Below are 72,089 nucleotides of genomic sequence, written 5' to 3' on the forward strand. Positions count from 1 at the left end.
AGGGAATTATCTTACCAATTTAGGAGGCTTGGATCTTGAGTTTTGAATTTCTCCTCCATTTGCAATAGTAAAAGCCGAGAGCAAGCTTTCTTGGATGAGAGAATGATTTTTGTGTTTTGATGAAAATGATTTGCTGGGCTTGGTTGGATTGATTTTGTTTTTGTTTTAGTAAATTACCTAGTTGCCCTTGATTTTGTGTGGTTAAAAAGTCACCACATCTCCTTCCTTCCCATGTCATGCTTGTGTCATCCTCATGATGTCATCCTCCCCTCCTTGTCCTCTTCTCATTGGTTGGGTGACATCATCCTCTCTAATCCCTTTCATTAACTTCCTAATTGTTTGCCTAATGACCGTTGATCTGTTATACGGTTCGCTTAACTTTCATTTTCGTTTATCGTTTGAGGGATCATACCCGGGATCTTATTACTTAGGTTCCCTTAACCTTTCTCAATACATTATATTCCTTTTTATGATCCTCTATTATAATCCTTTAATTTAAATCCTTTTATCCTGTTACCTTATACTCAATTCTTTCCGTATCTATTTGATTTCCGAGAAAAATCAAAGTGTTCGGATTTGGATTCTGACGATCTTTACATACACTTATATCCCATATAAAGTACTAATAAAATCTCAGAATATCCATATCAGAACCCCTACATAGTGTGGCATGAAAAGTTTTCTCATTCAGCAAAAACACTATTCATAAGGGTTTCAAAAATTTCCCAAAAATTGGGGTTATTACATTTGATCTGTAGATCTAGCTTATCAGCATTTTCCTTTAGTGTATCAACCTTAGCATGAGTAATAGAATGTAGACCATGAAGACTTCTTGTACTCATACCTCTAACCTTGAGTTGAGTCTTGAAATCAGAATTTGACAATAACTCATCAGCTTTTGACACATGCTCTGTCAGAATTTTGGTGCTTGGAATAAAATCTGATTCATTCCACTTCTTGGTCCACTCCATACCTCTGTGAGTATCCTCCCAAGGAATAGGTGCATCCTGTTCAACAAATTTCTTTACCAATGCTTCCTTGCCTGGAATGGGAGCTGGAGTCTCAACAGAAACACTGTCTTGAGAACTTGAGGAAGACTCATTATGTTCTGACAGTACTACAGTGTGTGAAGCAACTGGAGATTCAAGAATAACATCATCTAAATTCTGAGCATCAGAATTTATCTCCAGAACTGGTGTAGATGGTATCTCAGCATCTAAGATTGGAGAGTTGACTATAGATGGCTGAGCTGATGTAGGAGCTTCCAAATAAAGAACAATTGGAATGTGTAGCCTAGTGATATCAATTTCAGGACTTAATCATGAACCTTCAACTGTTGTCTCTCTTACCGTAGAAACAGTAGGAGTGATCACTGTATTAGGAACAGTGTCTTGAGCTTTAGCTGGAAGGGCTTCAATGATAATTGGCTCTTTTGAGATCAGAGATTCCTGATCCCCTTCCTCGGCTTTTACAGAATCTTTAGATGGAGATTTAGCATTATACCTTTTTTCCCTCATTTTCTTTAGTCTTCTTGCCAATGAAGGAGTTGCCTTTTCAGCAGAGTTTACAGTTCTTTTCCTCTTCAAAGTATCAGAACTTTGAGCTGCAGCATTTACCTGAGGGATTGACCCTTCAGCTTCTGTTTCTTTATGAAAATTGACATTCTCAGCTTCAACTATCATAGGTTCTGAAGCAGGAACATGTGCTTCAATTGTGTCTCAAATCATCACAATTTATTATTGACCATAATTTTAATCAAAACATTCATCAAGAGATATAGTTCAATAGATGAAGTAAAGATTAACAGACTACAATAAGAACATTCACATTCATATAATATGAGAGAAACAGAGACGAAATCTTGCAATCAAAGGAAATTTCATTAAAATATCCAAAGAGTACATCTTATGAAATTTATAGATTTCATGCAAAAGATTACAAGATAAGCCTAGTCTAAGATCGTGAACATCAACAGCCTTAGTCCTAGAAGAAAAAATATTGACTAGTTCCTCCTGCTGCTAACAAAGAGCACTGCAAGATGGATGATTCGTTCTTGATGAAGAAGAGCCTCTCTCCGTTCTTCTTCCAAACGATCAAGATGGAGCTGATAGTCCATCAAAAAGAACAAGAGGTTTGTGTGAACCTCTTGTGGAACCAAGCTCGGTGACATGCCATTTCTGTTGCCAGTCATCACAACTAAACTCTACATTGAAATTTTCATAGTTCATAAACATGTTGAAAATAACCATGTTTGTTTATGAATGAGAAAATGATGAGAATTAAAAGAGAGAGAATGAGTTTGTGTGAGAATGGAAGATGATTTGGCTGAGATGAAATGTCGGTTTAAATAGCCAATGGAATACCAAGGGACTCGAGGACTATTTAACGATTAAGAGTAGAAATAATGATGCCTCGTCTCCCTAGACCGATGTGTAAAAATAACAGTCAGTAAAAAATGAAAGCAGGAGTTAATGGGCACGGGAAATAAGTAACAAATACTGTGCACATGTAGTTCTTCAGGACAGACACGTTTACCACTAACCCTTAATGATTATGACTATTTTTATCTCACCTAATTATATTCTGAATAAATATAACCGTTTAGTATTTACCACAAATAAGTCAAGTAAATAAATAATTCCACGTAAGCATCAGAGTTTCCATCAGGATTTACATCAGAACTTAATGGTCATAAGAATATGGCTTCTGTACTCAAAAAGTGAATGTTTGTTTCTGTAATTCTTCATAAAAATACTGACTTGTTTTCTTCAGAGTTCAATCATTAGAACTTCCATCAGAACTTGTCCTCAGAATTTATGCATATGACACTTAACTGTTTGTCAGAAACAACTTAATCACCACAGTAATTTTTATCATTCATATGGAGTGAAAGTGTGTGCATTCAGCAGAATATCAGATAAAGATTAAAGTCTGATAAACTTCAGTACATCTTAGAAATAAGGCATAACTAAGAAAAGTGCTTAAAATCTGTCATTAATCATGAAGTCTACTATAGAACAAATTTATGCTGGAGTCCACCTCAACTATTTGTGCTCATTTTATGCATCTTTTGAAATTCCTTTTTACAGTGGTTTCTCAGTGTAAGTGAGTCACAACTGCTTATCAGAATTTATGCTATTATCAGAGTATTTCTCCAGTAATCAGAGAATGTGAAAAGTCACCAAGAAAAAATTATTGGCTTTTCTAATGCATATTACTTAATATCAGCAATGCACTTGGGTCTTCCCTTTTACATATTTACTCTAGATCTCAAAGGAGTACCTGACTTTTCTTTTCTTTTCTTTTCTTTTGATAAGTGAGGCTTATCAGCATTTAGTTCATCCTTAACATTTACAGACATCAGAATTTGACAGATAAGAAGAAAGAATCTAGTTTATGACTTAGTAATAAGATACACAAAGTAAACTTGACTAAGCTCAATATCAGAATTTGCTTGTGTTAATGAGTTTCCACATAAACAACTAATTCAAACATGGGATTTCTAGTATGTTAAAGACCACTGGGTCAGCATCTAGCACAGTTATCCTAATTGGATTGAATTGTCACAAAACATTCAAAACACTTATCAGAGTATATAGATCCACATCAGATAACAATCAACATTTAATGAATTTCAATTTAAGCACAGATTACATGAAGATAAGACAATCTGTAAACACTGATCATAAGGTCTAATGCATGAGAACAAAAACTAAGCAGATTTAGAGAAAGAACCTGAAACCATTCCAAGTTCATTTACCAGTCTTGTAAAAGTAGCTTCACATAGTGGTTTTGTGAAGATATCTGCTAGTTGTTGATCTATTAGAACAAAATGCAATTCCACTGTTCATTCCATCACATGTTCCCTTATGAAATGGTATCTAATGCTGATATGCTTTGTCATTGAGTGTTGAACTAGATTACCTGTCATAGCGATAGCACTTTGATTATCACAGTAAATAGGTATTTTAGAAAATTCTAACCCATAATCCAGTAACTGATTCTTCATCCAAAGAATCTGTGCACAACAGCTTCCTGCAGCAATATATTCTGCTTCTGCAGTTGATGTGGAAATTGACTTCTGTTTCTTTATAAACCAAGAAACCAGTTTGCCTCCAAGAAATTGGCAGCTTCCCCTAGTATTTTTCCTGTCTATTTTGCATCCTGCAAAATCTGCATCTGAGTAACCTATTAGCTTAAAATCTAATTCTCTAGTATACCACAATCCTAGATCAGCTGTACCCTTGAGGTACTTGAGAATTCTTTTCACAGCTATTAAGTGAGGTTCTCTTGGATCACCCTGAAATCTTGCACAAAGACAGGTAGCATACATGATATCAGGTCTACTTGTAGTTAAATAGAGTAAAGAGCAAATCATACCTCTGTAGTTAGTAATATCTACTGATGAACCAGTATCTTTATCTAACTTGGTTGCAGTGGACATGAGAGTGGATGCAGTTGAACAATCTTGCATTCCAAATTTCTTCAGTAAATTTCTGGTGTACTTGGATTGACAGATAAAAGTACCTTCTTCATTTTTCTTGACTTGAAGTCCCGGAAAATAGCTGAGTTCTCTTATCATACTCATTTGATATCTTGACTGCATTAGTTTTGCAAACCTTTCACAGAGTCTGGCATTTGTAGAACCAAATATGATATCATCAACATATATCAACATATATCTGTACCAAAAGTAGGTCATTTCCATGGTTGAGGTAGAACAATGTTTTATCAATTATACCTCTGTGAAATCCACTTTCCAGAAGGAATTGAGCTAAAGTCTCATACCATGTTCTAGGAGCTTGCTTAAGGCCATAAAGTGTTTTGTCAAGCCTGTAGACATGAAAATTTTGAATCTACAAAGCCTGGAGGTTGTTCAACATAGACCTCTTCTTCCAATTCTCCATTAAGAAAAGCACTTTTCACATCCATTTGAAAGACTTCAAACTTTTTGTGAGCAGCATAAGCCAAAAAGATTCTTATGGCTTCCAATCTAGCAACTGGTGCAAATGTTTCATCATAATTAATACCCTCCTGTTGAGAGTAGCATTTAGCAACCAGCCTTGCTTTATTCCTTGTAATTATGCCATCACTGTCAGTTTTATTTCTGAACACCCATTTTGTGCCAACAATGGATCTGTTCTTTGGTCTTGGCACTAGGGTCCAGACTTTATTTCTTTCAAATTCATTTAACTCTTCCTGCATTGCTTGCACCCAATTAGCATCTTGAAGAGCTTCTTCCACTTTCTTTGGTTCAGTCTGAGATAGAAAAGAATGATAAAGACATTCATTTGATGTTGCAGTTATAGTTCTGACACCTGCTTCAGGATCTCCAATTATTAAGTCAGGTGTATGTGATTTGTTCCACTTCCTTGCAGATTGAAGTTGACTTCTAGAACTGGATCCTCCCCCATGATCCATGTTGTCTCCATCAGCATTTTCTGATGCTCCCCCTGTAGTTATACTCTCTGAGACTTCAGAATTTGACTTGGATCCTTCAGTATTTGAAGTATCAGAGTTTCAGAATTATCAGAATTTGGCTCATCAGAACTAGATAAATCAAAACTTGAAGAGCCAGTGACAGGTTCTAATGCTTCTTGAGAGTCTTGAGATGTGGTAGGATTTCCAGCTTGCTCCCCCTGGACAGGTGCATTATCCTTTGGAGTTGTTACCACAGTTTCAATGACATCAGAACTTAACCCGTCAGAACTTACAGGATCAGATTTTAAGTCATCAGAATTTGCAGAATCAGAATTTAAGTCTTCATTTTCAAATCTCAGCTGATCATGATCATTGAAATCTTCGAGTCCAGTAATCTTCTTATCATCAAAAGATACATTGATAGATTCCATGACAACCCTTGTTCTTAAATTGTAGACTTTGAAGGCTTTTATGGAAAGTGGATATCCAACAAAAATTCCTTCATCAGCTTTTAGATCAAATTTTGACAGTTGTTCAGGATGAGTCTTAAGAACAAAACACTTGCAACCAAATACATGAAAGTATTTCAGATTTGGCTTCTTTTTCTTCACCATATCATATGGTGTCTTTCCATGCTTGTTTATGAGTGTAACATTCTGTGTAAAACAAGTAGTCTGCACAACTTCAGCCCAAAAGTAGGTTGGCAGCTTTGCTTCATTAAGCATAGTTCGTGCAACTTCAATGAGAATCCTGTTCTTTCTTTCTACAACTCCATTTTGCTGTGGAGTTCCAGGTACAGAAAATTCCTGTGTGATTCCATGCTCTTTGCAAAACTCTTCCATGATTGAATTCTTGAACTCAGTGCCATTATCACTTCTTATAATTTTAACAGAATCTTTGACCAACTTATCCAGCTGTCTGACATGATCAGTTAGAGTAGATGCAGTTTCATTCTTCTTGTGCAAGAAGTACACCCAAGTGTACCTTGTGAACTTATCCACTATAACCATAGCATATTTCTTCTTTGCAATAGACATGACATTGACTAGACCAAATAGATCAACATGCAGTAGGTGATAAGGCTCAAGAATTGATGACTCAGTTTTGCTCTTGAAAGAAGATTTTCTTTGTTTTGCCTTTTGACATGAATCACAAAGGCCATCAGGAGCAAATACTGATTTTGGCAGTCCTCTCACAAGATCTTTCTTTACAAGCTCATTTATGTTGTTGAAATTTAAATGAGAGAGTCTTTTGTGCCAATTCCAGCTTTCTTCAATTAATGCTCTACCCAACAGACAGATTGCAGAACCATCAGTACTTGTTGAAAGTCTAGCTTCATAAATGTTACCATGCCTGTAACCTTTCAGAACCACTTTGCCTGTAGAATTGCTTACAACTTCACAGTGTTCTTCAAAGAAATCCACATGATAACCTCTGTCCCAGATTTGACTCACACTTAGCAGATTGTGTTTAAGTCTTGAGACAAGAGCTACTGTTTCAATGATGACATTCCCAAGATTAATATTGCCATATCCCATAGTTTTTCCCATATTTCCGTCTCCATAAGAAACTCCTGGTCCAGCTTTCTCCACAAAGTCTGAGGGCAGGGCTTTATTTCCAGTCATATGTCCTGAACATCCACTATCCAGTACTAGGATGTTTTTCCTGTTGCCCTACAATCACAAAGACCACTAATGGTTAGTTTTAAGGACCCAGACTTGCTTGGATCCTTTGGCCTTTTTAAGTTTGTCAGCATTTGCAGTGGATTTAATATCAGAGTTTATGCTAACATGCTGTTTATCAGAACTTATATCAGACTTTGCATCAGACTTTACACTAGAAGGAATTAAAGTAACTTTCTTCAAAAAAGGTTTTATTTGATAATAATCATAGTAAAAACTATGATATTCCTTACAAGTGTAAATGGAATGCCATAAATTACCACAATGAAAACAAGGATTTTGTGGCTTAAACCTAACAGATTGACTCTTGACTCCTGACTTAGGAGGTAAAGAGTTTATATTCTTATTCTTCCTGCAAAAAGAAGCAAGATGGTTAGAGTTTCCACAGTTATAACATTTCTTTCGGGGAGCATTAGGAACAGGCATATAATTATTGCTTTTATTCACACCTTCTTTTCCATTCCTATTTTTCTTAGCTGCCTTTACCTTGTTGACATTCCTTATTTATTTCAACTTATGCTTAAGCTGCTTCTTAGTCATTTAGCCTATGTTAACTTCAGCTGGTTTATCCTGTTCTAATTTGTCAGAAGTTGACTTTTCCTTAACTTCTGTCACAGACTCTTTCATCTTTTCAGAATCAGACTTTACAGTTTTAGCTATAAACTTAACAGGATTTACCTTTGGCTTAGCAGTCTGTTTAACAACCATTGGCTTAATTTGTTCAGTTCTTTTTTCACTTTTATCATCTCCATAACCTAAGCCCTCTTTCCAGTTTCCACTACTTAATAAGTTCTGAGTTGTTCTTCCAGAGTTAGTCCAAGTCCTGATAATCTCTCTTTCTTTTTCTAACTCAGTTTTTAGAGATTGATTCAATTTTAGCAATTCATCTCTAACATAAAAAGCATCATCTCTTTCCTTCTGAGTTTGATGGAACATAACTAACTCTTTTTCCAAATAGTCATTCCTTTTCTTATAAGCAAGATTTTCAGAAGTTAATCTTTCACATATTAAAGTTTGATCTCTGTAACTAATAAACATGGTTTTAAGATATAATCTCAACTCAGTAATATCATCAGTATGAAAAGCATAAGTTGTTTGAGGTACCTTCAATTCAGCAGTTTCAGGGCTGCCATCAACATTTGCCATTAAAGCATAATTCACCTCATCTTCAGAATCTGAAGAGTCTGTCCAGCTTTTCTTCTTTGTGACAAGTGCCTTGCCTTTGTCACTTTTTCCTTTCTTAAAGTCAGGAGATATGTGGCCTCTTTCACCACAATTGTAGCATTTGACATTTGAGTTGTCTCCTCTGTCAGACTTTGCACTTTTGCCTTCATACTTTCTGAACCCTTTCTTATCAGAACTTCCACCCTTATTGGAAAACTTCTTTCCCCTTCTGAATTTTCTGTAGGCTATCTTTGTGATACCCTTCACCATAAGAGCACACAATTTCATCATCTCTTCATCAGCATCTAATTCAGGTAAACTTTCAGTTTCTGAATCATCATCATCAGAACTTCATGATTCTGAATCAGACTTTATGATGAGAGCCTTTCTCTTGCCTTTCTTTGAGACAACCACCTTGGGGAATTCCTCCTCAGCTTTAAGAGCAACTGTCCTTGACTTTCTCCCATATCTCTTGCTCCTTTGATCCATCTCAAGTTCATAAGTCTCGAGCATACCATAAATTTCATCAAGAGTAGTTTCATCAAGAGCATAGTTGTCTCTTATAGTAGTAGACTTCAAATCCCAACTTTCAGGAAGAGCTAAGAGGAATTTTAGATTTGAATCTTCAAGATCATATTCCTTGTCCACCAATGACAGATTATTCAAGAGTTTGACAAACCTGTCATATAAGTCAGTTAATGACTCATCAGCTTTTGAGTCAAAGTGCTCATACTCTTGAGTGAGTATAGTCCTCTTGTTCTTCTTGATTGCATCAGTTCCCTGGCATCTTGTCTCCAAAGCATCCCATATCTCCTTTGCAGTCTTGCAATGAATTACCCTGTTTGACATGACATTATCAATGGCACTATACAGCAAATGCCTTACCTTTGCATCCTTGGCAATGGATGAGATATCTTCAGCTGTATACTCACTTTTCTCCTTTGGTATGGTCTTTGCTGGCTGATCTGCAACTACAACAGAGAGCTTGGTTGGCTTATGTGGTCCTTCATTAATTCTGTCAAGGTATTCTGGATCTGTAGCTTCCAGAAACATAGTCATCTTCACTTTCCATATGGGATACTCAGAAGGTCTCAGTATGGGAACTCTAATAGTCTCATATCGACTGTGGGTTTGAGTCTTTTGAGTTTCTTCAGTTTTAGTGGGCTTGGTTGGAGTTTGTTCTTCTTCAGACATGATTGTTTGGATATTTACTGTATGTGTGTTTACAGATAAGCTCTGATACCAATTGTTAGGTCACACAACACTGTAGAAGGGGGTTGAATACAGTGCTTAATACAATCAAATCAATTTCGAACACAAGTAACAGTAAACAGATATATTCAATATAATAAATTCTGTTACAATGGAACTGTTCTCTCTCAGTGATGAACAAATATCACTAAGAGCTGCTAGGTTAAAATGTATGATTTTCTCGATAATGATAACACATATAGTGTAAACCTATGTCTGTGTTTATATAGTACACAGTTACAAAATAAATTCTAATTGATATGGAATATAATTCTGTCTCTTAAAATATATCAATCAGATATCTTATACAAGTCTTGTTATCTTTTAACTCTTTCCATGCATATCTTCTTTTGTTTTAGTCTCGATCTTTTATCCTGTAAATCAGCTTCCTTTCTTAATTGTAAGTCCTCCCGCACTTAAGTTCTGACATAACCTTAATTTCTGATATGACCTTAAGTTCTGACTTCCAGTAAATATCGATTCCAGTAAGTACTGGTATTTCCAGTTTGTTAAGATCTGAAAACTAAACATGAAACATATTAGACATGAAATCTCAAATATACCTAACATATCTTATGTGCTATGTGCTATATGTGATTAGATTGATGTATAATATGTCTGTATGTGCATTGTTTGACGGTTTTTATCATAACTTTCAATCCGTAAGTCGGATTTGGGTGAAACGAAGGGTAGAAGCTTGTAATGAGTAGAATGAGATGAGAATAAGTATTGATAAATACTTGTAATGTCTAAAAAAGGAAGCGAGATGTAGAAAGGGAAAGCAAGTGGTTAATGAGTGAGAATCAGTAGACGAGTACAAGTAAAGTGAAAGCGGATTGAGATAAGGTAAGTATTTACGTTCATTCTTGTTATACTGCAATTATTTCTTGAACCATCTTGATATGTATTGAGATAGTTCTATGTTATGTTGTAAGTACTTTGAAGTACATAACCCTAAACCCTGATTCTTGTTATTGATCTTGAGTTGTAAGCCTTATTCTTTGTAAACCATTGATTGTTGAATTTCCTGATATGAACCACCCATATACGATACTACTCCACAAATACATATATACTACATACAGATCCCCAATATGAAATTGTTTAACGTACAAACTCACATACCTTGTATAACAGAGGACCAATCCTTGTAACCATTAAACCTTTGGTCTCCTACTTTCTAATTCTTTCCCTGGCTGGAAGCCAATCTTTATATTTACCTTGTTATACCTTCATAGTGCTATGAATCGCCTTACGTTTTGAGATAAATGTTGTTTATAGTTCTGTTTATTGATTTACATTGCTTATCATGTTGTTATTACGAAATTGGATTATTTTTAAATATGGACCAGATTCGTGGTCGGACCAGATTCGCGGTCATGTTAGGCCAATGTGTGCCTTGGATCCAGTATAAAGAGCAGAGCTGTCAGCCTTGCTCGGGGTTAGTGTGTGACTGATCAGCAGCCTAAACTTGGTTTTTAAAATAAAAGTGAATATCCAATTCTAATCATTGCTTATTGAGAAACTTGATTCCTTATATCATTATAATTGATCATTGTTTAATCTCAGTGTTGTCATTATGACTTGCCGAGCTAGTTAGCTCACTCTTACAAATCTGTTTATGTTCTTTTCCAGTTAAAAAGGAAACTGGTGATAACGAGGATGCCCAGACAAGTGTTTGAGCTAGGTTTCTAGGTTGAAATAGAATAAGCTAGCAAAGGATGTTTGTCTTAGTTTGAGTTGAAAGTTTGTAAGACTACTTTATTTTCAGTTGTAAGATAAATAAATTGGGATTTGGTACGTTGTAATATAAATAAGGTTGTGGCTTGTGGGCATAATTTAAACTGTTGTGATCCGTGGTTATGGTAAGTAGGGTCATTATACACATTTTATGTTCATAAACAGGTTTATATATGGTGTGTGTGTGTGTGTTGTGGATCCCAAACTTCTGACCCGAGTTTGGAGGGCGCCACACACCACACAATCCATCCTTTGAGAATTCCACTTGAGAAATGTCTCTTACCAAATCTTTCCTGACTAGTTCATTTATAGCCTTGAAGTTGAGATGAGATAGCTTCTTGAGCCATAACCAACTTTCATCTTGACTTGCCTTGTTGAAAAGACAAGTGACAAATTCTGCATTTGATGAGTTGAAGTCAGCTAGATACACATTTCCTTTTCTCACTCCAATAAGAACCACTTTGTTGCTTTTCTTATTGGTCACAACACAGGCTTCAGAGTTGAATGTTACTGAGTTGCCCTTATCACAAAGCTGGCTGATACTCAACAAATTATGCTTGAGTCCTTCCACTAGGGCAACTTCCTCAATGATGACACTGTCTTTAGAAATCAAGCCATATCCCACAGTATAACCCTTACTGTCATCTCCAAAAGTGATACTTGGGCCAGCTCTCTCCTTGAACTTTGTGAGCATGGTATAATCTCCAGTCATGTGCCTTGAGCAACCACTATCCAAATACCAAAGATTCTTTCTGTTTCCCTACACACAACAAAATCAAATCAAGTTGATTTTGGTACCCAAGTTTTCTTTGGTCCTATCTTGTTAGACTTTTTATTAGGTTTCTTAGGCTTGTCCTCATTTGACTTAGGTATCTGAGATTCATCCTTAGTCATTTGAGTGGAACCTTTAAAACCATTCATAATAACAGAATTATCATGCACAGGCTGGTTAACATGGAAAGGCATATTTTGTGCAAACATGTTATTCCAGTAAGGCATGCTAAATGACATTTGAAGTATACTAAATGCAGCATAGTAGGGATTTTATGCAAATGGCATATTAGCAAATTGTGCATTCAAATTATGTGCAGGCATAACATTCACTGGTATTGTGGGCATGTTGGGAAATGAGGGAGGTGCAAACATGGATGCAGGCATAGCAAGTTTGAATTAGAACATCCGTTGAAACTTCATTGGATCATCCGTTGAGACTGTGTTGGATCATCCGTCGAAACTTCATTAGATCATCCATTGAATGTGACTTGGATCATCCGTTGAAATCTTGTAGAATCATCCGTTGAAAGTATTTCATAGCAGTTAACTCCATTTCACTTTTGCAAAATTACAAGGCATCTAATTTATACAATTGGCCAACCTATTTTGCATATCAATCTAGTAGTCAACATGACTTTGAATACTCTACAAATTCTAGATCTCTAAGGTACTGTAGTTTGCAAGAATGTGTTACAAAACTTATTAATACATAAGCTACTCTCTCAACGAATGTTGAAGTAAATCATCCGTTGAGAGCTACGAAAACACTAAATTAAATCTACTAAGGTGTTTTGGTGAACGTATCATCAAGCCTATGACATATTCCTAACATTTACTATGCAACTGTGAAAGTAAACTCAAAGAAAACAATTACTTACTGCCTCCCCTTTTTTCTTTACTTATATTTTAGTTAAAAATGTAATTTGTCACTCTAAATCGAAAACTATGGTCCCAATAAATAAATATCAAAACACTTTATACTATTTTATCTTTTGAACATCCAATATGAAGCTAATATGCATGCAAGTAAATCCAATAGTCTGATATACATATTATTTCATATATTAAAACAATATGAAGCTAATATGCATGCAAGGAATGTGTTACAAAACTTATTAATACAATCAATCATTGACCATTTTATATATTTGAAAGGTGAACAAAAATATACATATTATTATTATTTTTTATTTCGTACCTGATATGCTTAGATTTCTTAAAACACCTTGATATTCTGATTTGATTTGCTCTAATTAGTAGACAATCTTGCAATCACCTTAAAAATTCTTACATCACCTCACTACTTTGAATATTGAGTCTTCTCATGCTGATAACGTATTATAATATATATATATAGAGATAGATAGAGAGAGAGAGCTCTTGTATTTCATATATGATGTATATTACAAGCTCAAAACTATTTATAAGCATATTAGATATGAGTTGCATGAACTTGTAAAGTTAAGAGTCATGCAATTGTAAATCCAATAGTCTTAAGTTATATGAAGATGAAATATCAAAGGTTATAGTTTGAAATATTATAGAGTCATTAATTAATATACATCATATATGTAAATTTTTACAAACTCAACTAAAATAAAGATCTGTCAAAATGTGCACTGATTTTGGGGGACAAACTATTTAAGTGAAGAATTTTTTAAATTCTCATCCATGAGTATAAGCTACAATTTTATTTTATTTTGTGCTGAACAAAAGTCCTGCAATATATACCATTTTGTAAATAAATAAATGTATCACTGAAGTAATAAAGATAAATAAATTAATATCACATGAAGCAACAAAAATTGTGACAAATAAGCGCGTAAGCCTAAGAGAGTTTAGTTGTCCCGATACAAATTTTAAGTAACACTAAGTCAGTGACTCAAATTGAGGGTAATTAAATTGCTCCAATGCACTCATAATTTTTACGAAGTTGGACACTCATTTATATAAAAAATTTAAAGAACACCAAAATCCATGTGAGCTCCACGCCCCCACTAAAATATTTGACGCCTCAGGAGAAAATAACTTGAAAAATAAAGTTTGAATTGGTTCCATACTAGAATCAAAGTATAACCACACTTATTAAAAATTATTTGACTGTAGAATCAAATTTAAAATTTATTCTTTTTTTAAATTTTAACTGGTAATTTTTTTATTATATTCAAATATAATTATTATTCTAGATTATTATCAAATTATATATTTTTTAAAATAAAATTTTATAATTTGCGATGAGATTTTATAATAGAAATAATGGTTCTCCACGGTTCCCTATATAAGATGGTTTTTCATGTAGTAAAAAAAAAATATATATACATATATATATATATATATATATACTGAGTTCTATGGAGTCCACCTTTTTGTCGGAGTCCTCGGAGTCCATCTAGGTTCTGCAAATAAAATATATTATAAAACGTGTTATTTTACAAAACATGTTACACAAATAGCATAACTTCAATAAAATTATGCAAATCTCATATATTTACAGTACAATATGTATGTTCTGCAAAATGAACATTTAAGTTCTGCAAACTAAACATGTTTTGTAGAATAATATATTTTTGCAATGTTCTACTTGTAAAATGTATGCAATGTACATGATTTTTAATAGAATAGTGATATTTGTCGAAAAATAATATATTTTGCAATATTTTAAACTATATTTTACTTGCAGAACATATATGAACTCCGAGAACTCCAATTAAAAGGTGGACTCCATAAAACTTTACTCTATAATTTTTTTGAAAAAGAACATATGTCAGTTGTACTTGTAACCACCATCTAATTTATTTATTTATTGTTATATGAAGCTGTTCATACGTTTTTCACTAGCAAACCCTATTTCTTTTATAATTTTATGTATTTTACATGATCGTATGTAATAATTTTCTTCTCTTTACAGTTTAGTTTTTACAAGTTTTCTTGTAATATTCATATAGACGTACAAGTAATCAATGAATTATAGATAATTTTCTTGTTACATTTTGAAATATATTTAAACAAAAAATTATTTTTCAACTTAATTATGTATTAGACTTTTTTGACCCTCTTCAACTGTCCAACTTGCGATCGTATATCATGTTAGATTTATAAAAAGGTTATACTACCAAAATTTTTATAAACTATTTAAAATTTAAATTGAATATTTCAAATTTTAAAAAACTTTTAAAGATTTTTACTGAATACCACTAAAATTTAAAAGACTTTTAGATTTATGTGACTTTAAAAAATCAATAAAATTCTTTAAAATCTCAAATCAATACAACCCTCAAAATAAACATAAAAAAAATCTAAAAACCTTTGGTCATGCATGATGCTCTTGGTTACAAATTTATAATAAGGTATTATATTATTACTTAACCGTGTCACACATATATATATATTAGAAATAAAACACAAGAATTTTCGCACACAATCTTGATAACTGACCAATAGAAATTTAATATTACTAATTTATTCCTCCCAGATCCAACAATCAGCGTACCCAATACTCACTACACTTTCGCAACTTTCAGTTCTGTTCTGACTGGTAGTTGTTGTTTACACTTTACACACAACCCAACACAATACAAACACACTTGTATTTTAAACTGCCCACTTAATAAAACTACCTCAACACAACTTGTTTTTGGGTTCTTTTTTGATACCCCATCATCAAGTTTCAATCTTTTCTCACTTGTTGTAGTAATCTAGTGGATTCTATGATGGGTTTTTTATGTTTTCATGAAAATTGTAAAACCCTTGATTGGATTGTTGTTAGAAGCAAATTTAGATGTTCTTGAATTGATTTGAGTCAAGAAAAAGATTGATATGGGGAGATTTGTAGGTGGGATTTTGCTGCCTTTGTTTCTTTTATCAGGTATGATTATGAGTTTCTTAATGTATGTATCATTGCTTCATTTTTTATTTACTTTCTTTTTGAAACATATGAACACACACATTCTAATCATACTAAGTTTGTATGCCAAATTTGATTAGTTCTTGAAGTGGAGGATGGAGTTTTAGTTATTTATTATGAAAAAAGTTGTAATTTGTTATGAAGTTGAAGTAAATTATGATTATGAGTAATGTTCGAATAAGGATTGAAGTTTGTAATTTCCGTGCACAAGGTTTTTCTCACACCCTTTCTAGGCTCTCTTTAGACATCAATTTACACAGAAAAGGGGAAAAGATTTAAGTTAGGTAAAAAAATGATCTAGCTGAGGTATCATTAATGTCAATTGTCTTAATTAAACCTGTATTAGGTATTACTAAGAGATAGTGTTAGAGGAAGGCCCAATAGGATCATATATTTAACACTCCCCCTCACTCGAAAGCCCATTTATGGGTCGAAGAGTGGAACACCGGCACCCATCTTTGGGGTATTAATTGCCTTTAGTGTCCACATTAAATTGTGAGAATGTTGGGGGTGGCTGGGAATCGAACCTTAGTCCTCCCGCCAGCCTAAGCTCTGATACCATGTTGAGTAACCAGCTCATCTAAAACCTTAAGGTGTTAGAGGAAGGCCCCAATAGGATCATATATTTAACAATAACAAATGACTTTGATTCTTTTCAAAGCACCTTTCCTTCACCCTCAAAATCATAAATGAAATGCTCGTAAGGTGTGACATATGCATCCAAAGCAAGATTATTGTTTTTTATATAGTGGAGGTAAACAAAACATATTACATGGCCTTTTTGCTGTCTGGACTAAGCACTTCCGTATCTTCTGGCTACAGTAAATTTGGTAGGTTGAAGCATCCTTAATGTGCACGTGCACAAAGTAATATCTTCATGTTATATGTACTATTCTCTTACAGCAGCCTGCCTCTGTATTGAAATTTGCTTGTTCTTATATCGAGAGTGATACCAATTGGATGTTAGGGGCAATGCATATACAAACTGCAATACTCTGGTTTCTGACATGTTTCCATTTGCATAAGCAATACTAAAATCAGTAATGTTCTGTTTTATGTTTTTTTTCTTGCTATTCTACGGCAGCTGCATTCTTGAATTGGAGTTCAATCTCTCTGGTTGATTTGGTAGCCGCTCTTTTTATTCTATACGAAGCACCAAAACGAGGTCAGTTGTTTACTACCTCACTTTTTTAAATCCTCTTCACGTTTTAGCTGTTTTCATAGTCATCTAATATAATTCTGTGAATAAAAAAGTTTTTAAATCAAGCGTAGAATGGGCATCTATTATTATTTGATATGATGCTACAGTGCACTAGTGCTTGCATATCCGACCGAAATATAAGAGGCTCGGTAGAAAGCCGCACATCTGTTAATTTGATCTTACCTAATTAGTTATAAATTTCCTAAAGGAGGAATTGTGTGTCTAGTAGTCTCACTCTATTTTACATGTATTTTGCATTTACAAATCTATACTGAGCTACAAGAGCAAATAACCGTGGTCTTAACATATCGATGTTGTATATATATATATATATTCCTTCTAATGTGTAGCATTTACTCTTCTCTATATGTAATAACTTCACTGCCAGATTCTTTTGCTGCTGTGTCTAATATTTATATCTAACATTTTTGCAGGCTTCCGTTTTAAAGGACTTCTGTTATTGTGGTCAATTATAATTTTCTCTCTTCTTAATATTCTTTCTCAAGTGACGTTTCTTATAGTGTGTGCTGTGAAGGGGGATGAATATGGGATAGCAGATTCTTGGTGGGCAAAGTCAATTGGGTTCATGAAGTAAACTTCAATCTGTCATATGCCTATTCATTTTCTTATATGCCTAACAAACTTGTATGATTTGATTTTTATATCTCTCATATTTAAATTTTAGTATGATACGTTATTTTCTTCAGGCTCCAGTCCTGGAGATATCCCTCAGCAATTTATTACTTGGTTGTACAAGTGTTTGTGGTGTTCACTGCTCTGAGTGAAGTCCACAAAAACAAGCATGGTTCAGTTCTATCACAAGATTCCCGGTGGGCACGTTTCTCATTGTTTTTTGAGCATTTAGGTATTCAGTACTTTATATTAAACTTCTGTTACATAAAAGACTATATCATCTATTGTTATGCCTGATCCTGTTGGTCATGCACGTCTTTTGAATAAAAACATTTTTTTACATGCAAATTGTTAGAGTGATGCTTATATATAGATTAACGCGCAGTTTATGAAATTATGCACACTCTAATTAGGATTACAAGCATTTGAACAAATATTGGATATTATATCTGACTGTATTTCTGTTCTGCATGGGAGGTTATCATGCCAGGGTTGCTTTCTGCTTGTTGGTACCTGCCATTCAGTTAGTCGTGGGAATTAGCAAGCCTTCTTGGGTTTCTTTGCCATTTTTCATATGTAGCTGCATTGGTCTTGTTGATTGGTCCTTAACAAGCAACTTTCTTGGGCTTTTTAGGTAAAGGTTTTCAAGTTCATTACCTTGCTTTATAATTCTTAATTTGCAGAACACTTCCATTTGTTATTCAGTTTTTGACGCTATAGTTGCTTCTGTTTGCGAACATGGTTATAAAGGTGGTGGAAGCAACTTTGGATGTATGCAGGGATCAACATCATCCTACTATATGTCCATCAGCTCCCAATAGGACTGCCAAAAATGTTCCATGTTCTAGCTAAATTTATTGGACTTTACAAGATATCTGCCCATTCTGAAGGGCTGGAAGTTCTTTCTGGCGCGTCTCTTATGGTATTCTACTTCATGGTATGAACTTCATTTCGAAATTTTTTGTACTATTAGGTCAAAATTATGACTTGCCGTTTGCAGAATGATGTTGTAATATCTTCCTTATTAAACATTTCTTAGCATCGTAGTCCTACAATTTTTATTGGAGGAATAACCTTAGGCCTATATCCCACTATAAGGAATGAATTTATATCAGAAAAATATTACTTTTATATAGATTGGTCAGATAATGCAGAAATATATTTATATACATATATGTATGTATATGTATATGTATATGTATACGTATACGTATATGTATATGTATATGTATATGTATACGTATACGTATATGTATATGTATATGTATAAACATATTCTTTTTCCGTGTCTTGTAAATTTGTATTGACTTTTATTCGTGGAATATGTAATGAAATTCAAAAGGATAGTAATTGTTTCTCAAACGTATTGGTTCTATATTTCTTCTGATCAAGTATATTCTTTGTAAATTTACTGTTTCTGTTCTATGTTCTATACTGCTTAAGTTTAGTGCATCAACCCCTTCAAGCAGTCTGAATTAGGTCAAAAACTGATTCAGTCTTTGGGCAGACAATGTCATTATCGGATTCTGTGAATAAGGCTAAGAGCTTGTTACATTTAATTATCTGTCAGTAAGGTGATAGGTTTCTCGACTGTGCTTACTTGATATCTGCTCAATCTGATATTTTACCTGGCAGAACTTTTTTGAAGTCTGTAATTAAAATTGTTTCCATTTACTTTTTGCTAAAAGCATTTTGGTGAAGTCAATACATCATAAAATGTTTATATTATTTTGATTCAATAGGGATTTATGCATGTTTAATTAACAGTTGAAAAGAAATACTCCATCTGTTCTCGTCATATTCTCCTAGAATAAATCTAGTGGGTTACTTTTCAGCTGTCATGTGTCAAATCTGATTTAGAAGACATGGATTTTATCATGTCCAATGGAGAAGGCAATCTGAACGAGCATCTTCTTCCCTTAAAGCAGTCTTTCTTTATTCGTCAATCAAGGTGAATGCCCTTTTTGCAATTTTGTTCTGAAAATTACATTATTCATTCTACCTAAAGCAATGAACAATATTAAAATATGTCTGCTCATTTGTTTGCTAAATTATTTTAGTGATTTTGAAGGTCTGGTGTTAGGCACACCAATGTAATGATACGAGGTGCAGTTTTCCGGACTTTCAGCATCAACTTTTTCACGTATGGTTTCCCGGTACACATCCTGAACATTGTAATCAATTTCCTATGATGCATCTGCATGTATTATGCAAATGTGGACTGTTGTGGATTGCTTTTAGTTGTCATATGACTAATATCTCTATCTGTTTGAGGCTCATAAACCAGCAGTAGATACCTATATTCGCACAGGAGATTCTGCAGATATTGGTAGTACATCTGGCTTGTTGTACAGTATTTCCAGGAATGGGGATAGTCTACTGTTACATTCATCAGACTGAGACATGAGAATGTTCAGATATATTTGCTGTATGATAACTAGAAAAAGAAATGATATTGCTCATATTATTGATGAAAGTATGTTTAATGTTCTAATAGACAACTAAATCTCTGACAAGTTATATATATTTATGATGGTCAATTTGAACAATAAGAACGCGAGCACATATTAGAATGAAAAGGAATAGATACAATTTTTAACGCCGCTTATTTATGTTAATTGGCATGGGATAGCTTGAATTTGTTGCTTTTGGGTTTAGGTCAGAGGGGCACTAGTGATTTCTCTTATTCAGGAATTGTACAGATACGAGGGCATGTTCTTCATTTGGGTCTTTCTTGTTCCTTCTCTCCCTCTTTCATGTCTTATACCAGACCCATAAAGCATATGAGAGGGTTCCATGTGTGTTTTGGTTGAAGAAATTGATTAAATCCAATGTGATCAAGTTTAATTATGATGTGATAATAAACATCTGAATAGTTAAACAAGCAAAATGTGACATCAGTGCGTCCCACGTGACAACTATGTGCTTGAAAGCCATGCATTAAGTATCTCACCAAAGTTGTAGAAAGTCTATAATTTAGAGGCTTGTTCTTCTATATCCGTGTACAGAACAAAGAAAAAGAGAGGAATAATGACACTGGGATTTGAATCTTATATAAACATTAAAATATATTTGCCTCAGTTCTATGGAGTCACGTATAGCAGCGGCATTCTAGATAAGATGAACAGCTTTAATCTAACAAAGTTAGTTACTTATTCGCTTTACTAAGTGACTATAGTTTTATGGCGTACAGGCAGAAACTTATACAGCTATATCACTAGCTTTCATCTTCGACTCCTTGTACACTCACCGAAGAGTAAATATTAATTTTGTTATATGTATGAATATGTTATGCTTGACCTTGGTTGGTAAGGACAACTTCGAACTGTGATAATTAGAATGTTGTTGGTACAAAGTGATTATTTTGCGAGTTCTGTAATAAGAATATGGAAAGCATTAGTCACTTGGATAAAATCTGAACTCTTCAGTACATATGTGTGATTTTTAGACCACTTAGATTTGCTCGAATATATTACTAGAGTCTGATCAATCACCCAACATGCTTTACATTGTTAAAGATTGAAGCTAATAATTTATATTATCTTAGTGTCCGTCACATGAGCAAATTTTGTTTGTGTACACATATAGTTGTAAATACATTTCTGGGGTCTAGGAAATTAAGTGACCACTCTTGATATTTTAGATATTTGTATAAATTAATTTATTTGTATTGGACACTTCAATGCTCAATGCTTCATTGCAGACTATACAATAAAATGAAACCTGAAACCTTTTCTTGCTTATATCTATCACCTTTTTCAAGTTATTTCCTAAAAAGTTTTCTTGTCCACGGAATGTTCTCCATCAAAGTCTAGATCTGGTAATTCTAGTTCGATATATTCATTATATTATGTGTTATTAGACAGATGATGACGAAGATTGTTTCTCACTCATATTATTTAACTGAACATAAACTTTGATTTTGTTATGTCGCTGCTGCTTAGTTGTATACAAAGCTATAAGCTTTGACTGATATTTCTGTTTGATTGCTTAAAACTTAACAGGAATTAATGTTGTTATTAAAAGCTCAGATACCACAATTTCTTGAGCAATGAAATACATATAATTTCATTTTAAATGAGATCAAAATGGCAAAGAATTCCCATACTTAGTATCCGAAAAATAATGGACTACACACATAACATGAGCTATTGAAACTGTGCATGCAAATGGAACCTAAGTAAGAAATGTCAGGCTTTAAATTGGCAATCTCAAGTATTCACGAATTCCTCTATATAAGTTTCCACCTGTGTAAATGTTATGTAACTTCATTACAGTATGGTAATTGACCAGGTAGTTTTTTTTGTCCGTTCCTTCCTTAATATCTGGTCCAAGGTGTACTAAGTGTCGATCTTTAAAATTTGAAGTTCATAATATATTCATATTATTTAGACTGGAGTATTTTAATTATCTATGACATCTTTGTTAATCCTTCAGTTGTGTACTTGACAGGTCATTCTGTTTGCTCTATCATATTGGAGTTTCCACTTTGCAAGCGTTTGTGCATTTGGATTACTCGCTTATGTCGGATACATCATATTTGCTTTTCCATCGTTGTTCCGTCTACATCGGTTGAATGGGTTGATTCTTGTTTTCATTCTCTTGTGGGCTGTTAGTACATATATCTTCAATGTGGCATTTACATTTCTAGACTGGAAGCTTGGGGAGGTAATTATGCATGGACAAAAAGTCTTGCGTCCTTAGAATAATATAAGTAGTTGTAGATTTATAATATTTTCTACAATATGTTTACAGGATATGGAGATCTGGGAGATGGTTGGGTTATGGCATTACTCGATACCAGGACTTTTTTTACTTGCTCAGTTTTGTCTTGGAATTCTGGTTGCTCTTAATAATCTTGTCAACAACTCTGTTTTCCACTACATGTCTGATGAGGGTAGGCAAACGTCACGTGACAATTCTACTGATGAAGGTAATGACACGCTAAGCCTAAAGCCTGAAAATAATATTTCCTTTAACTCGGTATTTGAAGATGCTGATTCCTCGTAATCATGTGCCCATATTAGTCGAAGATCTACTTGTGAACCTACAGTTTGAGCATCAGGCTTTTCTTTTAGATCAGTTTTTTTATGTCAACTACTAATGTTTCAGGCGTTGGGTAATAATATCAGTTTGAGCAATCTAGTATAATGCATAAGGAACGTGAGAGCCATCTTTTTCTCCAAGTCTAGTGAGGGCCTAACATGAGCTGAAATTCCAGTGAGGTTTATGCAACAGGGTACAAGCTGTATAGAATATAAGGAACAGGTCAACAGTAAAACTGAGGACAAGATCAGGAGGCAGAAGCACTGTCTCGAATATAGACATAATTATATAGATAATTTAAACAAATTAAAAACCGAACAATTGAAAAGTATGAGTGGATAGTGTCCCTACTCTTCTAATGTTTTCGTATTTTAAATTTATGTCTTACTCTTGCCTGAAACAGTCTAGCTAATTTCTGGTGACCCTAGTCTTATTGTTCCATCTTTGAGCACTTTTAGCTCCAAATGTTTGAGCATCTATGATCAAAACAATAAAACATTCACAGTGTGTGACTGTGTATGTGTATGCGTGTTTGGTAATGGTCATTTACAGAAATATAAATACCATACACCCTACCTCCACTGATGTTTGAACCCTTAACCTCTTATTACCAAGAGACGAGAGGTTAACTGCTCATATAGTGAGCGATCTATATGCTTATGCAGGACAATTGATCTTGTGTTCTGCTTTTATATATCTGTAATTTACATTCGGGCCATTCACATCATCACTATGACGTGTGTCCTTTTGCAGTGAGAGAAGAGACTGAAGTATGGATTGTGGCTACGATTGCCTGGGGACTCCGCAAATGTTCTCGAGCTATCATGCTTGTGCTAATATTTCTCATCGCAGTGAAACCTGGTTTCATCCATGCCATATATAGTATGTTTATTTACCATATCTTATTATGTTTAAAACAACATGCTAGTATATTTTCATACTATATTAGTGCCTTATGCAGATGTGATATTTAAGTATTAGTAATTCACCAAAATCAAGACGTATGACATAATTCTAATACAACTACTAATTGGTGGTATCGATTGACCTGTGCTACAGTGGTATTCTTTTTCAAGTATCTTTTGAGTCACAGCATCAGCAGAAGGCTACGCCAAGCCCTAATACTTTTATGTGAGATTCATTTCACAGTGCTGTACACTCTTCAAATTAATCTGATCTCTAAAAATTTGGAAACTCAAAGCTCATTAAGCATGGAAATTCTGTCTCAGTTAGGTGAGTTCTTGCCGTCTTTTTTATATTAAGTAGAATATAATAATTTTATTTGTTTTTCTGGCTAAGTAATTTTAATAGAGCTTTTTTTAATCTTTGATCATGTAGGTCTCATTGACTACGATACCACCTGGGATTTTGTGGAAATAGCTCTGCTGGCATGCTTCTGTGCAATTCATAATCATGGTTTTGAAATGTTGTTTTCATTCTCTGCCATTATACAGAACACACCCTGTCGCCCGGTAGGATTTACTATTCTGAAAGCTGGTTTAAATAAGTCCGTTTTGCTTTCAGTTTATTCCTCTCGGACCAGCAACAGCATTCATGGCAATCCTTCCAATGGTATAAATTTTTCTTAAAACTTGTGTTATGGTATCCTTCAATGGCCAGAAAGGATTGAAATATGTTGCTTATATATTTAAGATTTTGGTTGCAATAGTTCTTTTTTTAATAATTTTCAGTTAAAAGTACTTGCACTATGAATAGGAGCACAGTTTTGTATTTTATGCAGAAATTTATTGATTTTGGCTTCTTCGATTACTTTACTGTTTGTGATTGATAGTATAATTTTATGCATTTGTCTATATCTACATTGTCTTCATTTAATCGTTCTAGATATATTCTCATTCTTATTATCTTGCTTTTATTGTTTAATCTTTTTTTCAGAGCGAGAGATAGCCTCATACCTCAGTGCTATTAGCCAGAAAATATTAACAATATATCGATCATTTGGAACCTACATTGCGTTAATGACTATTCTTGTAGCAGTGTACCTGGTGAATCCTAATTACACATCATTTGGTTACCTTTTTCTGCTCCTTGTATGGATTACGGGAAGACAACTTGTTGAGAAGACAAAACGGCGCCTTTGGTTTCCACTCAAAGTATATTCAATTCTGGTGTTTGTCTTTATCTATACATTGAGCATCTTTCCTAGTGTTGAGGAATGGCTCTCGAGTAAATTGGATCTTTATTCAATATTCGGCTATAGCCCCCAAGCTCCATTATTACAGAATTTATGGGAATCTCTAGCAATTATGATTGTGATGCAACTCTATAGCTACGAGAGGAGGCAAAGTAAGTTTCTAGTAACTGAAAATCAAACTCATGTGCAGTTCGGAGCACTTGGCTTTATCAGAAGGCTTCTAATTTGGCACAGCCAAAAGCTATTATTAGCTGCTTTGTTCTATGCATCACTATCTCCAATAAGTGCATGGGGTTTCTTGTATCTTATAGGCCTTGTCCTCTGCTCAAATTTACCAAAAGCTTCCCGTATCCCTTCAAAATTGTTTTTAGTTTACACGGGAATTTTAGTGACAGCTGAATACTTATTTCAAATGTGGGGTAAACATGCTGAGATGTTTCCCAGCCAAAAACATTACTGGCTGTCCTTGATTCTTGGTATACAGGCGTATAGACCTGGTTTTTGGGGTCTGGAAGCTGGTTTGAGAGGCAAAATTCTGGTGATTGCTGCATGTACCCTTCAGTATAATGTCTTTCATTGGTTGGAGCAGATTCCCAGTTCCCTTTTGGATGATAATACATGGGAAGAGCCTTGTCCATTATTTGTTTCAACCGAAGATGTGTTGCCGGTTGTATCAAGTTCTGATGGTGATCATGACCCAACATTAAGTTTAAGTCATGAAAAGAGAAGAGGTTGGACAAGCAGTTCGTGGCCATCACTTCATACTGATTTAAATCAATCATCTCATGATGTCTCCTATAGCGAAAGTGGTTCTGCAAGTAATAGATCTGCAAAATATACGTTTGGATATATCTGGGGAAGTATCAAAGAGGGTCACAATTGGAATAAGAAGCGAATCCTTGATTTGAGGAAGGAGAGATTTGATATACAGAAGACTACTTTAAAAACATATTTAATGTTTTGGATGGAAAACATGTTCAATCTTTTTGGCCTTGAGATTAATATGATTACGTTGCTTCTTGCAAGTTTTCTTCTGCTAAATGCTGTTTCTATACTGTATGTTGCATGTCTTTCTGCTTGTGTTCTCATTGGTCGGCGCGTAATTCGTAAATTGTGGCCAATAATTGTCTTCTTGTTTGCTTCCATTCTTGTGCTTGAATACTTTGCAATTTGGAACCATCTGATGTCATTAAATCCACAAGGCCCAGGTGGTACTGATTCACATTGTCACGATTGCTCGAGAATCTCAAACACCTATTTCCATTACTGCACAAAATGTTGGCTGGGTACGATTTCTCTTCATAAATTCAAACCTCCCTAAGTTTAAATTTCTGTTGTTTCTTTATCATATCCAAATATATTCTTAGTTTACCAAACGAACCCAGTGTATCCAGCTGGTAGAGCAGTGTTCTGGGAAATGTTTTGCAGTTTCAGAAGTTCAATTTTATAAGTAGACGGACATTCTGTGCTACAGGCACCAAGTGCAAGTTTTTCCTTTAGCTAAAATGTATACATTGTCATTGCTCTTGTGTAATCTTTTTAACGGGCAGGTTATTGTTTAAAAATTAATTAGCAGGTTTTAAGGGGGTTGAATGTTATTTGTTCTTTGGGTAGAAATTTAAAGGCCTGAAGATGAGTTAGTATCCACAGTAAGCTATATGTGGAGAATACTGAAATTGAATGATACATTGTTGTAAATCAAGATGCAAATTTATTAATTGTAATTAGATTTCTGGGTTTGAGGCTTTTATTGCAAAATTTCTCTTCAGATAGTGTATATTATTTTTCTATGTCTGCATAGTAATCTTAATTATAGACTATTGCAATTGTAAACCTAAGTATTTTATCTTCTGATGCAACTTTTCTGTTTATTTATTATGCTTTTGTAGGACTTATAGTTGATGATTATCGCATGTTGATAAGCTATTTTGCTGTCTTCATGGTTGCGTGTTTCAAACTTCGAGCTGATCAGTTCTCCAGATTCTCGGGATCATTTACATATCGACAAATGATATCTCAGCGTAAAAATGCTTTTGTTTGGAGGGATCTTTCTTTTGAAACCAAAAGCATGTGGACTTTTATTGATTATCTGAGGCTTTACTGCTATTGTCATTTATTGGATCTTGTGCTTGCTTTGATACTGATCACAGGAACGCTCGAGTATGACATGCTGCATCTTGGTTACCTTGCTTTTGCTGTAATCTTTTTCCGCATGAGACTTACAATACTTAAGAAAAAGAACAAGATTTTCAGATTTTTGCGCATATACAACTTTGTTGTGATTGTGTTATCACTCGCATATCAATCTCCTTTTTTGGGTGATTACAATACTGGTAGATGTGAAACAAGGGATTACATATACGAGGTGATTGGATTTTACAAGTATGACTACGGCTTTCGAATAACCTCAAGATCTGCTTTGGTTGAGATTGTCATCTTTCTTCTGGTATCGTTGCAGTCATATATGTTCTCCTCTCCCGAGTTTGATCATGTCTTTCGATATCTCGAAACTGAACAAATTGGTGCTGTGGTACGTGAGCAAGAAAAGAAAGCAGCATGGAAGACTGCGCAACTACAACATATTCGTGAAAATGAAGAGAAGAAACGTCAGCGGAACTTGCAAGTGGAGAAGATGAAATCTGAGATGCTTAACCTACAAATCCAGCTTCACAGTATGAACTCAGCTGTTGGTTGTGGTGACATTTCTCCAGGCAGTGAAGGCTTGAGAAGGAGGACTACATTTAATATCGTTAAAGATGCTGGAAAACCTGATTTTGAAGAAGACTTACCTGCAACACAAGGAATAAACACTTATGAAGACATAGTCTATCCTTCTGAACCAAATGAATCTCCGACAAGCGCAAGAACTGAAAGTCCATGGGCAGGGGCTTTCACTAAGCATTTTATGGGATCTCCTGTTAATGAAATCACAGAACTTGAAGCGGATGATAGAGTTAATGAACATATGGATTTGGATAAAGAAAAGAAAAAGAAATTCCAAGGAAAGGATAATGCATTAAGTTCGGCTGTACAATTGATTGGTGATGGTGTTTCCCAAGTACAAACCATTGGAAATCAGGCTGTCAACAACCTTGTGAGCTTCTTGAACATTGGTGATGAGGAATCCGATTTAAATGTTCCTTTCTCTGCCGAAGATGGAGTAGTCAAGGAGACAGAAAACCAAAATATGAAGTATGTTAGCTTTGATCGTTCACATTCCCTGCAGTCTGACAAGAGCAGAGCTTTTTCTGATACAACAAAGCTACAGATAGGAAGAATTTTTCAGCATCTATGGTTCCAGATGCGATCAAATAATGATGTTGTATGTTATTGTTGCTTTCTTCTTATCTTTCTTTGGAATTTCAGCATTCTTTCTATGGTATATCTTGCCGCACTCTTCTTATATGCTCTGTGTATAAATACTGGGCCAAGCTACATCTTTTGGGTTGTTATGCTCATATACACTGAAATATATATATTGGTTCAGTATTTGTATCAGATCATCATCCAACATTGTGGTTACAACATCCAGTCAACCCTTCTTCAGGAGATAGGGTTCCCCACGGAACCAATAACATCTTCGTTTGTTATAAGTCTGTTGCCTCTTTTTCTGGTATACTTATTTACCCTTCTGCAGAGCTCTATAACAGCCAAGGATAGTGGCTGGATGTCCTGGTCAGAATTTACTACTTTAAAGGGGAGTGATAGTTATCAGAACGATATTCATTTGACTTCTAGCTGGCATAGTAGGGTGTATAAGATGGTTCAGCCTGCAATTGGCATGGTAAAAATGGTAGCGAAAAACTGTACAAGGTATGTACAGTCTCTGACACGAGAGGCTGAATCTCCTCCTTACTTGGTACAGTTGTCTGTGGATGTCCACTTGTGGCCAGAAGATGGAATCCAGCCAGAGAGAATTGAATCGGGACTAAATCAACTTTTGAAGATGGTGCACGATGAGAGATGCAGAGAAGATAACCCAAAAGCTTGCCCTTGTGCTAGCCGCGTTCAAGTTCAAAGCATTGAAAAAAGTATGGATGATTCTAATGTTGCTTTGGCTGTTTTTGAGGTGGTATATGCCAACTCATGGAGAGAATGTGATCCAGAGGAAAGATTCAAGTCTCTAACTCCAGCTGCTGATGTAGCAAAAGAAATTCTCATAGCACAAAAAAATGGAATTTCCGAGCAAATTGGCTTTCCATACTCAATACTTTCTGTTATTGGGGGAGGCAAAAGAGAAGTCGATCTTTACGCCTATATATTTGGTGCAGATTTGTCTGTGTTCTTTTTGGTTGCCATCTTTTACCAGTCTGTTATTAAAAATAAAAAAGAATTTCTAGATGTTTATCAGCTGGAAGATCAATTTCCGAAGGAGTTCGTATTTATGTTAATGGTAAGTCTCTTTTCCTCATAGTCCATCCCTGTATCTGCTTCCCATTTTTTTTTACTGTGAGGCAATGATTTGCTAGGATTTCAAAAAACTAGATTCTCGATTTTTTCCCACCTTACGTTCTTTATTTTTTGTCATAATATTATATAAAGAGAGTTGGATACTTGGATCTATTATTCTGCCTCGTATTAGGCTTCGCGCTTCGGGCAGTTCATTATAGCTAAGGTTTAGAAAGCTTTAAGGACATTCTTTATTATACTAAGTTCTAACTCCAAAAATGCTCTCTTCGTGCAGATTATCTTCTTCTTGATAGTACTAGATCGTGTCATATACTTGTGTTCCTTTGCGACAGGAAAAGTGATCTTCTACCTTTTCAACCTCATTCTCTTTACATATTCAGTTACGGAGTATGCTTGGCAGATGCAGCCATCACAGGAAAGTACTACAGGTTTGGCACTTCGTGCTATATATGTGACAAAGGCAGTTTCTCTGGCACTGCAAGCCATTCAAATTCGATATGGGATTCCCCATAAAAGCACCTTATACAGACAGTTTTTGACCAGCAAAGTTTCTCGAATCAACTACTTGGGATACAGGCTGTATCGTGCCCTGCCATTTCTTTATGAATTACGATGTGTGCTTGATTGGTCATGCACAACCACATCCCTGACGATGTACGATTGGCTGAAGGTTTGAACAGGCGTTCTTTTTAATGTTCAATAATGTTGAATCATATTTAAATCACTCGGTAGATAGTCACAAATTATTGTCACCAAAGTTTTGTTTCAGTCAGTCAACTTAACGCTGTACTACAATTAAAAAGAAGTCAACACTCTGCAGTGTAAAAATTGCTAAGCAGATTGAAATTTCCCAACCAATAGAATGAATCTACTAGAATAAATTGTCCAATAGATCCAATATGTGAACTAATAGAGTAAATTGTTAACCAATAGGTAAAAGGAGGTAACTTCTGCCACATCTACTAGAATAAACGTGACAAACCTTGTAGTGGACATCTAAACATTGATGCTCTTTTGACTGCAGAAGAACAAAAACAGTTGAACAATTAAATTATGATGGGATCTATAAGCACCGAAATAGTTCCTATACTGACCATTTTGAAAATTTACTCTTTCTGTCCAATGGAAGGTTACACGTAGTCATATTTATTGCCCGTTTAGACGATGTTGTTTGACCAGTCAGATAAGAGTACTTCAAGTTTTCACTTTTTTGTTTACAGTAAGATGACGTATCTAGTATCTAGCAACTATCTATGCATCACGTGTTAAATCAGATATGGTACTTGAGGACAAAGTGAAGAATCCATTTAAGCTTAGTTGTACTAGGAACACCCGAGTTTTGGCTTTACTATCTAGCATTGGACATATATCTTTAAAGTGGATTAATCTTGTAGCGTACGTATGACACGAGAGCATGGTGATGGTTACTTGCATCAAAATATAAAAACAGTTTCCATGATGAGATGGTTGAGCTACATATTTGCTGTTTAGTTTTTTTTTAATTATTAGCTATCATATAAGTCTCGCAGATATTGTTTGTTTATTTTTGCCTAAATGGTTTAGCTGGAGCTAAAACACTTGTAGTTCAAATTCTGATTTGTGCTTCTCCTTCAGCTGGAGGATATCAACGCGAGCCTGTACCTTGTCAAAAGTGATGCAGTTTTGAATAGATCTGGACACAAACAAGGAGAGAAGCAGACTAAAATGACCAAATTTTGCAACGGGATATGCTTGTTCTTCATATTAATTTGTGTTATTTGGGCTCCCATGCTGGTTAGAAGCTGAAAAACACCCTCCATGGAATTTTTTTATATATTAATTTTGATCTAGAATGTTTGTACTTGTAGTCGTTCTCGTTTAATGGTTAATATGTTGTCATATCTTATTTGTTAGCCACAATTTGAACTAGATAACATTCAGCTTAACTATCTGAACATGTTCTTACTAATGTCGTAAATATTTGTATTATAAATTTTTCTGGGCACACACATTCTATGTTTCCGTCTGTGTTTTGTAGTAAATTGACTGATATAGTATTTTGTTTGTAAGAACATTTAGTTGTAAAATGACCTCATTGTCGTTATTAATTTTATTCTATTTTCTTAGAAAAAATAATCATGCTTAACAATTATAGCCCCCAGCTATGTTGACTTTTTGATGGATGATAATGACGGTGACAAACTTTTCTTACAGATGTACAGCAGTGGTAATCCGACAAATATTGCAAATCCTATTAATGATGCAAGTGTTCAGTTTGATATTAAGACGGATGGAGGAAGATTAACTTTGTACCAGACAACTCTCTGTGAAATAATTCCATGGGATAAGATAAAAAATGTCTCTAATCTTGACCCGGATGGTTACCTGGATGCATATGACGACAATGATATTCAATTAATTTGTTGCCAAGCTGATGCTAGTTCCTTGTGGCTTGTCCCTGATGTTGTGCAGAAGAAATATGTTCAATCTCTTTTCAGCAACATGGAAATTAGGTTCTCGTGGGTACTAACCAGGGATAGACCAAAAGGCAAGGAACTAGTGAAATTCGAGAGAATAGTCGATCAATTTGATCTCCCAAAAGCATGGGAGATCGAGGAAGTTTTTAATGGTTCCACTGACAGCTTCAGGACATATAACCTGTATCCAAGAAAATTCCGTGTTACTGGTGCTGGTGATGTCAGACCTTTTGAGCAAGAGGTATGTTGCTGCATCTGAGCACATTCTTAATTTCTCTTCCCAATCCTCTTCTACAGAGATAATGAAAAGTGAAGGTCCTTCTAAAATTAAGCTGTTTAATGGCATGAAGAGTTGATATTTGATGATAAGCAGAGGTGGTTTTTTTTTTTGGCGAAGCACCTGCAGTTGTTGAACTATCAATGTTTGATATTTAACATCTTTGTAGTCTTAAATAATTGACCTCTTTTCGACCTTAAGCAGGTGGATGATGTGAGCGGAGATCTTGTACTGAATCATGGAAATCCTGAGTGGTGGTCATTCCACGATGTCTATTCTCCAGCTGAAAAAAGTTGTGGAGACTTGACTGGGCCTATGGCCATTATTATATCAGAGGAAACGCCACGTAAGTCGTAGGTCTCTTATTTCTGTTGCTTGATATTGGGCTTGCGGCTAAATTGTCTTTGGTTGATGCTTTACTATTTTCCCTTGTAAGTATTAAAATTAAAGATTAATTAGCGGTACAACTTTAAAGACAAATTGTACTTTTTGCACAGACTGCTCAGTTTAGTTAACTTCAAATGTGAAAATTGTGGAGTTACGACCGTGCCTACAACCATTACTATAAATGCCATGAAGTTGTTCCTTTTTTTTTTACCTTTTCATGTATTATCTGTACAAGATTACCCCCGGTTGTTATATTATATACTCCAAAGAATTTAGATAGCAAAACTAGCAATGCCTGTTTGCAAATCAGAACTTCAAAAAGCGAAGGGTTACTTAAACTTTCGAAAATGTGTTTGCTCATATAATAAAAAAATGTGACAATAGTATTGTGGATAGGGGGGGCACTGGGCAGTCGGAAGATATAATTTTATGATAGGAAGTTGGTGCTAGTTTGTAGTTGGGACTTGGGATCAGTATGGAAATTCACTTTCCAATTGCCATATAATATTGCACCTCTTATATCATCCAGGACAGAGTTACACTCTTACACACATGCATAAACATCATACAGGCTTAATGACCTTTTAAGCCTTAAGGTTTGCATCAATATACTTATTAACTCCTGCGTTTCAAAACCGTTAATGTTTGCCAAGTACTGAAAACGCATCTTTTAACCCCTGGACAGGGAAAAAATGGCGTAAATTGGCCAGTCCAAGGGTAAAAAGATACGTTTGCAGTACTTCATGGGCAAAAATGTATGGTTTTGAACTACAGGGGCTGATGGGTATATTGGTGCAAACCTTAAGGCGTAAAAGGTCAATAATTCTACAATAAATATTATTTGCTAACAAGTCAATGCCATGTCAGAGGGCTTTCTTGGCGAAACTCTCAGCAAATTCAGTATATGGGGTCTCTACATCACATTCGTGCTAGCAGTTGGCCGGTTTATTAGACTTCAGTGTGCTGATCTGCGAATGAGAATACCGTACGAAAATCTTCCTTCCTGTGACAGGTAATGTTACAGTATTCATTGTTCTTAGGATTTTTAGGCTTCAAAAATATTCAAAAATCGAATTTACAAGTCATTTCTCTTGAACCGAAATTTTGTCCTAATACTGTGAAGACAAATCCACTATCTGTTTTACGTCAAGCAATACGTGGAGTAACTCCCGATATAGCAGTAAAAGCAAGACGTGTAGGTGGATCGACTCATCAAGTTCCCATTGAAATAGGATCCACACAAGGAAAAGAACTTGCCATTCGTTGGTTACAGCTATATCCTTTTGAGGTTTTTAGAATTTGACAGAGTATTTAGAATAGCAAAGTTACAAAGAAAGTAATGGATAAACCCAGTGTTTTAAAAATTGGTCTAGGCGGCGCCTAGGCGGTGGTAAAACGCCCCGACTCGGATCTCGGCGGTGATTTAGGCGTTTTTTCAAAAAATCGGGTCAAAATCGGGATTAGGCGGGCTAGACGGTCAAAAATCGGTCCTAGGCGGTTTAGGCGGAAATAATTAATTTTTTTTTTTACGTTTTCATAATTTTAATTCATTAATTTCATAATTTCACACAATATCATGTCAATTTCTAATATAAAGTATTGGTAAGAAGTAACAAGTAATATAATATATTTATTTTCTTACTTAAAATATAAAATAACATATTATAATTAATTTAAAAGTGTGAATTAAAATATAATTAATATTGTAAACTCAATAATTAGTACACAAGGCATGTCGAATGTGTAGATATTGTTTAATACCATTTTAATTTCTTTTTTCAAACAAATATTTGACATACTGATTATTATAAAATTATAAAAATTAAAAATAAAATTTATATTCCTCCGATTAATGTTCCGATTAATCTGTCCGATTAATCTCCGACTTGCCGATTAATCTCTCGAAGGTACCTTCACTGCCCTGGCACGCCTAGCGATTTCTGGAACACTGGATAAACCTAATTATTTTTCTCGTTTTCATCTGGCACTTGTTTCTTGCACGGTGGACATATGATAAAAATAGAATGAAAAACAATAGTTGGATACAACATATACAATTTAAATGTGTGCCTGATTACTGATTAAGGTTCCAAGTCATAATGTAAGAATTGTGTGGCACATTATAATATTCATTGTTCTATCCTCAGAAATAGGTAGCGGTAGTAGAGCGTGAAGTTGATGTAGTAATCATAGGCTCAGAATACTTTTGTGGAATGTGCAGGTTGATTGCAATTGTTGAAGATTTATACGCAGCAAGAGCAGAGGGTGAGCTGGGGGTTGAGGAGGTTCTGTATTGGACGGTGGTCAAGATATACAGGTCACCTCACATGTTGCTCGAGTATACAAAGCCCGATTAGGTTCCAGCAATCAGATAGCATCCACAGTTTACAGGGTAGATTTTGACATAACTTCTATACTGATGAAGAATGAAGCACTAATCCTTCGAGTAGATCTTGACATAACTGCCTTACAGATGAAGAATACAGCATTATTTCTTCAAGTTCATCTTGTTATCGGATACTGCCAATTAATCGAGAGAACTTGCGAGCTCAATTGGAGATTTCTGTAATATCAACTGCATTCCTCCCATCCGTTAGTCCGTAGGAACTACAACAGGTATATATCAGCTTACAATGAGAGAAACTGGGGCTCATGCCTCATTGTCATTATAGTTGTATACACTATACAGTATACAGTGTACAGAACCCATAGTCATGTCGTTTATACTTTGGACAAGTTCAAGCTATAAGGAAAATTTGCCACTCATTTTTTATTGTTCTTTGTAATGTAGCAAACATAGTATATGTGGATTTGCAATGCAAATTTCGGTCTGCACTCCTTAATTATCGTTTTTCTGCCTTGTATAAAATATTTCCTCCGTCTCAACATATTGTTAATACTTTCGTTTCATGCAATTGTTATTGTTTGTTGAAATAGCATATTTTTATCCTTTAATAGGTCTGCCTAATTTACCTACATTTGTTTACTTTATCTTTCTTAATCTTTTGACATTCGGATGGGATGGAACAAGTATATGGAAAAAAACCATGCGATACAATTTTATTACTGCGGTAAACAGACTAAAAAGGGGTAAAATTCAAGAGAAATTGAAAAAACTAACGTCAACAAAATCAGGTCAAGAAAAGTCACACTAACATATCAACTCTCTAACATACTCTATCATCCTGCAACTCCCTACTCGCTCTCGCTCAACTACCGTTGTTAAACGCCTGATCAAAATTTCCGGCATCTCGCCGATCATTGTCGCTACCACCACCATCATCGTCGGACGATAATCGGACTAGCAAACACGAGCCATGCATGTGTCCATTCACACACACCAAATACTCAATGCCACCCTCATTGGCGCCGAGCCGTCTAGCCGCGCTTTTCGGCACGAGCCGAGCCGCAGTCATGCTCCAACATCGGGCCCCACAATAAGGACAATTGACCCCATCTTCAAGTCCTATGCCACGTCGGATTAAACATTCTCTAGTCTTACTCTTCATAAATCCCCGAAATACCCCTCTAAAAATACCCAAATCATCTTCTTTATTCCCCGTTGGATGCTCACATGGATCACTCACATACAGAAGATCCGACCCGCATTTTTTAACCAAAAAACTCCGACCCGAAGTCTTCGAAAACCGAGTTGACTTCATAAAATGACCCGTAGTGGGTTGACTCACCTCAAAATTACTGCTTGACTTGCACCCACAACAATAAAACAGTAGCTTGGCTAAAGCCGAAAACCCGCCTCCTAACCGACTAGCGGGCCCACCGCTAGTCAGTTTGGACACCATACGAGGTGCCCGATACAAACATAACTGCTTCCAAAGAAGCCGTTTCGCCAAGGCTTGAAGCTTACGGCTAACCGAAGCCGTTTGACAAAGTACATGCACATCCCATTTCAAAGACTCGAAAACAAGTACTAAAATTCGCTCGTTAAGTATACCTGACTCGGACAAGCCACTCAGTGAGTCATAGTTGACTCGTCTTCTCTGATTTGAACTCGAACTCATTAAGTCTGGTTTTTTACGTGTTCCCCGCTGAGGGAGTAAGTGTGTACATCTAATTGTAACATGTGTAGTATTCGAATATATAAGCTCTGTCGAAGGACACGTGTAAGGTCAAGATTGCATTAGACAAGCAGGCCGTAAATCAAGCCTGCGGATTCGTGCACCTGTCTTTCCTTAACAGGGAAGCGTGTGTTCGTGTTAGTCATTCATTTGTTGAATTACATTATGGGACTACTAAAAATGTCCGCAGGTAGATAATGTAGTGGCCACGTGTCATATTCTTAAACTCACATGTGTTTAAGTTTAAAAAACAATTTTATGACTTTGATTTTTTCAAAAACTATTTTCCGAGAGTCAAGCTAGGGGTACCAAAATTGCTCCCAGAATGACACACACGAATTATAATTTGTGAACATATATTAATACACGATGAAACCATTTTTTTATAAAAATTATTGTCAACCAAAATTTGCCACTTATAATTTGATACTTATTTTGGGACAAATTTTTGATACCCCTATTATTTTTCATTTATAAAATATCGGGCTTAGTATTAATTTCGAGTTTAAAATAAATCGAAATTTATTGAGATTGCCAAAAGCCTGCCACATTCAAAAAAATCTCGTATGTTGATATATTTAGTACCTTTCTTAAAAACTGAATTGAAGTCCTAAATATATCAATATGGACTAGGTGTTACATTAAAAAATAATTATTGTAACATATATTATCGCATTAAATGAGAAAAAATGATATTAATAATTCATATTAGTATTTAGTCGAACTTTTGTCTAAAACAAATTTGAATGCTTTTTATTTTTATTATCAAATTACGAAAAATATAGTCTCACAATCACTAAGGGCCTGTTTGGGTACTACTATATAAGTGACTTATTGACTTATAAGTCCGTAACTAATTATCGACGAGTGTTTGTCGACCCAATTTATAAGTTGAATTAACAACTTATAAGCTGATAAGTTTAATGTTAGTAACGACGTACTTTTCTTCAACTTATTTTGATTTTTTGGTTTTTTATTAATTTTAATTTTAAAATATATATTTCTAAATGTTATTTAAATTTAAAATTCACGAATTAAGATCGTTATATTTAAAAATTATTTATTTTAGTTCATTTAAGTAAAAAAAATCTGACATAAAAGTAAATTATCCAAACACTTATACAACTTATAAGTTTTCATCTACTTATCACCTATAAGTCACTTATGCATTTTAAGTGATAAGTTACTTATTTTAAGATTTCATAAACGGGCACTTCTCTGGTAGATGTGAGGTTATCTAATACATATTTAATTTATTTTAATATTTAAAAGTTAATATATTTAATTTTTACAAATATACTAATGATGGTATATTAACAAAATAAAAATATACACATTTATATACTAAATTATATTATTTATAATTTGATATTAGTAATCTCTATGTTTTAATAGACATATTTTATATTTTATTCAAATATGTTAAGTGAAGATTTTCGATGACGAGCACAATTACAATTGGATAAATTAAGTGTTTTTACGTTTATATTATGTCGTGTTAAAATTTGGTTTCGACTTTGGCTTATTTTGAGAATTTTTGAAAGAGATACTCACTTTATAAGAATATAAGTTATATTAGTTATAAAAATATATAAGAATAATAAAGAAAAAATGAGATTTAAAAAAAATATGTAAATGAAGGAGGGAGAGAATCAACGAAGGAACAAAAGATAATTAAGAAGGAAAGAGATTTAATGAAAAAAATTATTTTTTTAAAAAGGCAATGTAGCTTGCTAATTACCATGTAATTAAGGAAGGAAAAATATTTATCCAATTTAACAACAGAGTGATATTTTCGGATGAACATTTTATTTTATTTTTTTAAAATAAAGTGTAGATGTATTTACTTGTCTTGAATCATAACTTTTTTCAACTTTCGAAGTATCTTAGGTAGATAGACAAATAATGCATAAATAGATATTTTAATGTTGTATAATCATACAACGCCATGTGGAGTGATAAGGAGTGTACACGAGTTAGCATGAAGAACATGATGGATGGACCAAGAAGAAATTGACCTTTCCGTTGATGGTCGGTTAGCACAAATTTGGATGTTACAATTTTGTCGGAACATAGAAAATATTTATATATCCGTGTCATAAAAAGTGCTCATTAAGTATTGAATAGATTTAGTATTTTATTCACCACTGCTTTCAAAGTACTCTTGAACCGGTGCCTATGAACTTGGAAGAAGCATTTTGGACAAGTTAACCGAGGGGGTGACAAGGTTGAGGGTCTGCCGGTCTGTTGCATTGTCTATCAAATAGTGTGATATGGAATATGATGGTGTCTCAGTTTGTGATTGGTTAAAAATAATAAAATTTTAATTTTAATTTATTTGAGGATTAAATGAAAAATTATTATTTAAATTATTAAAAAAGAGCTGTCTATTAAATTGAATTCAGAAATGATTAGCATCTCTATATTTTTCATCGATCAAATCAAATATTGTTTACACCGTTGACGGGGGAATTTGGGCGCAAAAAATCTGAGTTTCGTAGCTGAAAACAAGATCTGTGATTGTGGTTCTTCGTCGGAAACGTGAACAATAATCAGTGGATTTAGGAACTATGTTCGTCGGAAAGTATGAACAGTGTTTGACATTTGAGATTATTGGTGGCTTAGATTGCTTAGGGTTAGTGGTGGCTCATTTGCGTTCTCGCTTCTGACCCCTTACAATTTGCCTACGTATCCCTATTTATAGGGAATCAAGCTAACGTAGTTTTTGGGGAACAAGAAACCTAACGGGCTTAGATTTCTTGTCCCGAGGCTTAGTAGGAAACCTACTGAAAACCGCCTTCTACTAGTTTTAGGAATATCCGTCGATGAGGCCCAACCACAAAGGCCCAACCACAAAGGCCCAAGGCTCGTCCATGGCTTCGAGACTTCACGGATAAGACATCTCCCTGGCCAAGGATAACCCTCCGCTACCAGCTGTTTCTCTAGACCGAGGACGCAGGTATAACCGTGTTTCACCCCAAATATTGGACGCATCCTTGTCCCCCGATAAGGAGCCCCTACCAGATTACAGGACAAGTGATTCCAAGCTTTTGGGTGCAAAGTGCAGGATACTCCGAAGTCTCCCAACGAGGACACCCGTTGGCTCCAGAGACAGATCTCCCAAAGCACACACCATAATTTACCCCACATCCCCAATGAGGACACTCATTGACTACAGGAGGAGGCCTTCCGTCTAGGCATATCCCTGGAGGTCTCTGACCACGGACACCGCCTTCCTGTAGATGCACTACAGGAAGAAGTTCTTCAATAGAGTACCTGCATCAAATAGGTTAGTAATAATGATCTCCATCTTCCTTTAATCTTCCAAAGGATCCGTTCAAGTAACCTTGTCAAAGCTCTTCTCTAGCCCTTCTTGAACTTAGGGCGCGCCCTAAACCTTCCCAGGAGTAAAAAGAGTCAACTCTGTAATGAATTCTTTAACATTCTTCTTTCAATTAACAGGGCGCGCCTCCCTCATCCTAGTGAGGGCGCACCATCACATATTACAGGTGTAATTTTCCATCAAGTATTCATAATTCAGGGCGCGTCCATTACTCTATATAGGACGCGCCTACTTTCCTTTAATAAGGGAAATTCATCTCTTTTGTTCCTTAATTTTAGGCATTTGTACCTCCATTTTGACTATTTTATCAGTCTTAATTTAAATAACTTTTATACCAATTTTTGGGCATAAAAACTACCCCCCAAATTCCATATGCTATTGAAAATGGGATTGGAATTTTTACTCGTCTTTACTAAACTTTGTATAAACCCATGTATTATCAACATTGTCTTTATAGGGCGCGCCTCCAACAGGGCGCGCCTTCGTATACTTCATTTATCTAAAGTTTAAAATGCTACAATTAATCAAAGAGGGCGCGCCTACAAAAGGACGCGTCTTTTGAATTTTAAACGGTTTTTAAAACGGTTCCCTTTTTTTTCGTGAATCACAATCGACGTGATGGACGTGATTGACAGCTGTCCCACGTCCTTTTCAGCTATAAATATGAGTAACTTTTCATTACTTTAGTTTTTATTTTTACCTTTACTCCCTTTTCACATTCCCCCTTTTCTCCAAAAATACCCATACCGTCAGGAGCTATACTTGCTCAAAATCTGTCTTAACCTCCATCATTTCTTCAGTTTTTTCAGTCAATCTCCTTCTCCGATCAGAAAGGTACATATTACTCTTTGTATTTCTGAGTTTTACCTACTAAATCACTATGCATGCTATACAAACTATTCATCTTCCATTTCTTGAATGTATATGTTCTTGTATGTATATATTTGTATATAGGTGTATATATTCGTACTTGACAATTTAGATCCTAAATTATAGGATTTTGAATTTCAAATTTATGTTTTTGAGGATCTTAACCGTTATTACTTTTTATGCCCGACCAATTTTATTTAGAGTTCGCATATAATCCCATTTACTTTATAACTCGCCAATAGCTTAGGACGCACCCTCATATTCTTCTCCCAATAATGACGCCAGGCTTTAGACAAAGATATAACTTAGGATGCGCCCTATTTCTTAATAGGGCGCGCCTTAACTCTTAAATAATTCTTTTATTGTAATAGAATCTGTTCTTTTTGGACGCACCTTCTTATGATAGGGCGCGTCTTTTAAACTGAAAGGATAATTGTTAAGCCTATCTCATAATTTTTTATTGGGGCATGCTATCTTTTCAATGCATGGCTTTCACTGATTCTTCATATTTTCTTCTTTTGCTTTCTGAATTGGACGCGCCCTCAATCTTTCTTGATTTTCTTGACAGATGGAAAATGAGGGCGCGTCTTCTCCTTTCCATCCATTCAAGGATTTCCTTACCAAGTTAGGAATCTATTCACCTCCAAACATCTACTTCAAACCTCAGCCTCCAAACGCCCACCATACTACTGAGTTTCTGAACCAGGTGGCGCGCCTTATCCGTAGGCACGGAAAACAAAAGCTGGTCCAGAAGGGAAAGATCTCCTGCACCCACTGCAACTGAACTCGATGCCGATGATTGGATGGAGTCTCTCAATGCTGACAGGTATAGGAGCACAAAAATTGGAGTCAACATTGGGGCAGGCCCATCCAAAGTCTGCTACAGGACAATTTCCCCAAGCTTGTCTCCTCATCCCAGACAGGGCACACCCACACCTCCTCATTCAGAGGGCGCGTCTGGAGATGAATCTCCTGAACTGAAAGATGAGTCCAACTTCTTTAACTAAGACTCTTATCAGTTTTCTAATTCTCCCCTTCCTTCTCCCATTTCTTTCGAACATTGGGAAGTATCTGACAGTGAGCTGTATTTTGATTGGAGCAAATATGAAGTTTGTAAAGAGGCTGTGAAAAAATGCTTCAGAAAGGAACAAGGGAAATTATTCTGCTTGGGACTTTCTTCCAATTGCTCGGATGAACAGTTAGGCTGGCTGATGGAGTATTACGATATGGAAGGCAGTTGGGTGCGCCCTCTAAGCATGATGCGCCCTCACCTCTTCAATTATGGCAGAAATTTCAGAATTCCGAGGATGGTGACTAGCGCTAAGTTGGTTTCTCTAGGTGTGGGCACGCCTCTTCATCTCTATCTAAGGGATGTGATTGAACTTTATGACCTAGCCCTTCTACAACTGTCCCCCAATAGTTATAAGCTTGTCTTATCCCTATTCATCATGTACATGGACTTAGGCTTTCCCACACCTACTATGGAAGAAGTGAGCCACTTCTTCAGCCTTAGAAGGTCTAACTATGGTTATTTCTACTTGGTTGTGGACAAACAGCATAACAGAAAGGGCTTTTCATCAGGAAAGGTTAGCCATGAGAAAGGATGGAAGGAGAACTTCTTCTACTTATATGATGTTCCCAGGGTCAGGATCCGGTTCAACACAGACCCAAGTAAGGGCGCGCCCTCCCTTTTTCTTTACATTTTAACTTTACTTGCACACATATTTCTTATTCTCATATATATTTTTCATCAGACCATTGTTACTTCTATTGGCGTACCTTTACCTACACTTACTAATCATTTTTATGTGCTTTTATGTAGACATGGATCCTCCCAAGGCCCAGACTTTTACACCTATTCCAACTCCTGTCCCTCAGTCTAATCCTATCTTAAAAAGGTCAGTCATTGACCTTACTGACAAACAGGGCGCGTCCAAGAAGCCAAGGACGGAGGGTGCGCCTTCAGGATCTTCTGTTGCTCTGAACTGTCTTGGCTCTTTGGGCTCCCTTCATGTTACCGATGAAAAAGTGGAGCAATGGCAAGCCATGAATCTGGAGGATGCCACCAGGGATTCTATTAAGGCTTCTTGCCAACTAGTCATCCACTCCAGCCAGGTGGTGGACAAGCTTCTAGAAGAAAGGGCGCGCCACGAGAGGCTGCAAGGTGATAACAACATTTTGCAGAATACCCTGAAGAACAAAGACTCCCACCATGCCAAGGATATCAAGGCCAAAGATTCTGAAATCTCCTTCCTCAAGGGCGAGGTGACCAACTTAACTTCTCAGCTTGAAATTGCCAACAAGAAGGCTACTTTGCTTCACACTGAGTTGGGTGGTGCCAATCTAAGGATTGAGTACCTTGAGGAGCAACAGAAAGAAGAATGGCCTGATGAGAAGAGAGAGGTCACAGATGCTGCCTTTTAAAATGGATTCCACTTCTACAGGGTCAGATTTGTTGCCAAGGATCCTGACTATACTTTTGAAAAGTTTGGGGTGGAGACCATGGCTGAGATGGTGGAGTTCAAGAGAGAACATGCTATAGAGATTAAGGCAAGAAGGATTAAGCTTGGGCTAGAGGAAGAGGATGAAGGTGCACCCACAGAAGAGGCCCCTAAGGACGCGCCTGAAGTTGACCCTACAATTCCCCTCCAGTCTATTCCCCGTACTAAAAATGCCGAGGGCGCGCCCTAATCTCCTTGTTTAGCCTTGTTTCTTTTAATCCTGTTTCTAAATACTTTGAGGTGCCAGCCCTCTTTTGATGTTGTGCAAAGTTGTATGACGATATGGTTTTTTGCTACTCTTTGATCTTGCATTATGATTATCGTAAGGTTTCCTTTATCTCTTTTGGTCTGTGTATAAAACTCCTTTAAGGCGCCTCATCCGTTAGGGCGCGCCTTGTTTTATACAGGTTTTTAGTTCTTTTTTAAACAATTATACACTTCTATCGTTTAAACGTATAAAAACATGAGGCACATTCTTTCATAAGCTTGCTCATAAATTTAGAACACAATACTTTTCTAAAGACATATTACGTATGGTATGCCTTAATGCGCCTTACAATATTTAGAGGACAATCTGTCTTACGCAAGATTTTAAATGGACATCTCCTGTCTGTGTAGTTTAAATGACTTTTCCTTTATTGAAGTATTTCCTTGTTAGGGCGTGCCCTAATGCTTCTTTTAAAGTATAAGTGCCAAGTAAACAAATAATTGAAGCAACTTTTTTCCTTTTATTGATAATGCGCTCTAGTGTAAAAATTTCACCACTCCCATGGCTACTATGCTCTGTGGGGAAATTATTTGAAAATTTTATCCTTAAGCTAGAACCAAGGTTAGTAGTCATACATACTACCCCCTAGGCTAGGAGGAATTTATTTTCTACTAGTCTATTATATAAAATCAATCGCAGAAACGAGGGGGCCAAGACCACACCCTACTGATAATATTTCCTCAAGTGTTTTGTATTCCATGCTCGGGGGATAAGCTTGCCGTCCAAGTCTTCTAAGCGATAAGTCCCCTTCCAAAGCATAGCCTTGACTTTGTATGGTCCTTCCGAATTAGCATCAAATACCCCATGCTGAGCTATTTTGGTATTTGGCATGACCTTTCGCAATACTAGGTCTCCCACCTTATATGGCACATACTTCACTTTCTTATTAAAATACCTTGCAACTCTTTGCTAATATGCCGCGAGCTTTAATTGAGAATTCATTCTAGCCTCATCCAGCAAATCCAAGTGGAGCCTCTGATTAACTTTTGCATCTTCCTCTTTGAACAAATCCCTCCGTAGAGACCCAACTCCTATCTCTACGGGAATCATAGCCTCATACCCGTAAGTCAGAAAAAAGGGAGATTACAAGACAAGTGATCCCAAGCTTTTGGGTGCAAAGTACATGATACTCCGAAGTCTCCCAACGAGGACACCCATTTACTACAGAGACAGAACTCCCAAAGCACACACCATAAGTTACCCCACATCCCCAATGAGGACACTCATTGACTACAGGAGGAGGCCTTCCATCCAAGCATACCCATGGATGTCTCCGACCACGGACACCGCCTTCTTGTAGATGCACTACATGAATGAGTTCTTCAATAGAGTACCTGTATCAAATAGGTTAGTAATAATGATCTCCATCTTCCTTGAATCTTCTAAAGGACCCGTTCAAGTAACCTTGTCAAAGCTCTTCTCTAGCCCTTCTTGAACTTAGGGCGCGCCCTAAACCTTCCCAGGACTAAAATGAGTCAACTCTGTAATGAATTCTTCAGCATTCTTCTTTCAATCAACATGGCGCGCCTCCCTCATCCTAGTGAGGGCGCGCCATCAGATATTACATGTTTAATTTTCCATCAAGTATTCATAATTCAGGGCGCGTCAATTACTCTATATAGGACGCGCCTACTTTCCTTTCATAAAGGAAATTTATCTCTTCTGTTCCTTAATTTTAGGCATTTGTACCTCCATTTTGACTATTTTATCAGTCTTAATTTAAATAACTTTTATACCAATTTTTGGGCATAACATACACTTTTCCTTTTTCCACCAAAATCTATTTCCACCGGTAAATCAATTTTTTTTTACCTAAACTTTTATATTTTACAATTTTTTTATAATTTTTACATTTTTTAAAATAATAATTCATTCATTTATTTCTTTAAATAAATAAAAATATTATTTTACTATTCTGCTCTTCTAGTTTATCACAAAGTGTAATGTTATCGTCTTCTACATCACATCTTTATAATTTTATATCTCATCGAAATCAACTCTAATGCCAAATTTTGAATAGTTATATATCATTCATTTTTAATCTAGTTTACGTGATTTAAGAGTCTAATTTACGTATCCCCTCCCAAGAAACTCAAATATGTAATTAGTTTTATGATTCGATTTCAAACGAGTTGATTTACATAACAATTTAACTATAAATAAACAACTATATAAACATATTTATGTCATATATATATAATTATCAATGTAATTAATAAAATTATACATTTGTGTGTGAATTTGCACAACAAAGAAGATGCAAAGCTATATTTCTTTTCTATAATTCTTAGGGGTCATTTGTTTTTTTCTTAATCTTTCTTAATAAACTTAATTGAATCATTAAGCATATTAAGATTGTTTGGAGTTCCTTCATATTGTTCTTAACGATTAATTTTTTTCTTAATCGTTAGAATATAAATTCGATGTTGAAGCGCTAAGAAGTGTATGTTGGCTGTGCTCAGTTGGTTACCCTCATCTCCCAACTCTTTACCTACCACTAGGGTTGAGCAAAACCAAACCGAAACCGAAAAACCAAACTGAACCGTATAATTTCGGTTCGGTTTGGTTTGAGTTTTTCAGAAATTTCGGTTAATTCAGTTTGAACCGAAATAATATTGGTTCGGTTCAGTTTGTCTGAAAATCGGTTATGTTTTAACCGAATTACCCGAATTATACATATCTATATATTTTTTTTATTTTTTTATTTATAAATTTATTATACATATAAACTTGTAAATGTAATTAACTAATTTATTCTATTCTCTATTGTTATGCAAATAACTGACAGGTTCCCATCTTTGTGCTCGTTATTTCTAATTCAAAAACTTTATTTCTTGAAATTGCAGTGTATTAAGTTTCAAGTACTGCCTAATTTTTTAATAAAAAAGTTCGTGTTAGTACATTTATAAGTATGTGTTTTGCTGTTATCTTATTTATGTATTATTAATTTTATGTGCGTGGCTTACTTTTTCGGCTGGAGAATCATCCGGAAGCAACACGAGCTCTAGTCTTGGGCCCTTGTTTAGATAGGGAAAATCGGTTCATTATTAACCAAACCGAATTAACCAATTTAACTTCGGTTAATTCGGTTCGGTTTGAAGAGATAATTTGGTTCGGTTCATAAAATTTTGAAATTTAGATTTTCGGTTATTTCGGTTCGGTTCGGTTTTCGACCGAACCGACCGAATGCTCAGCCCTACCTACCACTGCACCCCTTTTCATTATCATTTATATTATTTATTATATAAACTTTTAAGTCATATATATTTATAGGTTGCTATTTCATGATTTCAAAAAAAGAGTTTGCTATTTTGAAGGGACTTATTATAATTATACCAATACATATTATTTTATTGTATTTGTGTTTATCAAAATTATTATATTATTATTATTAATGTCGCGTGATGAATATTCTGAAACTAATATTGATAGGGAATAAACATAACCCTAATTACGGATTTATGTCGCATTAATTAGATCTGATTTGGTCAAACGGGAATGCCCAATTAATGAGGCCCAAAACTCTAACAATTTATTAAATTCGTAATTAATAAAGGGGTTAATTAAAAAACCCAATAAATGTGTTCAAATAAGTAATTACTTCTACAAGAAGTAGCCTCTAAGCAACCCAAATTCAGAAGGAAACTAATTCCTTCTTTCTAGGACTCCAAAGTCCAATCTGAGGTGGAGACTTGTCCATCAAGTCACCCAATTCTACCCTAATTCCCAGACTCTCGATATCTATATAAAGGGTTTTATCCCTTCATCTTCAGCAGAATGTTTTGGACAAGAGCTCTGTTAGGCACAAAATACGCGCTAATAATTCACGCAAGTTTACGCATTCGCAAGTAATATAGAATAAATTCTAGTTCGTTCCCACAGAGACTTAGACTAATTATGTTCAATTAACACTTACTCACCAATGTATGATTACTTCTCAATGTCAAGACAATAACACTTAGATTTGATTAACTAATTATTAATTATAATTAACTACGAGAATTAAACACTTAATTGATACTTGAATTAATAATATTAAACATACATGAGATCATAACTTCATTACTACTTCCTTCAATAGTTATCGTTATTACCCTTAGCATGAAACGGTGATGATATTAATCGAACAACACGAAACTGATAAAATCCAACTTTCGTTGTACTAATACCATTCTACCAAACATCCACAATTAAGATAGAAGTTGGATATACATCAATTATGTTGAGACTCTATATGTCTACAGAATTTGACAACATAACGATTTAAGCACAAGTTATTCCTTTTGATTACACAAGGCAAGTAAAACGGTTAGAGTTACCCATAAATCATGCATACACATACATGAACCTATGCTAGCATGGCAAGTTCTAAACCTCAAGATCCACTGTTGCTTCACAAGAGATTAACACCCTATCTTATATGTTCGCGACGCACATAAGACGAATAAGCGCAACCTATGCTAGATATCATACAATCACCACACACTAAGGTATTAAACAACTAACTAAAGAATTCCATAGTAAATCCGTTACGACCCCATGATCACGATTAGCCCATGATAGAACTCATCGTCACCATGGGTTCATATGAAAATATGATAATAACACACAATATAAACTAATAAAAATACTTATTAAAACCAGAGTACGTCACAAGAGTAATAAGGTTCAAAGTAAAGAAAACTAGCATCCACTGATACAACGAATGAAAGAATCACAAGAAAACGGATGCTTCCTCTTTTTCGTTGCGATGTGCTAAAACGGTCTTCTTCCTTCTCTTCTTCCTCCTTGATTGATACCACGATTATGTAAAACGTCTCTGAAAACTACTTATATAGAAGCCCACAAGACCCAGCCATCTCAGAAGTCAGAAGTCCAACAGAATAAGAACTCTAAAAATCAGTATTTAATTTTACGCCCATGAGCGGCTGCCCAGAAATCCTGAGCGGGCGCCCAGCTTCCTGAGCGGCCGCCCAGCTGGGCTGAGCGGGCGCTCAGCTGCTCACTGGAAAATTCTTCAATCTGCTCCCGTTTTCTGCTGCGTTCTACTCCTAAGTTCCCACATTCAATGCCAAGCACTCTCCTAGGCTTATTTCTGATGAAATCTCCCTACAAACGCAAGTTATACCCTGAAATGCACAAATACTAGAAAAATGCATCAAATACACAAAATACTTGATTTCAAGACATTAATTCAAGCCATTATAGGACGTTCTAAGTGGTATAAAAAGCCACTTATCACACCCCCAAACTTAAATCGATGCTTGTCCTCAAGCATCACAGACTCAAAAACAAAACAAAAACATGCATGAATGCAAACTACATGAAATGCAGCGATCCCCCTCATAATGACTAAACCAACCAACTCATGACATCTCAACAAATGCAATTAGGCGAATAAAGACCAATCAAATCATGCAAACTAACATACAACTAGAAACGTGGTGTGTGCAGATGCTTAACAGATATGCTTCAAAACTAGATCAATTATCATAACTCGACTATCCTCAAGGCAATCACATGATTATACGAAGAATAAATTCTAGGCACAAAATGACTTATAATACTTCAAGATTACTGGAGCGTATTACGGAATCATGTTTTTGTTCAACACAACAACAAATGCTTATTTAATCGTGTAATGAGTGAGGTCCATAAAAGACTTATACAATGGTATCCATTTAGCGAGCGATAGGTTAGTGGATCCCAGACTATAAAAGCCTTAGGTCACCAGGCACAAAATCCCCCAAGAACTTAATAACTCGAATACCAAAGAGCCCACTCGTGATCAATTATGCATTAACTCTTTATTCTTTTTTATTTTTTTTTTCTTTTTTTTCTTCTATTTTTTTTCTATTTTTTCAAATTTCTGAGCAAGTGCGTTTCGCTCCATCTTGCTCAACCCTAGACCACTCGCATAAAAATACGAGCCGGCTACTAGCCATTTGACGCCTAACCACAATTAGCAATGAATTCCAATTTTTACTCCAATTTTTTTCTTTTCATGCCTTTTATCATTAAGAACCTATCATAAATTCTAAGCATAATCAATAGATTAACCTCAAAAACCATCAAACCATGATAACAATCTAGTCCTTAAGCATACTCTAAGACTTAGTGAAATTACAAGTGTTTCTAGCATGCATGTCAACCTACAAGACTCAACATCACTATAACGCTATCACTACACTTATATCAATATCACAAATCAATCGGTAAAACAACGCAAAAGGGTCATGGTATATGCATGAGCTAAATGACATGATAAATAAAGCTAAAAAACTATATGGCAAAAATTTGTAATTATATGAACTAAACTATCATGAATATGCAACTACATGACATACACATAAAAATATTCCTTAACTACCACCCCCAAACTTAAAATCTTCACTATCCCCAGTGAAGGTGGTAGAAAGGAACACAGGGTATACCTACTCGGAGAAATCATCATCATCACCCTCAGAGGGTGGAGTATCAGGAGGCGGATAAGCAGAGTCCTCACTAAAAATAGGCCACTGGATGTCAGCTCCAAGGCCTCTGAAAGCAGTCCCAAGTGCAAGGGTGAGCTCCTGAGCAAACCTACTCTGCGACTTATACATCGCATCCATCCTCCTCGACAGCCTCCTATACTGGGCATCAGCCATCCCAACACCTTCCTGAGCTCCAGAAGAGCCTGCCTCATCACGACCCTGACTGGGCCTAGCCATAGTAGCACCAGCTGCTGGACGTCCTCCTGGAAGATGATATCCCAAACCATGCTCCTCGGGCTCTCCACCCGTCCTCTCCTGCATCGCATTCAGTGTCGCTGAGTCAGTAGGAGCGGTCGACATTTGTAGCTGCTCGTGAGAAGGCCAATGGACTCCCACTGCTCTGCACAGCTTCGTGACAATAGATGCATAAGGGATGTTCATGTGCTTCGCTCCCCTCAAAAACTTCAAAATCCCTTGGTAGATTAACTCACCAAGGTCCACATAATACTCCTCATTCAAGATCCCCCATAACAACCTTGCTCTCTCGACTGTAACCTCATGTGCATGTGAAGTAGGCAAAATATTAGCACAAATAATGGCATTCCATGCACGGGCATACCTATTCATCGCAATCGCCGGAAAAGAACGATACCCGTTAGATCCAGTCTTGAACCTCCACACCATGCCCGGCTGACAGAGAGTAGCACAAATCAAATCCAAATCAAAGTCCTCGGGGGTCTTCTCATTCCAATTCTCCTCCATGGGCTTCCGCTGTCGCTGTCCAATCACACGGCGAATCACCTCCGGATGATAATCCACAGTAAGCCCACGAACAACAGTAAACCCATTCTTTTCAGCATTTACGTTCGCATAAAACTCGCGAACCACGCTCATCGGAACCGCCTCCGGCGACTCACAAAAAGAAATCCACCCTTTTCAGCAATCATCAACAACAACTCACCATCCCTCCCCGATGGTAAGAATCCCCTCTCCTTCAAAATCGGCTTAGCCAGAAGCCTAGTATAATCCTCCTCAGCAGCCCGATCAAACAAACGAGGTCTCGCAGCAGTTCCCCTTGAAGAATCAGCAGTAGAAATGGTGCTGCTGCTATCAATAGTTCGGGATCTTTTAGGTGCCATTGAAACTGAGAAAAAGTGTTTAAGAGTTGTGTTTTGAGTGTAGGAGAGAGTTTTGAAGTTGAAAGTATATGGGAGTGTATATGGAGGAGTTGTGTGTATATATAGTGTAACACCCCCAGATCCGGGGTCGGGGATCCGGGTTGTCACGAGTTCCATTTCCCCTATTAACACCCAATCTTAATAATTTCTCAACTACTCTGTACTGTGACCCCACAATAAACACACACACCACACGTTATAGTCTCAGAGATGAACATCCAAAAATAATCACAAGTCGTTTTTATTCCACAATTATATGTCAATACACCTTAAAAAGGTTCTGAATAAATTTACATTTCATTGCCATTATTACAATTCATAAATATACATAAATCTGGTACATCAAAAGTTGAAGCCTAGTCTATTCGTAGTTCCCTACCTCAGCTACAGTGACTTCAATGCCTATAGGAAGCTGCGAAACGCTTCCTATCCGATCGCGAATTGGGAGCTTGGTCCTGTTCATCTTATCTATCTGATGTTGTGTGATGAAAGAAGAAAGCAAGGGTGAGCAGCAAGCCCACCAAAATAATATGTATAATGATTAATAGTATATGAGTCTACTCATAATACTCATGAAAATCTTGGTCAAAAAAAATGAACCAAGTTTGATATCTTAATGCGATGAAGTCGCAAAATATTCAGTATATATACATATATACTTTTCAAAGTAATGGAAGTCCTCTTCCATGCATAATATACACAAAGTCCCATTGTATAACTGTATAAAAATATCGTTGCAAGGTGATCTCATATATCTAACCTTGTCTCAACGTTTTTCTGAAAATCTTTGTCATTTATAAGACAATTATTAATTAGATATAAGTTTAAAAGATGAAGTTACCAAATACTTCACTACACTTATATCATTCCCAAATACTACTTGAACTACCACCGTTCAAGTTATAATCAATTTCAAAAGTTCATCCCACTGATGAGACCACAAGATAAGACTTGAATAGATTCAATCTTTGAAATATTATTGAATGAAAAAGTTATGAGATACTTTATTTAGCCCCGATATATATATATCCACATATATATATCCCTTTAAACATTTCCTGGAACCTCTGTTATGCAAAGTATGAACAGAGTTTGAAACATCCAATGAATTTTGGAAAGGAAAAGAATTTTGGCATAAACCCGATATCTCGCTGATCAGGCAAAGATACCAATAAGTAACCTTTTCTACTGTAGATGGATGAATTCCTCACCGGTCATCACCCTGGCCGCATTAGGACCTCGCGCTAGACCGTACCCCGGCCCCTCACGCGTTGATGGACTGCCACCCAGCCACTTACACAATAATAGACCGTACCCCGGCCTGTCGCTTATGCCGACTCAATTAGATGGGCTTACTTCCCGAACGTTGGGCAAGTAATCAATTCATTTACCAAAACTGCAACCTCGTTGCGAATATAAAATACACCACAGAGCCGGATTCCCCAGGTTTTGAGCGAGTATTTAAATCCCCTTAAAAAGGAAGATCTTAAATATAAAAATGAGTTTTGGGATCCGCTCTGACTTTAAAAATCATTTTGAAGACTCGAAAACACTTTAAAGAGTGTTTGGAGTAAAGCTGATTTAATGAAGTAAATCAGTCCCCAGAATATTAGAAAATATCTGAATATTATTAATTAAATAATATTCCCATAAAGAATAATCTTTATAAAAATAATTGAAGTAGAAGTATTAAAACTTATACTTGAAATAAACATTAAATAACCAAAGATATACTTATATGAAAGTATTATCTTTATTTGAATAATCGAAAATAAGTTTGATTATTAACACCTTAATCTTTAATAAAATAAAGAATATATTACAGCACATAATCGGAGTCATAGATCCTCAAATGAATATTCAAATAATATTCATTAAATAATATAAACTGAGTCATAAGCCCTCGAATGAATATTCAAATAATATTCAGATAAATAAATAAAAGGAGTCATAAGCCCTCGAATAATATTCGAAATAATATTCAATAATAAAATAAAGTTTCAAGTCATCGAATAAACCTTATTCGATTAATAGTTTGGAAAACTATAACCATATATATATAAATATATAAATATATATATATATATATCCATATCCATATATATAAAATCTACTCGGGATCCTCGACTCCCGGTTTTTGAAAATATTTTCACCTTTGGGTCCCTATACTAAGGGTATATGCAAGTTACCGCTATCCTCTAGCATAGGTATTATCAAATGAACCAACAGATATATATTTCAAGAATATGAAACAGGCATGCATATATACCATATCACATGCTACAATATATCGCAAGAATTTGCTAAATAACCAACATGCATCTATCGCAAGATAATGCATATACAAATGTATTCATCACAACAACAGTATAACGGATAGAATACTTGCCTGAGCGACTGGGGGTTACGAATGGCTCGGGACGAGTCTGGTAACCTATAAACAACAAGTAAGTTGGAATTAAACCAAAGTCACTTGTAAATCTATACTTTAACTAACTTAGACTCTAACGCTTGTTTTGCGCTCACTGATTCGCTTAAGTCACTCGGGTACCCTCGGCTCCACCATTTTTAATAATTTAACCTTTACGAGTTTTAAAGCGATTCCTTCTCGAGTGACTTACCAACTGCCTAAAACACTTATCATAAATGTTTCATGCATTAATTAACCCTTTTTGGTCTTTAACCTACATTTCAAAGTAAGGCGGGGGGAAAAGTTTCGTTCGCGAAACGCCGTTACTTGAAACGGTCGTTTCTCCTAAACCGTGCATCGGAATCGAACGAACTACATATCAAAACGAAGCTCGTAACATGAGCTATCTAAACATGGCAGTGGTCATAATCTAGCAGGGGGTTCTCGGGTCCTAATGCTATGCACAAAAACAGTCCAAAGAAAATCGGACGTTACGACGGCTATGTTTACGCGATTTCCAATTTTTAAACCATCCACAATCAACCCAAATCAACCTCAAATCCAACATACAACCAACATCCATCCTTATCACATCATAACAACCCCAACCAATCCAATTTAATCATTTATACTTATGCTTAAACTTAACTTTAATCATGCTTAAGTTCTTTTAAATCAAAACCACAACAATTACCATTCCATTTCACTACCATACCAAATCTCAAACTCTAAATCATAACAACAAGCTACAATAACATCCTACTCATCAAAATCACCTTATAATATATATGAACCTAGGGTTTGGAAATGGTATACCTTCCTTGAAGTGGTGGGTGGAGCTAGGAAGCCTTAAGAAGCTTGGAGAAGTTTTAAGAAAGCTTGGATCTTCAAGAAAACAAGACAAACTTCAAGTTAAAAATCTTGAAAACACTATTCATTGTCTTCTTCATTGATTAAATGAAGAAGTTAGAGAAAGAATTAATGGCTTAAACTCATGATATAGCCATAACTAAGCATGAAGATGATTAGGGAATTTTCTTACCAATTTAGGAAGCTTTGATCTTTGATTTTGAAAAATCTATGCCTTGAAAATGCTAAAAAGCCGTGAGCAAGATGAACTCATGCCTTGGTTGTTTTGATTTTTTGATGGAAATGATTTTTACTTGGCTTGGTTGACTTGATTTGTATTTGATTTAGCAAATTACTACCTTGCCCTTGAATTTGTGTGGTTCTTATTCAACCACACCTCCTTCCTTCCCATGTCATGCTTACCTCATCCTCATGATGTCATCCTTCCTTCCTTGTCTTCTTTCTATTGGTTGGATGACATCATTCCCATTAATCCCTTTGATTAACTTCCTAATCGTTGCCTAATGACCGCTGATCTGTTATACGGTTCGCTTAACTTTCGCTTTCATTTATCGTTTGAAGGATCATACCCGGGATCTTATTACTTAGGTCCCCTTAACCTTTCTCAATACATTGTATTCCTTTTATGATCCTCTCTTATAATCCTTTAATTTAAATCCTTTTTATCCTGTTACCTTATACTCAATTCTCTCCGTATATTGTGGATTTCCGGGAAAAATCAAAGTGTTCGGAATTGGATTCTGACGATCTTTACATACACTTATATACCACATAGAGTACTAATAATATCCCATAAGATCAATAACAGAACCCCTACATAGCGTGGCATGAAAAGTTTTCTCATTCAGCAAAAACACTATTCATAAGGGTTTCAAAAATTTCCAAAAATTGGGGTTATTACAGTCTCCCCTCCTTAAAAGGATTCCGTCCCGGAATCAGATAGAAAACAAATGGGAATACTTGCTTAGCATTACACTTTCTAACTCTCGAGTCAATTTTCCCACATTGTGGTTCTACCACCAAACTCTGCCTAGTTTGATAATCCTTCTCCTAAGCACTTGTTCCTTTTTCACTCTATAACCCTTCCTGGTTGCTCCATATAGGTTACGTCGGGTTGCATATCTATGCGCTCATATGCCTCTATTTATCTGGCATCTGAATTACACTTCCTTAACATTGATACGTGAAACACGTTACGACCTGCTACATGTTCGGGGTTAGGGCTAGCTCATATGCTAACTTCCCAAACATCTTAATATATCCAAGGGTCTAACAAATTGTAGACTTAGCTTTCCTTTCTTTCCGAACCTCATCAATCCTTTCTAAGGGATACCTATAACATTACTAGGTCCCCTATTTCATACTCTTTATCCTTTCGTGTGAAATCAACATACTTATCATGTCCATCTTGGGCTACTACCAGCCGTCCTCTGATTAGATCTATCATATCCTTGGTCCTCTGGACTACTGCGGGTCCGAGCATCTTGCGCTCTACAACTTCATCCTAACATAAGGGAGATCGACATTGTCTTCCCTCAAGGATTTCATAAGGCGATATCTCAATACTGACATATGATCTATTGTCGTAAGAAAACTCAATCCGTGTTAAGTGATCATTCTAATTTCTTTCAAGTCTATTGCACAGACTCTCATTATAGCTTTTAACATTAAAGCTTTTGCTTCTCAATACCCATTCTTTTCCAGTTCGTAATCGCTATCACCTTCCGTTCCTAATATTATACTGGTTATACTTTTGCTCGTTAGCGTTCTATAACCTTTTAATAACCACGTCAACCTTAGTATCACGAATGTGTTCCCATTCCGCATACTACCACCACTTTATTACTCCTTTTTCAGTTGTTTCTATTTTCCGGAATTTGATCAATCAAATAGAAGTAAAGGAATTTGTTGAGAGATCACTATGATCACGAACACTTGTCCTATTGCATAGTTAGTACAGAAGGTGGCCAGCCTTTAGTACTTGACAAGCAATTCAACAATAGTTGGTATCCTACTCGGCTTCTATCACACAGATAGATAGTCATTCGGCAATACCTCCCCTTCTGGAAGGGTTGTTCTTCTCAGCTTACATGAAATGAAAAGAAGAGAAAAGAACGAACTGAAGAGAATTGTATATATGAAAAAAAATATACTGCCACAAAATATCTGGCTTGGAACCTACCTCTGAACTATAGAGGTTTGTCATAGGAGAACAAAACATATACGTATTTATATCAGCATCAAGCATTATAGCCTCATATTTCCCATGCCTAAATATTTTCGCTATCCCGTCCATCATTCTATGGACCCACACTCTTCCTCGAGCTTATACATAATCACCTTTGAAACTCCCTCGACATCGAAAATCGAATCTGGGATCTCATTCTATACATCATCGTTACTAGAATTCTATGCTTGCACCGCAACCTTCCTCGTATAATAATACGACTCTCTATTGATAAGAAAGAATAATAATTCACTAGGTAGATACTCTACTTAATTAGTCTATCAATGATAACTTATACATTACCACGACCCGATTAGTGGTGCTCAATCTCAACACCCATTCCAATACAACTCTCATGGTTGTAATCAGCTCATTACTCGCAGAATCATTGCTGCCTTACTATGGTCCACCACTGACCTACTGTCATCATTCACTTTCCATGAAATCTTAATATCTAACCATACGGAGTCCATATATGTCGTATCTAATTCTTCTAAGGAGTTAACATAATCACCATTCTTGATTCATGGAGTACACTCCTGATTCTGACATACATACATGACATGAAGCAGATAAAATTGCAGAAGAGTTTCACTCAAAGCAACGATAGCAGGCTAATACCATTCTAAATCATATGCCTTAAATAGAAGACTTACTCAAAGGTTCGTCTAGTCCTTTTTGAAACATGGTCCTGGCTTATTCTCAAGATAGTATCTTCTAAGATAGATAGCCCGTTCATGGCGATTACACGAATTATACCTTTACCAACTACTATTACGGTTGGGTATTGCACAGTCATCAGAAGGAATGTCAATCATCCAAACCATAATTCAACCTTCACATTTTTAACCATCATCACTGTTTTCTTTTGGCACACGCGCCTATAATTATCCACTTACCTTTAGAGTGTCGGCCACCTCTTTGGCCTTTCCTGATAGTAAAATTTCCTTACAGTCAATGTCATTTTAACCACCTCCAAATAAATTTTCTACCTTATTTCCGATCACTGCTTGAGTGAAGATGTTTCCCTTAAAATCTGATGAGTAAAAAAAAAATATCACCATTTTTCCATAAGTTATTGCCTCAGTCTTTAGAGGTTAATCACTGTCACGACTGACTCTCAATCATACTTAGAACATCTTTTATCTTAAGTCCTAATTGCCCTGAACAATTTCGACCATTACTGGTTCGATCCATCCTTTCTCGTGGTTTAACACGTGCCCCACTTGGCATCATTATAATTACATCATATTTCTTTTATCAACATTTTTATTCCTGAGAATTTTGAATATTACCTTTCTCCTTGGAAACCTCTAAGGTTATCCTTCAATCGTTCCTCCTGTGTTCCCTAAATACAGGGCATATCAAAATACCATTTACTATTACTAGAACCATTGTCTATATACTTCTGAAAATTTCTCCACTAATTCTTAAAGGTTATTGTTACCTTAACCCTTTCCAAATCATACTGTCAAAACTCATACCGTCCCTATTAAGGGTGAAATGCAAACCTTTATGCATTCCCCTAGGATTCATTTTAAGTTACCGATGTTCTAGCCTTAATTCCACCTTTAAAAGGTACCTGCATCCATCCATGGATAAATCAAGTCATATATCCTTGACAGATTATCTTATTCATCATTCCCACCTCGATAGTCGATACCTAATTTCATAATAGCATCCTTATTCAAATTGAGGTCAATCCATATGGCCTCCAAAAGATAACAATGGTCATCCGCTTATCTTGCCTAATTTGGTAACGATAACAAGGATGTTCTGGAAGATATTGGTCGTGTTCAACGTGAACTTCTTCTTAATAATTCCTTATTTACTTTTGTTGTTTCTCAACAGTCACCTCAATGTTGGGATATCTCTCATATCTGGCGTCTCCCTTTCTGGGTATCAAGCCACCGATCTTACACTTCACATTCTTGAAGGTTACTTCCTTCATCCAATTTTCCTAATTTCTTACTTCCTTGTCTCCTCAGTCTATCCGCGTCTCATATTTAACCTTCGAACTATCTCAAGTTTTCCTCAAATCCTCCCAACTTACAGGGGATAAAATATATGTATCTCTTATTCCTTCAACCATCAATTTAACTCATGGTGAATCACCCTCATCCTGACGAAGGCATACTTTTCTATTTCTATTGCTACGAGTCTTTAGGGTTTCCTCATACCCAACTCCCTTATCATTCCTCAAACTCTAATGCCTTTATATTCCTTTCCACTTCAATTCCTTTTTATTTTCCTTTCTCTTATCATTAATTCATGAACCAACACAACATAAGCATAGATTTCAAACGTCCCGTCATTCTGGATTCGTGTCCTTAGAACGAATCTTGACAACTTTTTACAACTTAGATTCACAATTCATCATACTCGTCCGCCTTTGTTCTGGCTCTAAAGCTTTTACACTATCTCCATAACTTTGGGCAGTACCTTCCTGAAAACAATTGACTGAACTTAAATCAGTTTATTCTAACCTCTGGTTCCGTGCCTTTCTTGGTCTTTCACCAGCGGATGGTCTCTTTCTTAGGAGGGTAAGTGACAAAACAGTCCTTTTGAGATTCGTCAATCATTTAGAATCTCAAATAATTCCTATATTTCCTTTAGCCAGGCTCTTGCCTCGATTGGGCCAGCTTGTTCCTTGGAACTCTGAGAGCTTAGCGACTTAGAGGTCCTGAAAGAATTTCACACCACATTATTTCCTCAAGGTGGTGGTTGGGGATAATAGTCTAAGTTCTGTCTAGACAGGTCCATGAATTGCCGTATAGGAGTACCGTCTCGGGTCTCCTTTCCTTACTCGACTTTCTGTTTCCTTAGTATGAAATGTTTTATCCTACTCCCCATAATTGGGGTCATCTTTTAATTTAAAATCCTCATTTTCCACTCCATTATGTTATGGGTTCCTTCTATCTTGATGGCGTCCTCCCTGACTATCACATTCAGGGTTTGCTCTAACTCTTATTCCTCAAACTAGCTTTCATCTAAGGTTTCATCTTTACGCTCTTAAACATTTGGAACCCAAATTCTATAGGAATACCTCATTATTCCCTTATCATCTCTCTCGGTATTAATCTCATATCTATTTGTTGGCTCTCTGCCTTCATTCATCACTTTTTCTGGCACAATATGTTCCTTTCCAATAATTCGGTCTCTATTGCAATCTCAAACAGCTTTTCGGTACCGGCTCCGGTTACCTTCACTACTATTTCCAAAACCTCTTATAAACTCTCCAAAAGACATTATCATCTTGAGTCTCTCCTTTTTACTAAGGGCATCAGCCACCATATTGGCTTTCCCCGAATGATAAAGAATCTCCCAATCATTATTCTTGATTAGCTCTAACTGCCTCCTCTGGCATATGTTGAGCTCTTTCTACGTGAAAATGTACTAGAGCACTTATGGCTTAGGTAATTCTCGCACTTCTCTCCATACAAGTAGTGCCTCCAATCCTTAGGGTAAAACTATTACCACGAGCCTAAGCTCATGAGCGGGGATATCGAATTTCATATTACCTTAATTGTCTTGACATGTACGCGATTACCTTACCGTGCTGCATAAGCACGCACCCTAAGCCCTTGTGCGAAGCGTCACTACACTTCACAAAATCTCCTTTTCCATCCGGCAACGCCAGCATAGGGGCCATCACCAACCTCTGCTTCAGTTCTTGAAAGCTGTTCTCACATTTCTCTGTCCATTCGAACTTCTCAGTCTTACGAGTAAGCCGCGTTAAAGGGGTTACTATCTTTACAAACTTGAACGAACCTCCGGTAGTGACCGGCCAATCCTACCTCTGGTAGTCGACCAAACCATGGTCATCAATTCATCAGTGGTCCTTTATCCAATCCTGTCAGGATCCTCCATGGGGTCCTCCTCAACAACTATCCCTACTAGGACAACATCCTTAATATCAACAACATCATCCGGTCCTGCATTAGGACACTCTGTCGGATCCACAATCCGATCTCCAATTAGTAATAAACATCATCGCGCTGTTGCTCCTCAACCTCAGGGTTCGGAGTCCCGCTACCATCTACGATAACGAACTACGCTTCTATCACGATATTTATAAGGGTTCCCATAAGGGTTTTAACTGTCAGTACTACGTTAGGTAGTCCGACTATGAACTTGGCAAGAGTTCTTATTATCTTAGTTAACTTATTATCTTAACGTCCCATCATCTCTGAGGTTTATAACGCTTAGCTCTGATACCATTTCTGTAACACCCCCAGATCCGGGGTCGGGGATCCGGGTTGTCACGAGTTCCATTTCCCTTATTAACACCCAATCTTAATAATTTCTCAACTACTCTGTACTGTGACCCCACAATAAACACACACACCACACGTTATAGTCTCAGAGATGAACATCCAAAGATAATCACAAGTCGTTTTTATTCCACAATTATATGTCAATACACCTTAAAAAGGTTCTGAATAAATTTACATTTCATTGCCATTATTACAATTCATAAATATACATAAATCTGGTACATCAAAAGTTGAAGCCTAGTCTATTGGTAGTTCCCTACCTCAGCTACAGTGACTTCAATGCCTATAGGAAGCTGCGAAACGCTTCCTATCCGATCGCGAATTGGGAGCTTGGTCCTGTTCATCTTATCTATCTGATGTTGTGTGATGAAAGAAGAAAGCAAGGGTGAGCAGCAAGCCCACCAAAATAATATGTATAATGATTAATAGTATATGAGTCTACTCATAATACTCATGAAAATCTTGGTCAAAAAAAATGAACCAAGTTTGATATCTTAATGCGATGAAGTCGCAAAATATTCAGTATATATACATATATACTTTTCAAAGTAATGGAAGTCCTCTTCCATGCATAATATACACAAAGTCCCATTGTATAACTGTATAAAAATATCGTTGCAAGGTGATCTCATATATCTAACCTTGTCTCAACGTTTTTCTGAAAATCTTTGTCATTCATAAGACAATTATTAATTAGATATAAGTTTAAAAGATGAAGTTACCAAATACTTCACTACACTTATATCATTCCCAAATACTACTTGAACTACCACCGTTCAAGTTATAATCAATTTCAAAAGTTCATCCCACTGATGAGACCACAAGATAAGACTTGAATAGATTCAATCTTTGAAATATTATTGAATGAAAAAGTTATGAGATACTTTATTTAGCCCCGATATATATATATATCCACATATATATATCCCTTTAAACATTTCCTGGAACCTCTGTTATGCAAAGTATGAACAGAGTTTGAAACATCCAATGAATTTTGGAAAGGAAAAGAATTTTGGCATAAACCCGATATCTCGCTGATCAGGCAAAGATACCAATAAGTAACCTTTTCTACTGTAGATGGATGAATTCCTCACCGGTCATCACCCTGGCCGCATTAGGACCTCGCGCTAGACCGTACCCCGGCCCCTCACGCGTTGATGGACTGCCACCCAGCCACTTACACAATAATAGACCGTACCCCGGCCTGTCGCTTATGCCGACTCAATTAGATGGGCTTACTTCCCGAACGTTGGGCAAGTAATCAATTCATTTACCAAAACTGCAACCTCGTTGCGAATATAAAATACACCACAGAGCCGGATTCCCCAGGTTTTGAGCGAGTATTTAAATCCCCTTAAAAAGGAAGATCTTAAATATAAAAATGAGTTTTGGGATCCGCTCTGACTTTAAAAATCATTTTGAAGACTCGAAAACACTTTAAAGAGTGTTTGGAGTAAAGCTGATTTAATGAAGTAAATCAGTCCCCAGAATATTAGAAAATATCTGAATATTATTAATTAAATAATATTCCCATAAAGAATAATCTTTATAAAAATAATTGAAGTAGAAGTATTAAAACTTATACTTGAAATAAACATTAAATAACCAAAGATATACTTATATGAAAGTATTATCTTTATTTGAATAATCGAAAATAAGTTTGATTATTAACACCTTAATCTTTAATAAAATAAAGAATATATTACAGCACATAATCGGAGTCATAGATCCTCAAATGAATATTCAAATAATATTCATTAAATAATATAAACTGAGTCATAAGCCCTCGAATGAATATTCAAATAATATTCAGATAAATAAATAAAAGGAGTCATAAGCCCTCGAATAATATTCGAAATAATATTCAATAATAAAATAAAGTTTCAAGTCATCGAATAAACCTTATTCGATTAATAGTTTGGAAAACTATAACCATATATATATAAATATATAAATATATATATATATATCCATATCCATATATATAAAATCTACTCGGGATCCTCGACTCCCGGTTTTTGAAAATATTTTCACCTTTGGGTCCCTATACTAAGGGTATATGCAAGTTACCGCTATCCTCTAGCATAGGTATTATCAAATGAACCAACAGATATATATTTCAAGAATATGAAACAGGCATGCATATATACCATATCACATGCTACAATATATCGCAAGAATTTGCTAAATAACCAACATGCATCTATCGCAAGATAATGCATATACAAGTGTATTCATCACAACAACAGTATAACGGATAGAATACTTGCCTGAGCGACTGGGGGTTACGAATGGCTCGGGACGAGTCTGGTAACCTATAAACAACAAGTAAGTTGGAATTAAACCAAAGTCACTTGTAAATCTATACTTTAACTAACTTAGACTCTAACGCTTGTTTTGCGCTCACTGATTCGCTTAAGTCACTCGGGTACCCTCGGCTCCACCATTTTTAATAATTTAACCTTTACGAGTTTTAAAGCGATTCCTTCTCGAGTGACTTACCAACTGCCTAAAACACTTACCATAAATGTTTCATGCATTAATTAACCCTTTTTGGTCTTTAACCTACATTTCAAAGTAAGGCGGGGGGGAAAAGTTTCGTTCGCGAAACGCCGTTACTTGAAACGGTCGTTTCTCCTAAACCGTGCATCGGAATCGAACGAACTACATATCAAAACGAAGCTCGTAACATGAGCTATCTAAACATGGCAGTGGTCATAATCTAGCAGGGGGTTCTCGGGTCCTAATGCTATGCACAAAAACAGTCCAAAGAAAATCGGACGTTACGACGGCTATGTTTACGCGATTTCCAATTTTTAAACCATCCACAATCAACCCAAATCAACCTCAAATCCAACATACAACCAACATCCATCCTTATCACATCATAAAAACCCCAACCAATCCAATTTAATCATTTATACTTATGCTTAAACTTAACTTTAATCATGCTTAAGTTCTTTTAAATCAAAACCACAACAATTACCATTCCATTTCACTACCATACCAAATCTCAAACTCTAAATCATAACAACAAGCTACAATAACATCCTACTCATCAAAATCACCTTATAATATATATGAACCTAGGGTTTGGAAATGGTATACCTTCATTGAAGTGGTGGGTGGAGCTAGGAAGCCTTAAGAAGCTTGGAGAAGTTTTAAGAAAGCTTGGATCTTCAAGAAAACAAGACAAACTTCAAGTTAAAAATCTTGAAAACACTATTCATTGTCTTCTTCATTGATTAAATGAAGAAGTTAGAGAAAGAATTAATGGCTTAAACTCATGATATAGCCATAACTAAGCATGAAGATGATTAGGGAATTTTCTTACCAATTTAGGAAGCTTTGATCTTTGATTTTGAAAAATCTATGCCTTGAAAATGCTAAAAAGCCGTGAGCAAGATGAACTCATGCCTTGGTTGTTTTGAGTTTTTGATGGAAATGATTTTTACTTGGCTTGGTTGACTTGATTTGTATTTGATTTAGCAAATTACTACCTTGCCCTTGAATTTGTGTGGTTCTTATTCAACCACACCTCCTTCCTTCCCATGTCATGCTTACCTCATCCTCATGATGTCATCCTTCCTTCCTTGTCTTCTTTCTATTGGTTGGATGACATCATTCCCATTAATCCCTTTGATTAACTTCCTAATCGTTGCCTAATGACCGCTGATCTGTTATACGGTTCGCTTAACTTTCGCTTTCATTTATCGTTTGAAGGATCATACCCGGGATCTTATTACTTAGGTCCCCTTAACCTTTCTCAATACATTGTATTCCTTTTATGATCCTCTCTTATAATCCTTTAATTTAAATCCTTTTTATCCTGTTACCTTATACTCAATTCTCTCCGTATATTGTGGATTTCCGGGAAAAATCAAAGTGTTCGGAATTGGATTCTGACGATCTTTACATACACTTATATACCACATAGAGTACTAATAATATCCCATAAGATCAATAACAGAACCCCTACATAGCGTGGCATGAAAAGTTTTCTCATTCAGCAAAAACACTATTCATAAGGGTTTCAAAAATTTCCAAAAATTGGGGTTATTACAATTCTTCCCAAACTTCCCTCTGAACTTTGAGCTTCCTTGCTCTTGCTCAGAGCTTTCAAACTTCCTTTTTCTTCCTTCATTTTCTCTTCGAGCAGCTTCCCGCTCACCTTCCACTATCATTGCTTTCTGAACCAAAGCAGCATAGTTCTTAATCTCCAACATAGCTATCTGACTCCTAATCCACGGCTTGAGTCCCTGCTGGAACCTCTTAGCCTTCTTCGCTTCCATATTCACGTACTCAGGTACGAACCTTGACAATTCCGAAAACTTCACCTCATATTCTGCTACCGACATTTCCTCCTGTCTAAGATCCAAAAATTTCATCTCCAACTGATCTTGCATATAACTTGGCAAATACTTTTCCAGAAACATCTCAGTGAACTTCTCCCAAGATAAGTCTTTGCCTTCCAACAACGCCTTAGACGGCTCCCACCAAAAACTTGCTTCATCTTTCAAATAATAACCTGCGTACTGAGCTTTCTTATCATCCTTAACTTCTGCTAACTCAAAGGCTTTTTCCATCTCTCTCAACCACGACTGCGCTTTAATCAGGTCTGGCAAACCTAAGAACTCTGGAGGATGAACAGATTGAAAGTGCTTGAAATTTCCAACTTTTGGGGCCACAGGTTGTTGCAAAAGCTGAGCAAGTCTGCTCATCATAGTCGTTTCTGGGTTTATTTCTGGGTCTTGGGTGGGAATTTCTTCTTCTTGGTGATCTGGTGAGTTGGCCATTTCTTACAAACCTGATTGAGCAATTATTTAGCAATACGATAGCATGGCATATATATAACAACAATTTTTTTTTATGAAATCTCTTTTGTGGGTTTTAAGTTTTACCCAATTTGCACATGCAATCCTATTACTACATAATTCTCATATCAGTGTTATTTTATCATGGCACGGAATAGGGTTTTATGATCTTTGAACATGGTTATATGAGAACATGGTTGTATTAAAACATGGCATTGAAAACAGTTTATAGGATTATCAAGGTGCACGATGGAAAGCAATGATAATAGAATTATTTAATCAAAGGTTACATAGGGAATATTCTGGATATTAGGGTTCTGAAACAAGGTACAATAAATAGCAGGGTTAAATAGAGGAAAAACTGGAAAACATCCCCCTATCTACCCCTAACTTCCAACAACTACTACTACTACAACAACTACTACTACTACTACTACTACTACTACTACTACTACTACTACTACTACTACTACTACTACTACTACTACTACTACTACTACTACTACTACTACTACTACTACTACTACTACTACTACTACTACTACTACTACTACTACTACTACTACTATCCTCTTACGTCTCAATCCAATCCATCAGGAATTCATTTGGAAAACCTTGAGTTGGAAAAACAAATAGGTTTTCTAAAATCCATTTTATCATTACCAAGCATTTGAAATCATTCAGATTCTTTCAAGTCGAAACTCATTCTTAAATCAGATTTTAAAGAAGCAAAGTTCAGGGAGTGAATCGAAGATACGCAAGGAACAATTCACAAGAATTTTGTTCAAGGATAACAAGGCACCAAATTAGAAGGATAAACATTGATTTAGGGATCAATAGGGTGATCAAGAGAAATAGAATATCATTAAACAGGGTTAACCAAGATAATCAATAGGTTCAATATGATTCATGGCATGATAGGTAACTTGAACAGAAAGGTCAGATTATCAATGAGTGAAATCAATAGGCTTATCAATAACAGGTTATCAAGAACAGGGATTCTTTAAATCAATATCAGGGTTTCATAAAACAAGGGTCTCATAAAACAAGGGTTTCATGCTTAAACAGTTCAATACTCTACATGGTATGAACAACATTTCCTTTATAATCATTTACACAAGTAATCAGAGTTACTTGCCTGAATTTGCTTTCCTGAGGGTTGAACTACTGCCACCTAGTAAATCCTTTCCTTTCCTAGCCTGAATTCCCTCACGCTCCGAATCTACAATAAAACCAAAATCTTAATCAGATTCTTAACTCTCGTTCCTGGAACGATCACTCTATACGATAACTCGATTATATCTTTGACTCGAGTATACGGATATAGCTTATACATATAAGCACATAGCACATAGCACTTCCCTTTTTCGTAGCTTTTATATCCTTATATACTTAACCATCAAAGCGTACTCGTTTAACCTTGGCTATTTCTTAAATCACACTAACATAACTCTATTACGAGTACAAGACCTATTCACAACCAAATATTTACGTTCATAACTATCACTTATATCAATCAACTTAGTTCCCTTTTCTTTTGTTCCTTAATTCGAACCACATATTATAATCAAGCAACAAATTTATAAATATTTACTTATACACTTTCAATCATCCTTTTAATTATAAAACCAAGTAATTTGACTTTCATTCCCTATGGCCTATTCGGCCTTATCACACAAAATTAACCAAATTCTCACTTTAACTCACATACATACACACAACTCATTCAAAACTATTAAAGTATCATCCTTCTTTAGTTTAATCATAAAAATTCGAACCAAATCATACATACTTGCGCATATGCAATTCAATTTCAACTTATCATGATATCAAACACTTTATCTTTATTAAGTTAGCCAACTAAGTTCCATAACACAATCGATTTTCACCTAAATCACAACATCCATCCATTTATTCATCACATTAATCCCTTTTAACTCAATTTCATTCGGCAAAACTCAAACTTGCACCTCAAAGACAAATCAATGACATGCACATCTTGATCCTCTTTAAAACTAGCATGCAATCACTTTTAAACCATACAAACTTAGTGTTTACCAAGATTATCTCACAAAATTCAATTTCCTTTCTTGTTAACACAAAAAATCGAACCTAAACTTAGCATGCAACAATAATTTCATTCCTTTTTACTCTAATAGCAATCCGTCATTATTTTAAACAAGTTAACTCAAATCAAACAACTTTAAAGATTAACACCATTCGGGCTTTTCAAAACCAAAACATGCAACTTGATATCCTTAATCCTTGAATCACAAATCATCCTATTTTTCAACATCAAATCAATAACTCATGCATTTCAATACAATCAACTTGATTTCCTTAAAATAATAATGGCCATTCGGCCTTTTTAATCAAAACATCACATGCAAACTCAAATATATGGTCTTAAGGTTCTAGAGCTCAGTTTTTAACATCATAGCTCACCACCGGTTCACCGGGGTTCATCACCGGTGGCGGTGGCATCACGGTGGTGCCCTCATTCGAGGGTGTCCAACCACGAAACCCCGATTTCTTAACAAAAGTAATGCAGCAACACCACATGCAATCTGATTTCAGTACAATAATCACAGAACACGAACTAATCAAGCAAGCTCTCGGTTCTCGGCTCAAAATCGAACCCAAAAACACATACACACTTTGCATGCAAGCATAAACACACACATGCATATGAATTAAAGCTCTTGTATGGAATAAGGTTGATGATTCATGGAGGGTTTCAAAGAATTAGAGAGGGAGAGACAATATACCGAGAGAAATCAAAGAGAGAGAGTTGCCGAGAGAGAGAGAGAGAGTGTGTGAGAGTGAGAGAAAAAGAGGAGAGAAAAGAGTGAGTGCACGAAAAAGAAGAAGAAAATGGGGGAGGAAGGAGTGATTTATACTCCACCAAAACAAGGGCAAAATGGTAATCTAATAACTCCTTTTTGACTCACACATTCTTTCTCTTTTTACTCGAATGCAGCAAAATTTGAATATAAAATATTTCTCTCTCGGAAAGTCGAGAATTATTGAAAATGACAATTTTAACACGTAGGTCTCAAAATTAGCTTTTTATCCATTACTCATAATAAGAATTTGAGCGAACGGTTGATTTTATATGAATTTCGCAAACTTGCTTTAATAAATACATTTTCCACATAAAATCAATTTAAAAATGCAAAGATCAACAATCAAATTCGCTTATTATTTTTAAAAAGTCTCTAGGATCTTTACGAAGATAACAGAACAAATCCCATGTTTTTATCCTTCTCGGATGATTTTATAAAAATGCGCGAAGGTTAATTAAACCTTTACTTAAATCACGTAATTCCTTTAAAATTCGCAAAATTGACACAGAACGCATAGTCATGCATAAAGTCAAGCAATCACACATATACAGTCACAAAATGACTCAGGTCTGATCATAGAACTTATCCCTCTTGAATCTTTTATCCTCTTTTACGCGTACCGGGTCACGTTCAGCCTGACGGCCCGACGCTCAGCGTTTCGATTACGCTTCTCATTATCTTTGCCAATCATCACGTCTCTTAGGACAAAATATTTTATTTATTCACTTCACATATAATTCTCATTTTATATTATTTAATTCCATATTTGGACGGGTTCCGTTCTACCTGACGGCCCGACACCACAGCTTAACTTCTAAGCTGACTCTTTAAATTGGAACGTTTTTATCCACGCTCCTTAACTCTGGTATACAGATAAGACAAATAATCATCACTTAGTCACATAATTATAATCACATCACATAACACATACTTTATTCACTTAATTACGTCGCAAAATTCTCAGTCGTCACACCTAATTTATTTTGATGTCTAAGCAAATTAAAATGCAGCCAGAGTAAAAGTTGATATTTTCTTTCTTGGATAAAATTTTGACTAAGTCATAATTTGTATCTTGATGGATGTTCATTATCCGTTGGAAATGAATATCCATTGAATTATATTATCCGTCAAAATATTAATTATTACTCGGGGTAATTTTACCATCATACGTCGAATTGTACTCAATTTTAGCGGTTAATTTTGAGCATCATCCGTCGAATTTACTTACAGTCTGTATGTATAATTCAACGGATAATCTTAGAATTTTGACAGTTTTTCTTTATTTAAAATGGCTATTTTGGGTTAATTTGATTGGTCACTTTATTTTACTTTTTAATTTTGACAGTTAATTTCTGAGATAGTATAAAAGCTTATTTTATTTATATTCTTTACTTTTATCTTTCTCAAGAAATTTCTCTAACTCTCTTCTTCTCCAAAACAAAACCTCTCTTTCTCTGCGACTAATCTCAATCACAGAAATGGCACCAGTAGTCAAGATTATGTCCTCAACTGGGTTCGTGTATGAAAAGAACAACTTTATGGCTCTGGTGAACAAGCAAATTTCGGCTTCTGAAGATTATCACAAAATGATGGACTTCATACTGAACTATAAATTGAGCTATGCCATGCTTGAGTCCCCAGCCATCTACTGTGAAGTTGTCGAGGAAATCTGGACCACAGTTGTGTTCAATTCAAGAGACAAAAATATTACCTTCACTCTCAAAGGTACTGAACACTATGTTAACTATGATACAATAGGAAAGTGTTTTAAATTGCCTGAAAATAACACACTAGCTCCACACACAGACACTAATGTGAGTAACATGCTAATCTCTATGGGTTATGCTCTAACTGCCACTAAGTTAGGTGAAGTTAGAAGATTAGGCCTTAGAAAAGAATGGAGTTTCTTATGTGATTCTTTCATCAAAGTATTTTCTGGAAAAATCAGTAATTTTGATGTTATATCTTACTCACTTTTTCACATGCTTTATATGTTTCTAAGTGATAAGTACTTAAATTTCAGCACATTTGTCATGTATGAGATAGGGAGTACATTAGGGGATATTAAAAAGAGATCTAAGAATATCTATTATGCTAGATTTTTCATGATTCCAGCTAATTTTATTTCTAAGAATCTCTCAATTGAGAACCCAACAAACAAGCTAGACTATTGGGTCCAAGAGAGAAGAGTTATTGATCATCTTAACAAGCCAAATCATCACAAGGATGTTCCACTTGTATACATGCCCATCATGGAACAACCTCAGGTAAGTGAGGTAAACACTTCTGTCTCCACTGCTTCTCAACCTATTTCTTTGCAAATAACTGTGACAATGACCAAACAGATGCCTACCCAAGCCACAAAACCAAAAGTTTCAAGACCCAAGTCATATAAAGCCCTCTCTAGTTTCTCTCAACAGAAGCTAATTGTAAAATCCACTAAAAACCAAGAGGGGAGTGTGAAGGGAAGTAAGGCTGGTGAGGGACAGGGTGAACATCAAAGAAGCCCTAAGAATAAGGTTGGAGAGGTGAGTGAATCCCAGCCTAGCCATGCTGCAGTTTCCCAACAAACTATAGTGATTAATAAGGACAATTGCTCATTGCTAGTTGCATCCTCCCAAAAGGATGTGACTATTGGACAAAGCTCTCAGCCAAGAGCACAGGCCAAATGGGTAAGGGACACAAGCTCACCCCAAACTTGTGCTAGAAAGAAGAAATCCAAAACCATTGGGGATACACAGGGTGCACACACAGTGCCTACTGCAGTCAAAGACTCGGTACATGCACCTTCTCAAAGTCAGTTTGATGTGGCTCCAATAAATGTGGAGTCACAGCCAAAATCTTTAACATAGAAGCACCAAACATACCAAAATCACCCACACATTCACTGAATGTAGATATGATTCATACATCAATTCCTAATTTTCCATCTTTAACTCTCATAGAGGAGCCAAAAATCCAAGCAAGTGAGCATCATCTTTTAGATGATTTGTTGGCTCACTTGCCATTTCTTTCTGAGTCTACTGAAACATCTGTGCAAAATCTCAAACCAATCACCATAGATTCAATAGCAGTCTCTACTCCAAACTCTATCATTTCTTCTATCTCGACGGATATTGTTCATCCGTCGACTAGTGGTTGTATTTCGATGGATGTGCTTAACAGCAGTCATCCGTTGAAACTCTCAACTACTATTTCGACGGATGTTCCTCATCCGTTGAATATCATTGCACCACTTCAAACTTCAACAAATGTTACAAGTGCAGATGATCTAGTAGTTGTACAATCACTCTTAGGACTGAGGGAATGGAGTAAATTGAGTGAGAGGCTGAGTTGCTCTCAGGCAAAAGGAGAGGAAAAGAGTGAACACATGCAAGCTATTTCTTCCAGCTTGGCAAAAGTGAGTGAGGGGAGTTCCACCTAGGTAAAGGT

The 72,089-nt window shown here is 35.8% G+C and overlaps 2 protein-coding genes across 3 annotated transcripts; one reads left to right on the forward strand and one right to left on the reverse strand.

Moving 5' to 3' along the window:
- Window positions 1-15,493: 15,493 nt before the first annotated feature.
- Window positions 15,494-35,387, forward strand: LOC141692319 (piezo-type mechanosensitive ion channel homolog). 2 transcript variants are annotated; one of them, XM_074497094.1, is made up of 21 exons: window positions 15,494-15,897; window positions 17,021-17,101; window positions 17,572-17,728; window positions 17,845-18,002; window positions 18,248-18,404; window positions 18,521-18,707; window positions 19,606-19,721; window positions 19,842-19,926; window positions 22,223-22,438; window positions 22,526-22,703; window positions 23,570-23,698; window positions 23,876-24,049; window positions 24,155-24,388; window positions 24,713-26,257; window positions 26,861-29,364; window positions 29,656-30,051; window positions 30,996-31,154; window positions 31,575-32,078; window positions 32,319-32,460; window positions 33,369-33,513; window positions 34,723-35,387. In XM_074497094.1, exons 1-21 carry the CDS (start codon window positions 15,849-15,851, stop codon window positions 34,856-34,858), a joined length of 7,452 nt encoding a protein of 2,483 aa, XP_074353195.1. In that variant the 5' UTR covers window positions 15,494-15,848; the 3' UTR covers window positions 34,859-35,387. The 2 variants fall into 2 exon arrangements, with proteins under 2 accessions (XP_074353195.1, XP_074353197.1); XM_074497096.1 differs by lacking the exons at window positions 15,494-15,897; window positions 17,021-17,101; window positions 17,572-17,728; ... (1 more) ...; window positions 18,248-18,404; window positions 18,521-18,707 and having other exon boundaries at window positions 19,607-19,721; window positions 19,831-19,926; window positions 34,723-35,349.
- Window positions 35,388-35,554: 167 nt separating this feature from the next.
- Window positions 35,555-36,667, reverse strand: LOC141692613 (EID1-like F-box protein 3). The gene has a single exon (XM_074497504.1). It carries the CDS (start codon window positions 36,521-36,523, stop codon window positions 35,711-35,713), a length of 813 nt encoding a protein of 270 aa, XP_074353605.1. The 5' UTR covers window positions 36,524-36,667; the 3' UTR covers window positions 35,555-35,710.
- Between the last annotated feature and the right edge of the window lie 35,422 nt (window positions 36,668-72,089).

The sequence above is a fragment of the Apium graveolens genome, chromosome 10 (genome assembly GCF_009905375.1).
Source record: "Apium graveolens cultivar Ventura chromosome 10, ASM990537v1, whole genome shotgun sequence".
In the NCBI taxonomy this organism is placed as follows: Eukaryota; Viridiplantae; Streptophyta; class Magnoliopsida; order Apiales; family Apiaceae; genus Apium; species Apium graveolens.

Bases quoted from the DNA above. Each gene is read 5' to 3' on its own strand.
- LOC141692319 (XM_074497094.1), top strand. From the start codon at position 15,849: ATGGGGAGATTTGTAGGTGGGATTTTGCTGCCTTTGTTTCTTTTATCA. The intron at 22,439-22,525 runs GTAATTATGCAT...ATATGTTTACAG, and splicing joins TAGACTGGAAGCTTGGGGAG to GATATGGAGATCTGGGAGAT. The intron at 32,079-32,318 runs GTATGTTGCTGC...GACCTTAAGCAG, and splicing joins TCAGACCTTTTGAGCAAGAG to GTGGATGATGTGAGCGGAGA.
- LOC141692613 (XM_074497504.1), bottom strand. From the start codon at position 36,523: ATGAGTTCGAGTTCAAATCAGAGAAGACGAGTCAACTATGACTCACTG.